Source organism: Hemitrygon akajei, chromosome 11 (genome assembly GCF_048418815.1).
Source record: "Hemitrygon akajei chromosome 11, sHemAka1.3, whole genome shotgun sequence".
NCBI lineage: Eukaryota > Metazoa > Chordata > Chondrichthyes > Myliobatiformes > Dasyatidae > Hemitrygon > Hemitrygon akajei.
In genome coordinates, this window is record NC_133134.1 from 75,127,865 (window position 1) to 75,198,537 (window position 70,673).

General features: G+C 50.3%; 2 protein-coding genes across 6 annotated transcripts in view; both read left to right on the forward strand.

Annotated features, from left to right (window-relative positions):
* Positions 1 to 10,756: 10,756 nt before the first annotated feature.
* LOC140735733 (OTU domain-containing protein 7B-like) lies at positions 10,757 to 43,842 on the forward strand. 5 transcript variants are annotated; one of them, XM_073061163.1, is made up of 14 exons: positions 10,757 to 10,963; positions 23,501 to 23,598; positions 25,379 to 25,570; positions 26,046 to 26,216; positions 30,362 to 30,577; positions 30,844 to 30,945; positions 31,060 to 31,187; positions 33,052 to 33,164; positions 34,532 to 34,567; positions 35,052 to 35,179; positions 35,700 to 35,849; positions 36,976 to 37,090; positions 38,754 to 38,838; positions 41,360 to 43,842. In XM_073061163.1, the coding sequence occupies exons 3-14, from the start codon at positions 25,486 to 25,488 to the stop codon at positions 42,581 to 42,583; spliced, it is 2,553 nt and encodes an 850-aa protein (XP_072917264.1). In that variant the 5' UTR covers positions 10,757 to 10,963; positions 23,501 to 23,598; positions 25,379 to 25,485; the 3' UTR covers positions 42,584 to 43,842. The 5 variants fall into 5 exon arrangements, with proteins under 5 accessions (XP_072917264.1, XP_072917266.1, XP_072917267.1 ...); XM_073061165.1 differs by having other exon boundaries at positions 10,757 to 10,958; XM_073061164.1 differs by lacking the exon at positions 10,757 to 10,963 and adding an exon at positions 22,579 to 22,701.
* A 10,697-nt stretch (positions 43,843 to 54,539) lies between these two features.
* The window catches only part of LOC140736349 (myotubularin-related protein 11-like), a 147,623-nt gene continuing 131,489 nt past the window's right edge, over positions 54,540 to 70,673 (forward strand). The window contains exon 1 of the mRNA XM_073062341.1: positions 54,540 to 54,785. Coding sequence (XP_072918442.1) covers positions 54,540 to 54,785 — 246 coding nt within the window. The remainder of the gene's footprint in view (positions 54,786 to 70,673) is intronic.

A 70,673-nucleotide genomic window follows, 5' to 3' on the forward strand; every position in this document is an offset into this window, starting at 1 on the left:
TTAACTTCAGCACTTCTCCATGGATTGTCACCTTGTCGTGGTGGAGAAGCCTGTGTGGTCCTGAGATCCCGAGAGCGATGCCGTCTGGAGCGATCCTCCTGGTAGGGTCACCCATGGTGGTAAGGTCGAGGGTGAGGTCCCTGACAAAGAACAATCCAACCAAGACCTCAACAGTGGAACAGGCGGACGAAGTTACTTCAAACTCAATGGCTGTAAAGGCGGATGAAGGCTGCAACAAATCCATCAGCTCCGATCATCGTGGTTTCCATGCCATTGGAATTATTTGATTGATTTGTGAAGTATCGTGTGCTTCTTGGAGTGCAATATCAAGTACACGTTAAACAAATACACGCACAAGTGTCTTCGCTCTGTGATAGATCAATGGAACGAAGACCATCATCCTCAACCTCAAGGGATAGCCATGACGAACTTCAGCAACCAGTCTTTAGGCCATCAGGAAGAAGGTACAGGAGCCTCAGGACCCACACCGCCAGGTTCAGGAACAGTTACTACCTCACAACCATCAAGAAGAAGGTACAGGAGCCTCAGGACCCACACCACCAGGTTCAGGAACAGTTACTACCTCACAACCATCAGGAAGCTCATACAGTAGCCTCAGGACCCACACCGCCAGGTTCAGGAACAGTTACTACCTCACAACCATCAGGAAGAAGGTACAGGAGCCTCAGGACCCACACCGCCAGGTTCAAGAACAGTTACCACCCCTCAGCCATCAGGCTCTTCAACTGGGGGGACATCTTCACTCGCCCCATCACTAAACTGTTACCACAACCTATGGACTTTTCATCCTGAACATGGACTGTATATTGAATTTAAAATGCAGCCCTGGGCAATAGGTTTCTAGAGCTGCAAACAGCAGTTTATTGAAAAACCAGACGGTGCTGATGAACATTCACTTTGGGTGCCAAGAGTGTGGGTGCAAAGAAAGGGGTGTGAAAGTTCTATGTCATTCAGAGGAAGCATTGTAGAATTGTCCTTTGATCTTCAGCATGTATTGGGTCGAGCAGGCCTCTTCCTCTGAAAGTGTCTCAGTATTATGCCTGCTAGTAAACCAGGTTATGTCCACTGGCTTCAGTCACTCTCTCTGGTGACTTTGTTCACGTTACAACAAGCTGAAGGTCAGTGCAACTTACCGTTTAGAAGCAATTCTCAACAGATAGAAACTTGCAACGTGCACTCCTTCAAAACATCCCAGATCACAGGAACCAACAGAACAAAACCTTCTATAGATGTGCGGTGGAGAATATATTGACTGGTTGCATCATGAAACACCAATCCACTTGCACAGAAAATCCTCCAAAAAGTAGTGGATATGGCCCAGTCCATCATGGGTACAGCCCTCCCCACCAATGAGCACATCTACGCGGAGTGCTGTCGCAGGAAAGCGGCATCCATCATCGAGGACCCCCACCACCCAGACCATGCTCTCTTCTCACTGCTGCCATCAGGAAGAATGTACAGGAGCCTCAGGACTCACACCACCAGGATCAGGAACCCTCAACCCCTCAACCATCAGGTTCTTGAACTGAAGGGGATAACTTCACTCACCCCATCAGTGAACTGTTTCCACAACCTATGGCAAACGTGAGGAAATCTGCAGGTGCTGGAAATTCAAACAACACACACAAAATGCTGGTGGAACACAGCAGGCCAGGCAGCATCTATAAGGAGAAGCACTGTTGACGTTTCGAGCCAAGACCCTTCATCGACGAAATGTCGACAGTGCTTTCCTTATAGATGCTGCCTGGCCTGCTGTGTTCCACCAGCATTTTGTGTGTGTTGTTCCACAACCTACGGACTCACTTTCAAAGACTCATGTTCTCGATATTTATTAATTATTTATTCTCACTCTTTTCTATTTGCACATGTTACTGTCTTTTTCATGCTGGTGGTCTGTCGGATCTGTTGGGTAGGGTCTTTCATTGATTCTATTGTGTTTCTTCGGTGACTTACATGTGCTTGATAATAAATTTACTGCAAACTTTGAAAATCATTGAATGCTTTTCAGTGATCGTTTTTCGCCATTCAGGGCAGCAAACAGTCCTTCCAGGTGAGGTGACACTTCACCTGTGAGCCTGCCGTGGTCATCTGTTCAATCTGACTCCCCATTCCCATTCTGACACATCTCTACGGCCTCCTCTACCGTCTCGATGAGGCCAAACTCAGGTTGGAGGAGCCACACCTCGTATTCCATCCAGGTAGCCTCCAACCTGACAGCATGAACGTGGATTTTTCCAACTTCCGATAATGTCTTCCCTCCCCCTCTCATTTTCCATTCCACAAGGTAGTTCCCCTCTCATTCCTTCTCTTCTCCTCACCTGCCCATCACTTCCCTCAAGCTCCCCTCTTCCTTCAATTTCTTCCATGTCCTGTTCCCTTCTCCTACCAGATTCCTCCTTCTTCAGCCCTACCTATCCTCTCCTGGCCGCCTGCTTCGTCCTCTCCTCCCCCATCCACCTTCCCCCTCACCCGGTCTCACTTATCACCTGCCAGCTTGTCCTTCTCCCCCTCCCCGACTTCTTATTCTGGCTTCTGCCCCCTTCCTTGCCAGTCCTGATGAAAGGACTTGGCCCAAAATGTCAACTGTTTATTCCCCTCCATAGATGCCGCCTGACCTGCTGAACTCTGTGGTGTGTTTCTGTGTGTTCCTGAAGCTCATGGCACGGGACTTCCTGCCCGATGGGAGCTATGAGAAGGTGTCACGGCCCGGATGGTGGAGGATCTTTGATGACGGATGGTACCTCCTTGAGCTTTCTATGGCTCGGAGGGTGCCCTCCCCCCCCGCTACACATGCTCAATGGTTATGTGATATTATGTTGTATTTAAATCTAGAGAAGATTTGTTGTTCGATTTCTGATTCTAGCCAAGGTTTTCAAATGTTATGGGGACCCTTTCTGAACTATTTCAAATATCTTTGAATTCTTGTTAAAATATAGATCTGGGCTCTTCATATTATAAAACACTGTATGGTAAAGTCGTCTTTTCTTTTTCTCTTGTTTTTTCCAACCAGCTTTGTCTTGGTAGGGGGTGTAGATTTTTTTAATAATAAAATTAACCATACTAGTGTATTTAATTACACAATTTATTTTATTTGATTGATGATCAATATGGGATACTGTGATTGTATGCATTTTGTGCTATCTTATTTTGATTTATAATTGGTATCCTTATGAACTCTGTATTTGTGTATATGGAATTTAATAAAAATATTGGAAAAGGAAAGGAGCCTCTTCTGTAGACATGACTGATGGTGGGGAGGGATGGGCCTGTGATATAATAAACATTCAGATCTGGCTGTTCCTTTACTCTGTGGTGTTTAATCTGTGAATTCTATCCCCCCCCCCCCCAAAGAGTCTTAGTACATCCAAGGCTGAGGTGAGGCCCATGGATAGTGAGGGATTGAGGAGGGTCATGGGGTTAGACCATAAGACATAGGAGCAGAATTAGGCCATTTGGCTCATTGAGTTATCTCTGCCGTTTCATCATGGCTACCCCATCTCGACCTCAGTCTCCTGCCTTCTCCCTGTGACCTTTGACGCCCTGAAAACTCAAGAACCTATCGACCTCTGCCTTAAGTATAGCCAAAGCCCCGGCTTACGGAGCTGCCTGTGACAATGAATTCCACAGATCATCATCATCTGGCAAAAGTATCTGCTGGTGTAGTGGCACCAGCACTGGACTTCAAGGCAGATGGTCCTGAGTTCAAGCTCAGCCGGGTCCCGGCCTGGTAATCCATGGTCCATGAGGTCACATAGAGTCAGACACGACTAAACGACTGGACAATGGCAACAAATGGATGTCTCTGTCCTCTAAGTCTGTCCCCACTATTCCTAGACTCCCCACATCCACTCCATCTAAGCCTTTCAATATTCGATAAATTTCAGTGAGATTCCCCTTCATTCTTCTAAGCTCCACCAAGTACAGGCCCAAAGCCGTCAAATACTCCTCATGGGTTAACCCTTTCATTCCTGACATAATTCTCATAAACCTCCTCTGGACCCTCACTAATGCCAGCAGCCCCCCCTTTGATAAGGGGTCCAACACTGCTCACAATACCCTCACTCAAATGTGGTCTGACCAAAGCCTCAGCGTCACATCCTCGCTTTTATACTCTAGTCCTCTCACAATGATTGCTAACATTGCGTTTGCCTTCCCCACCACGACTCAACCTGCAGGTTAACCTTTAGGGAATCCTGCACAAGGACTCCTAAGTGCCTTTTCACCTCTGAACTTTCTCCCCATTTAGAAAGGAGTTCATGTCTTTATTCCTTCTATCAAAGTGCATGACCAAACTCTTCGCTGCTCTACATTCCACCTACCATTTCTTTCCCCTTCTTTGAGTTGAAGTACAGGAGGGAGTGTGGGTTGTCTGGATGGGAGCAGACTTTGGAGGCTGAGTATCTTCAGGAGAGGACTGAAAGTTATTTAAATGCCAGCATTTTGTAGGTGTTGCTCGTTGAGTGTTTAAGTAGTCTCATAGATGGTTATCAGAATATGTTGAGTTTGCATTGATAATTGGTTTATTATTGTCACGTGTACTGAGGTAGTGGAAGTTCCATCTGTATTCAGTTCCGGCAGATCATTCCATGCAAAGCAACATATAGACAGCACAAAAGACAGATAATGTTCTACAGTTCTCTGTCAACCAGAACAGCGAGATTAACATCAGCAGGAGGAGATAGTCAAATGCAAAGTTCCTGAGGCTTATTAATAACATTAACTTACTTATCGAGCACTTTCCATATTATCGATGTAGTTTAAAGTGCTTCACAATAGGATAAAGGGCATTCATACACACAAAAGCAAAAAGATGTTAGTTAAAAGCAAGGTTAAATAAAGAGGTTTTGAGCTGGCATTTAAAACCGTCAACTGAGTCTGCATCCCTTTCAGTTTTGGGTATTCAACTCCCCAGTTTTGAAGCGTTGTTATAAAATTATCTTTTGAGGGGGATTGCTTAAATTTTAGAGACCAGCAGAAGAAGACCTGAGAGCTGGAACAGGATTATAAAACGAAAACGATTCTGTGATGTAGCCCGGTCCCAGAGCAGTGGGTGTTTCAAAGACAAGCGAGAGAACCTTAAAATCAATTCTAAAAGATACAGGAGGCCAGCGCGGAGTAGTTAGGGTAGGAGTGATGTGCTGCCTCACCCTGGTTAGGATTGAGTGATAAATGCCAGGTTTCCGCAACATCTTGTTTTGTTCATGGATGGTAATCGTAGGTTTACCGCCCAACTTTTTCCAAAGTGTGGAATGCATTCACGGGGGGCGTAGACAGGGTGAATGCACACAGTGTTCCCCCCCCCCCCCCGGGAAAGGAAATCAAAGACGAGAGGGCACAGATTTAAGGTAGGAGAGGAGAGATTTAGAAGTGTGATCACTCAAGTCGAGGATGGTGGTCTCCTCAGAGTTTTTCCCTTACTGGAGAACCCCCACACGTGACCTTGTTTGACTTTGTGGGGAGGCATCACCACACGGTCGTTGACAGACGGGGGTCAGGGTCCAGTGACATGCAGTGCAAGACAACCGAGGACCCTTCGCTGCTCTCGTGATGTTACCTTCTGTTGACATCTTTGCTGGGTCGCTCTTTGTCCAGAACCTTCCCTCAACCTTACCGCCATGGGTGACTCTGCCAGGAGCTAAACTCCAGACCGCGTCGCTCTCGGGATCTCAGAAACACACGAGCCTCTCCACCACGATGAGGTGATGATCCTCAGGGAAGATTTAATAGGAAGCCAAAGGGTGACTTCTTTACCCAGAGGGTGATCAGTAGATGGAACAAGTGGCCAGAGGCAGTGGTTGAAGCAGGTACATGAACATTTATAGGTACTTGGGCAGGTACACGGATAGGAAAGGTTCAGAGGGATATAGACAGGTACACGGATAGGAAAGGTTCAGAGGGATACGGACAGGTACACGGATAGGAAAGGTTCAGAGGGATACGGACAGGTACACGGATAGGAAAGGTTCAGAGGGATACGGACAGGTACACGGATAGGAAAGGTTCAGAGGGATACGGACAGGTACACGGATAGGAAAGGTTTAGAGGGATACGGACAGGTACACGGATAGGAAAGGTTCAGAGGGATACGGACAGGTACACGGATAGGAAAGGTTCAGAGGGATACGGACAGGTACACGGATAGGAAAGGTTTAGAGGGATACGGACAGGTACACGGATAGGAAAGGTTCAGAGGGATATGGACAGGTACACGGATAGGAAAGGTTTAGAGGGATACGGACAGGTACACTGATAGGAAAGGTTTAGAGGGATACGGGCAGGTACACGGATAGGCAAGGTTTAGAGGGATACGGACAGGTACACGGATAGGAAAGGTTTAGAGGGATACGGACAGGTACACGGATAGGAAAGGTTTAGAGGGATACGGACAGGTACACGGATAGGAAAGGTTTAGAGGGATATGGAGAGGTACACGGATAGGAAAGGTTTAGAGGGATACGGACAGGTACACAGATAGGAAAGGTTTAGAGGGATACGGACAGGTACACGGATAGGAAAGGTTTAGAGGGATACGGACAGGTACACAGATAGGAAAGGTTTAGAGGGATACGGACAGGTACACGGATAGGAAAGGTTTAGAGGGATACGGACAGGTACACGGATAGGAAAGGTTTAGAGGGATATGGAGAGGTACACGGATAGGAAAGGTTTAGAGGGATATGGAGAGGTACACGGATAGGAAAGGTTTGGAGGGATATGGACCAAACATGGGTGAATGGGACTGGATCAGATGGACATGTAGGTTGCATGAACAAGTTGGGCAAAATGGCCTGTTTCCCTGCTCATTTAAACCAGATTTGAAAATTTTCATTATTGTCACGTGTACCAAGGCACAATGAAAACTTTGTTTTAGAAACATAGAAACATAGAAAATAGGTGCAGGAGTAGGCCATTCGGCCCTTTGAGCCTGCACCGCCATTCAGTATGATCATGGCTGATCATCCAACTCAGAACCCTGTACCTGCTTTCTCTCAATACCCCCTGATCCCTTTAGCCACAAGGGCCATATCTAACTTCCTCTTAAATATAGCCAATGAACCGGCCTCAATTGTTTCCTGTGGCAGAGAATTCCACAGATTCACCACTCTCTGTGTGACGAAGTTTTTCCTCATCTTGGCCCCACATCTCGGTTTTGCATGCCATCCCTCCCTACCATTGAGCACATCTGCATGGGGCACAGTCGCAGGACAGCAGCATCTATCATCGGGGACTCTCACCACCCAGGCTAGTTAGATAGATAGATAGATAGATAGATAGATAGATAGATACTTTATTCATCCCCATGGGGAAATTCAACTTTTTTTTCCAATGTCCCATACACTTGTTGTAGCAAAACTAATTACATACAATACTTAACTCAGTAAAAAAAATATGATATACATCTAAATCACTATCTCAAAAAGCATTAATAATAGCTTTTAAAAAGTTCTTAAGTCCTGGCGGTAGAATTGTAAAGCCTAATGGCATTGGGGAGTATTGACCTCTTCATCCTGTCTGAGGAGCATTGCATCGATAGTAACCTGTCGCTGAAACTGCTTCTCTGTCTCTGGATGGTGCTATGTAGAGGATGTTCAGAGTTATCCATAATTGACCGTAGCCTACTCAGCGCCCTTCGCTCAGCTACCGATGTTAAACTCTCCAGTACTTTGCCCACGACAGAGCCCGCCTTCCTTACCAGCTTATTAAGACGTGAGGCGTCCCTCTTCTTATGGTGGTGACATCCGTCAGTCTCGAGAGACCATGGATCTGTGCCTGGAGTTTCCAGGGCGCAGGCCTGGGCAGGGTTGTATGGGAGACCAGCAGTTGCCCAAGCTGCAGGCCTTCCCCTCTCCACGTCACCGATGTTGTCCAAGGGAAGGGCACTAGGACCCAAGCAGCTTGGCACCGGTGACGTCGCAGAGCAATGTGTTGTTAAGTGCCTTGCTCAAGGACACAAACACGCTGCCTCAGCTGAGGCTCAAACCAGTAACCTTCAGGTTACTAGTCTGATGCCTTGCCCACTAGGCCACGTGCCAACACATTGCTTACTTATCTATCTATCTACCTATTTATTTATTTGGTTAGTATTTCCTGCACACTAGTTGTGTTGACCCTGGCATCTACAGATTTGGACCAGGACAGGCTATTGATGATATCCACTCCTAGGAACTTGAAGCTCTTATCCCCCAATGATAGATGCATCCCTTACCCCACACTCCGCTTTGTTACAATATTGTCTACATGCAGTGCTCAACCTTAATCCCAGCCCGTCACTGGACACTCCATTAAACTGATGTTTTGTACAAAGTTTCCCTGTCTGGTTGCACCGGAACCAGAATCAGAATCAGGTTATTATCACTAGTACCTGATGTGAGATTTGGTGACTTAGAAGCAGCAGTTCAATGCGATACATCACATAGAAAACAAATAATAAATGAAATAAAAATAACGATAATAACTGTGGTAACTTCTACTTTACAAAAGGACCACTCGACAATTTGATGGCCAAAAGATCATCTTTATCTGGGACGGCAAATGATATTTACAAAATAGAGGCTTCCAGGTACCTCGTGTGGCATGGGTGGAGGAACTATATACAATGCATACTGGGAGTAAAAAGAGCGGAAGTAAAGACCCTGCCAACCCCGGATCCTGCCTCTTGCTACCAACAGCTTCCCGATTAGTATTAACCTACTTTTAATAATACTCACATTACAACAATAACAATAACAATAAATAAATTACAGTATACGTATATTAAATAGGTTTAAAAAAGTGCAAATAAAGCAAAAATAATAAAAGTGAGGTAGTGTCCAAAGATTCAATGTCCATTTAGGAATCGGATGGCAGAGGGGAAGAAGCTGTTCCTGAATCGCTGAGTGTGTGCCTTCAGGCTTCTGTACCTCCTACCTGATGGTAACAGTGAGAAAAGGGCATGCCCTGGGTGCTGGAGGTCCTTAATAATGGACTCTGCCTTTCTGAGACACAGCTCACTAGAGATGTCCTGGGTACTTTGTAAGCTAGTACCCAAGATGGAGCTGACTAGATTTACAACCTTCTTTTCAGTCCTGTGCAGTAGCCCCTCCATACCAGACAGTGATGCAGCCTGTCAGAATGCTCTCCACGCTACAACTATATAAGTTTTTGAGTGTATTTGTTGACATACCATAGTCACGGCCTGATACGGTAATTCCAATGCACAGGAACGTAAGCAGCTGCAAGAGGGGTGGCCTCAGCCCAGTACATCGCGGGAATATCCCTCCCCACCATTAGGAGTGTCTACAGGAGGGGCTGCCTCAAGAAGTCAACATCCATCATCAAAGACCCCCACCATCCGTGCCTTGCATCAACCTCAGCCTGACGTCCCAGGTTCAGGAACGGCTACTTTCGTTCAACCGTCACAAACCTACACACTACTTCAATACCCACTCTATGACCACTCTGATCACTTTGCACTTAAGTGGAGTTTTTAAAGTTCTAATTGTACAATAAACTGTACAATTTATCCTTTTCTTGTAATTGCTGCTACCTGATGTTACGATCCCCTGATGCTGCTGCAAGTAAGTTTGGACGTGACAATCACAATCAGGATCAGGTTTATTATCGCTGGGATATGTTGTAAAATTTGTTGTTTTTCAATGCCCAAAACATACGAGGGGTGATTGATAAGTTCGTGGCCTAAAGTAGAAAGAGTCAATTTTAGAAAACCTAGCACATTTATTTTTCAACATAGTCCCCTCCTACATTTACACACTCAGTCCAGCGGTCGTGGAGCATACGGATCTCAGACCTCCAGAAAGTGTCCACAGATGGGTGATTGATAAGTTTGTGCCCTAAGGTAGAAGGAGATAAGTTATACAGCTCTCAAACTACAGGTCATCCCAGTCAGCGAATTGGGCTCTATTATTATAATTTTAAAAATATATATAACTATGTTTTCCTGCTATCAAAATTAAATCTGCTATATGTGTTGTACATTGTGTGTGAATATTGGTTCTGTGTTTTGCATCTTGGCCCCAGTAGAATGCTGTTCCATTTGGTTGTATCAAGTGAATGGTCATCATCATCATTCAGGTGCCTTGTCATTCAGCATGGGCGATCATGTCTCTCCATCCATCACGGTCCCTGACCCTCTGAATTGTAGTTGTTGCCTCCTCTGTTTCTAACCGTGATGTTAATCCATCTATCATTTGATTTCTCTGTCAGCCTCTGCTGCTTTTTCCTTCCAGCTGTCCAGTTTTAACTAAATATTCTAACGTCTCTCTTCGCATGATATGTCCAAAGAATTTTGATTGCTGTTTTCTGATTTTTTTAAGTACTGAACGTTTTGTTTTCGTTCTCTGTAGAACTTCTTCGTTGGTTATCCTGCCCGTATGTGATATGCATAGCATTCTTTAAGTGTATGGTGGAATGGAATCAAACTTGAACCCAAAGCCTCTGCAGCTTTTTTCGATCCGGTGCAAAGCCTCTCCATACCAGATGATGATGCAATAAACTCGATTTTGCAATACAGGATTACGTCACACCTTGGCTCCCTATGATGTTCATCAGATGACGCAAGACTAACAGTCGCGGTCACATCATCCGCTCCGCCGCCGATGACGTCAACTGACGTTCCTTCCAATCCCACTTGACTGGTGACCGAGCCCTCCCACCCAGCGCGGTGATTGGTCGGCTTGGCGGCCTCCAGTGTCCAACGTAACCAGGGGCAACCTGGCCGACCATTGGCTGGCGGGGCCCGTCAGTCAGGTTGGGTCCTCCGGTCCAGCAGGTTCGGTTGCACTGGGAGGAGTGAGAGGCCTTGGCGTTGCGGCCGGGAGCCCGGGGCTCAGTGTTACGGTCTCGCTGCACCCCTCCCCACCCACCTCTCATTGGCCGGGCGCCGCCTCTCGGGGATGCGTGGCCACTTCTGGTGCGACTGCTGACGGGGGGAAGGGAAGGTAAGGTAAGGTAAGGCTCGGCGCCCACCCGCCCGCCTCTGCGACGGACTTCCTACCCGCTGGGCCCCAGAAAAGCCTCGGGCTCAGGTGGACGCGCTGCCCCCGGTGGGTATAGACTCGGCTGTGCCGCAGCTTTCCCTGTGCCCTTCTGGCACGGGAGGTGGAGGGGTGGACTGAGTCCCTCTTCCTGGAAACGTCCCCCGGGGGTGCGCTCTTCCTGTGGCTGGACCCAGGGCAAGGACGGCGGAGCTACGGGCTCTTTTCCCCGGCCGCCACTTCTCTTATTGAGCTGGCTCCTTAGGCCAGCTCTGTCCCCACTCCTCATTCCTTCACAGGAAGCAAGTCAGTCAATGGGTCAATGAAGCCAAGGTTGGTTTCGCGTTCAAACTCCTGCTAAAGTCTAATGTATGGGAGGATTGGAATTAGTTAAAGGGCTGATTTCCCCCACACTATTGCTGTGGTTAGAAAGCAACTGGATTGCAAGCACTGTGTTGTTATATAAATTGGCTCTCGACCTTCGGTGTGGGCTCGCATTCTTGCTTTCGTTCTCTTCTGCACTGTGCACCTCCTGACGAGCCCGGTTTCAAACTTTGCCTGCTCTGCAGAACACTGGCACATCGTAGCTCTAGGTGCAACGCCTTGTTTGATAGAAAAACAGGAAATTCTGAAAATTAGACTGCAGGTCTGACAGCATCGCAGAGAGGGAGATGGGCATCGATCAAAAATCTTCTTGTGCTTTCAGAGTGCCTGTAGGTTTTTTTGCTATTATACTGCATTTCTTGTGGGTGACAATAACTGTATAGCACCGGAGGGGTCTGTCACTGTATAACACCGGGGTACGGTACCGGTGGGGACGGGTCTGTCACTGTATAACACCGGGGTACGGTACCGGTGGGGACGGGTCTGTCACTGTATAACACTGGGGTACGGTACCAGTGGGGACGGGTCTGTCACTGTGTAACACCGGGGTACAGTACCGGTGGGGATGGGTCTGTCACTGTATATCACTGGGGTACAGTAACTGTGGGGCCGACTGTATGACACTGGGGTACGGTACTGGTGGGGACGGGTCTGTCACTGTGTAACACTGGGATACGGTATCGGTGGGGACGGGTCTGTCACTGTATAACACCGGGGTACGGTACCGGTGGGGACGGGTCTGTCACTGTGTAACACCGGGGTACGGTACTGGTGGGGACGGGTCTGTCACTGTATAACACCGGGGTACGGTACTGGTGGGGACGGGTCTGTCACTGTGTAACACTGGGGTACGGTATCGGTGGGGACGGGTCTGTCACTGTATAACACCGGGGTACGGTATCGGTGGGGACGGGTCTGTCACTGTATATCACTGGGGTACAGTAACTGTGGGGCCGACTGTATGACACTGGGGTACGGTACTGGTGGGGACGGGTCTGTCACTGCGTAACACTGGGGTACGGTACTGGTGGGGACGGGTCTGTCACTGTATAACACGGGTACGGTACCGGTGGGGACAGGTCTGTCACTGTGTAACACCGGGGTACGGTACTGGTGGGGACGGGTCTCTCACTGTGTAACACTGGGGTACAGTATCGGTGGGGATGGGTCTGTCACTGTATATCACTGGGGTACAGTAACTGTGGGGCCGACTGTATGACACTGGGGTACAGTACTGGTGGGGATGGGTCTGTCACTGTATAACACCGGGGTACGGTACTGGTGGGGACGGGTCTGTCACTGTATAACACTGGGATACAGTACCGGTGGGGACGGGTCTCCCACTTTATATCACCGGGGTACAGTACCGGTGGGGATGGGTCTGTCACTGTATAACACTGGGGTACGGTACCGGTGGGGACGGGTCTGTCACTGTGTAACACCGGGGTACGGTACCGGTGAGGAGGGGTCTGTCACTGTATAACACCGGGGTACGGTATCGGTGGGGATGGGTCTGTCACTGTATAACACCGGGGTATGGTACCGGTGGGGACGGGTCTGTCACTGTCTAGCACTGATACAGTACTGATGGGAACAGGTCTGTCACTATAACTCCTGGGTACAGTGCTGGTGGAATGATTTTTTGGCGATAAGTGGTTGTCTGCATTTGTGTTGCCGGTGACCCAGGCACGGTGTGCGGTTTTAGCCAGGGTCAGCCATGTTTCATCACGTATGGTGACTGGAATGACATAAGCAGTGAGGCTGAAAAGATGTGATCTTCTTTTGCGTCACCTGCCCGGAATAATCCTGAATGTGGGAAGAGGGGTGAGGGGATTGCGCCGGCCAATCTCTTCTCAACGCCTATGCCTGGCTTTGATGCTTCTGGTGCACCCTGCGTCGTACCCCGTCCCCTGGCTGTGTGGTGAAAGGCGATGCTGGCAGATGTCAGCAAATGTGTCTGAGCAGAGCCAGCACCTCTCTGCAGACCAGTACCCCCTGCACCTGTCTCTGTTGAAGTCACTCCATTTGGTTGCAAGTTTATTATCAAGATTTAGTATCCTAATTGTTTGTCTCTCGGCCTGGTGTGGAAACAGAAATGGGAAAGTGCACAGGAAGTAGAGGATGCAGACCAGTGCATCACGGGTAAAGCCCTCCCCACATCGAGCACACGAGAAAGCAGCATTGAGATCAAGGACCCCCATGTTCCAGGCCACGCTCACTCCTCACTGCTGCCATTACAGGAGACTTGGGTTGGACACCACCAGGTTCAGGAACAGTTGTTACCCCAGAACCACGAGGCTTCACTCACTTCAACACCAAACTGAGTCTACAACTGATCGACTCACTTTCAAGTGTTCCATAAATTTTACTGCAATTCTTTATTTTTTTGTAAATGCCTGCAAGTAAATAAACCTCAGGGTAGTGTTATCATATACCTTGAATCATGTTCTTCCAGGCATTTACAGGAAAATGAAGAAATATAACAGAATTTGTGGAAAAACAATACTTAAAAAGACAGACTGGCAAACAACCAATGTACAAAAGGAGACAAGCTGTGCATATTAAAAACTATATCCTGAGAACGTGGCTTGTAAAGAGTCCTTAAAAGTGAATCTGTAGGTTGTGGAATCAGTTCAGAGTTGTGGTGAGTGAAGTTATCCACAGTTCCTGAACCAGGCTTCTCTGAACTGCCTGCCCAGTGGTAGTAGTGAATGGCCTGGATGGTGGGGGCCCCCGATGATGGATTCTGCTCTCTTGTAGTAGTACTCTATGTAAACGTGCTCATTGGGTATACAGTGCCAATAAAAAGTATTCAAGCCACCCTCCTTGGAAGTTTTCATGTTTTATTGTTTTACAAATTAAATCACTGTGGATTTAATATGGCTTTTTTTTTACGCTGATCAACAGAAAAGACTTTTGTGTCAAAGTGAAAACTGATTTCTACTGAGCAAGCTAAATTAATTACAAATATAAAACACAAAATACTTGACTGCATAAGTATTCACCCCCGTCAGGTGCTCCTTTGGCAGCAATTACAGCCTTGAGTCTGTGTGGATAGGTCTCTATCAGCTTTGCACATCTGGACAACGCAGTTTTTCCCCATTCTTCTTTACGAAACTGCTCAAGCTTTGTCAGATTGCATGGGGATCGTGAGTGAACAGCCACAAATTCTCAATTGGATTGAGGTGTGGGCTCTGACTTGGCCACTCCAGGATATTAACTTTGTTGTTTTTAAGCTATTCCTGTGTAGCTTTGGCTTTATGCTTGGGGTCACTGTCTTGCTGGTAAACAAATCTTCTCCCAAGTTGTAGTTCTCTTGCAGACTGCATCAGGTTTTCCCCCAGGATTTCCCTGTATTTTACTGCATTCATTTTACCCTCTCCCTTCACAAGCCTTCCAGGGCCTGCTGCAGTGAAGCATCCCCACAGCATGATGCAGCCACCACCATGCTTCACGGTAGGGATGGTGTGTTTTTGATGATGTGCAGTGTTTGGCTTGTGTCGAACATAGTGTTCAGTCTGATGGCCAAAAAGCTCAAATTTGGTTTCATCAAACCATAGAACCTCCTTCCAGCTGACTGCAGAGTCTCCCACATGCCTTCTGGCAAACTCTAACCAATATTTCATGTGAAAATTTTTTTCCAACAGTGGCTCTCTCTTTGCCACTCTCCCTAAAGCTTCAGTTGGTGAAGCACTCGGGCAACAGTTGTATGTGTGGTCTCTCCATTCAACTGCTAATCGACCACAACCAATTGGCTGCACTAGTGATTTGGTAGATCATATTAAAGGGCGTGTATACTTATTCAATCTATTATTTTGTTTTCAATTTGTAATTAATTTAGATCACTCAGTAGAGATCTGTTTTCCTGTTGATCAGTGTCAAAAAAGCCAAATTCAACTGTGATTCAATGTTTTAAAACAAAACATGAAAACTTTTAGGGGCAGTGAATACTTTCTATAAACATTTAAATGGAAGGTTGATCACCTTCTTTTGCCAATGATAGGTTCTTTGTTTGTAAGGACAACATTAGTAACATGAAAAAGGCAAGAGAATGGAGTTGAGAGGGATAATAAACCAGCTGTGATCGAATGGTAGAGCAGGCTCGATAGGTCGAATGGCCTGATTATGGTGCGGAGAGCTTTTGCTGTGATGCACTGGGCCGTATCCACCTCTGTAGACTTTTCCATTCCTGCCATTGGTGTTTCCATACCAGGCCTTGATGATGCTCTCCACTGTGCACCTATAGAAACTTGTTAAGGTTTCTCTGTGAATCTGTTGCTTGGGGTTGGCTGCTTCTCCATCTTGAAGGCACTGAACAATGTCTGGAGAGATTTCTCATGGAGTTTGTGTAAACCTGTTGTCAGGTCTCTAATTCCATCATGATGTTGCTTGACTGACAACTGCCATGCTGTAAGCTGCCCCCAGAGTTCAGAAGAATGATGTAGGAGTGAGGACGTCCCTTTAGAACAGAGATGAGGAAGTTCTTTAGCCAGAAGCTGATGAATCTGTGGAATTCATTGCAATGGACGGCTGTGGAGGCCAAGTCCTTCATCGTTAGGTTGCATCTGGAATTTCCAGTTAGTGGACGATTTCCTTCCACGCCGCTCTGACACATTGGGAAATCATGTACTTGGCAGGTTACAGCAGTGGTTTACCTTTGCCTTCTGCCGGGTGAGTTTGAAGAGATCACTGCACCTTGCAGTGGGTGACCAGGACATCTTAAATGTCTTGTTGTGCTCTTAGCACTCCACAACGCCTTCTGGCCTGCCTTCTTGACCGTTGGACCGTTAATTGGTCTCTTCCGCTCAATCCGCCAGGGCCAGACTTCACACACTGGGATAGGCAGATCTCCTACCTCACCCAGGGTCGAAGACCCGTTGGCTACCCTCACCTGGTTTGGCCCGTCTGCCGAGACGGTTTACCGGAGTGTGGCCGCTGCGCATGTTACAGCTACTTGGAGCCACAGGTGAGAGCTGACCGCCAGGTGGGGACCAAAGGTGGATGAGCTGGCCTGAAAAAGGGCACGACAAGCCCCCCACCAGAGGTGCTACCCCTCCCTAGACACCCCATACACCCTGCTAAGTCCTTAGGTATATTTAAAGCAGAGGTCGACAGCTTCTTGTCAAAGGTTATGTGGAGAAGGTAGGAGAATGGGGTTGAGAGGAATAATTAATCAGCCATGGTGGGAAGGCAGAGCAGACTCGATGGGCCAAAAGGCCTAATTCTGCTCTTATTGCCTCTCTGTTAGTTGAGAAGGTCATTAGGTTTAAAATTGGGCCCTTAGCTCCATCGTCCTGTGAAGTTGATGGTGTGGTTGAAGTTCATCAATGTTTCTGTGACCTATTGCATCCACTGTACAGGGGACTGGCCTGTACATCTTCACCAGAGCCCCGCTGAGCCGTCTTGTCCATTTCTACCTCTCGCAATGGGGGCTTTGAGAGGCTCACATGTGGTGAAATGCGTCGTTTTCTTCAACAACCAACACAGTTCGAGGATTGTGACAGGCAACCTGCACGTGCCAACGTGCTTCCAGCACCAACATAGCATGTCCACAACTTCCTAACCTGTGCGACTTTGGAAACTACAGCTCCTTAGTGTCCCTGGTTCTCCCAGTGTGACGATGGGTCCTGGCTAAAACCACTTACAAAACTATCCTTGCAGGAAGTAGGTGTTACCCAACGTGTACATCAATGGCTGACTTGTACGGAAAGGTGATATTCCTCCTCCCGGTGCCAGAGGGAAAGAACTCTGAGGAAAAAGTTTAAGCGTTTGTCCCATTTCTGAGTTAAAATGGCTGGAAGTTGGTGTAAAGTTATTTTTACTTTCTGCCAGCACAAATGAGTCACAGAGTTAATAAAGTATCCCTTGACAGACAAGGGTATGGATACAGACTTCAGAATAGCATCTGATCACCACTGGGAGTCCCAGCAGGATGTGGTTCATGAGATCAATTTCACAACCCTGGTACGATACCGGTGGGGACTGGTCCGTCGCTGCGTAACACCGGGGTACGGTACCGGTGGGGACGGGTCCATCGCTGCGTAACACCGGGGTACAGTACCGGTGGGGACGGGTCTGTCACTGTATAACACCGGGGTACGGTACCGGTGGGGATGGGTCTGGCACTGTATAACACTGGGGTACGGTACTGGTGAGGACGGGTCCGTCGCTGCGTAACACCGGGGTACGGTACCGGTGGGGATGGGTCTGGCACTGTATAACACTGGGGTACGGTACCGGTGAGGACGGGTCAGTCACTGTGTAACACCGGGGTGCGGTACTGGCGGGGACGGGTCTGTCACTGTGTAACACCGGGGTACGGTACCGGTGGGGATGGGTCTGTCACTGCGTAACACCGGGGTACGGTACTGGTGGGGATGGGTCTGTTACTGCGTAACACCGGGGTATGGTACCGGTGGGGAGGGGTCCGTCGCTGCGTAACACCGGGGTACGGTACCAGTGGGGACGGGTCCGTCGCTGCGTAACACCGGGGTACGGTACCGGTGGGGAGGGGTCCGTCACTCTGTAGCACCGGGGTACAGTACCGGTGGGGATGGGTCTGTCACTGTATAACACCGGGGTACGGTACCGGTGGGGACGGGTCCGTCGCTGCGTAACACCGGGGTACAGTACCGGTGGGGACGGGTCCGTCGCTGCGTAACACCGGGGTACGGTACCGGTAGGGAGGGGTCTGTCACTGTATAACACCGGGGTACGGTACCGGTGGGGAGGGGTCTGTCACTGCGTAACACCGGGGTACGGTACCGGTGGGGACGGGTCCGTCGCTGCGTAACACCAGGGTACGGTACCGGTAGGGAGGGGTCTGTCACTGCGTAACACGGGGTACGGTACCGGTGGGGATGGGTCTGTCACTGCGTAACACCGGGGTACGGTACCGGTGGGGATGGGTCCGTCGCTGCGTAACACCGGGGTACGGTACCGGTGGGGACGGGTCCGTCACTGTATAACACCGGGGTACGGTACCGGTGGGGACGGGTCCGTCGCTGTATATCACCGGGGTACGGTACCGGTGGGGACGGGTCTGTCACTGTATAACACCGGGGTACGGGACCGGTGGGGACGGGTCTGTCACTGTATAACACCGGGGTACGGTACCGGTGGGGACGGGTCTGTCACTGTATAACACCGGGGTACGGTACCGGTGGGGACGGGTCTGTGACTGTGTAACACCGGGGTACGGTACCGGTGGGGACGGGTCTGTGACTGTGTAACACCGGGGTGCGGTACCGGTGGGGACGGGTCTGTCACTGTATAACACCGGGGTGCGGGTACCGGTGGGGACGGGTCTGTCACTGTGTAACACCGGGGTGCGGTACCGGTGGGGACGGGTCTGTGACTGTATAACACCGGGGTGCGGTACCGGTGGGGACGGGTCTGTCACTGTATAACACCGGGGTACGGTACCGGTGGGGACTGGTCTGTCACTGTATAACACCGGGGTACGGTACCGGTGGGGACGGGTCTGTCACTGTATAACACCGGGGTACGGTACCGGTGGGGACTGGTCTGTCACTGTATAACACCGGGGTACGGTACCGGTGGGGACTGGTCTGTCACTGTATAACACCGGGGTACGGTACCGGTGGGGACGGGTCTGTCACTGTATAACACCGGGGTACGGTACCGGTGGGGACAGGTCTGTCACTGTATAACACCGGGGTACGGTACCGGTGGGGACGGGTCTGTCGCTGTGTAACACTGGGGTACGGTACCGGTGGGGACGGGTCTGTCACTGTATAACACTGGGGTACTGTACCGGTGGGGATGGTCTGTCACTATATAACACCGGGGTACGGTACCGGTGGGGACGGGTCTGTCACTATATAACACCGGGGTACGGTACCGGTGGGGACGGGTCTGTCACTGTGTAACACCGGGGTACGGTACCGGTGGGGACGGGTCTGTCGCTGTATAACACTGGGGTATGGTACCGGTGGGGACGGGTCTGTCACTGTATAACACTGGGGGACGGGTCTGTCATTGTTGAAGTCTGGGGTACAGTACTGGTTTGGGCAGACCTGTTATTGATATTTATTATTTGCAGTTCATAATTTGTTTACAGTTCCTGTTCTATGGATTTGCTAGGTATGTCCGCAGTTAAAGAATCTCGGGGTTTTATGTGGTGACATGTATGTACGCTGATAATAAATTTTACTCTGGTCTTTGTATGATACTGGAGTATAGTAACAATATGGAAGGATCTGTCCCTGTATGACACTGGGGTACATTGCTGGTTCTGCAATCTTTTCCACGTTTGGAGTCTAATTCTTCAAGCTGCCCCTTGGGCCCGGCTGAAGCCCGTGCACTGAGTGCCAGTATGGGGCTGCTGCTGGACGGAGGCCCATCACCTCTCCCAGAAGCTCAGTGACACTGACACGTCTTGCATTGGGAATGTTTGCTTAAGTTAAATTTGCTCTCAGGGAGTGGCAATGACACAAGTGGGAGCGTCTGGTACTCCCTCTGCCCCGTACTAACCTCGCCCTTGGCTGTCTGCTGTGCATAGAACACATTTTTAATGTTGTTGCTACAACTGATACTCAGTTTAACAGCTTGATTTCCTCTCATGCTGCTCCCGCCCCCCCCCCCCCCCCACCCGATGTTTGAGGTCACCCCTCCCTCCTTATCTCAGGCTTCATCAGCTTTTGCTGGCTGTGGTATGTGCCGGCCGCCTGTGTCACGCCTCAGTCAGGCTGCCTCTGACTCAGTCCGTGTAAATGCTGCCTGTGTTCAGATGCTGATGGCAGGGGTGGTGTGTCAGCTCTCAGCCAGTGGCCAGGGCAGGGTTGTGACCTATTCCTCTTCAGAGGGAAGGGCAAAGGGTTTTTTCTTCCACCTGATCTGTAAGATGTGGTGTTCGGACGGGGGTGGATGTCCGTGTGCACTGAACAGACCTGCTGAAATCCCCAAGACAGCTCAGTGGCAGATTAAAGCACTGCCTCCAAATGCCAGAGACCGGGGTTCGATCCCAGCATTCGCCGTAGTTTGCGTGTTCTTGGCGGGTTAATTGCTCCCCGGTGTGTGGGTGAGGGGTCGAACCTGGTGTGGGAGTCGATAGGAAAGTGGTAGTAATGTTTCACAGCGCCAGTGATCTGGGTGCAATTCCTGCTGCTGTTCGTAACGAGCTTGTACGTTCTCCCTGTGACCACGTGGGAGTCCTCCGGGGGCTTCAGTTTCCACCCACAGTCCAAAGCCGGGGTGGGGGGGGGGGGGGTTGGTTAAGGTTAATAAGTATGTGCATGTTATGTTAGTAGTCAGAGTTACAGGCTGCCTCTAACCACATCCTTCGACTGTGTTGGTCACTGCATTTCACTGTTCCAATGTATGTGTGACAAATCTAATCTTTAATGTCAATGGGTAACATGGTCTGTGTGGGCTGAAGGGCCTGTTCTTCCCCCCACCCTGCCAAGGAACATAAACAAGAGGCAGTGCTCTGTCAACCCCACCTCTCTACATTCCTGCCAGCGTTCTTGACATTCCTGCGGTGATCTGAGCCATATCCCAATGCTGGGCACTGAGAACTGTCCCCTGTGCCTCTCCCGTCTGTCTCTGCTGAAGCCAGGCTGGTAACCAAGGATTTAATGATTAGCTCGAAACACTGTGAACTCGCTTCTTGTCAGTCTGAGGATCTGCTGGGGGGGAGGGGCAGCCCACAAGTGTCGCCACAACTCGCTGGCCCTGGAACGTGGGAGGAAACCCACACTGTCCGTGGGGAGAACGTGCAAACTCCTTACAGACACTGGCGCTGTTACATCAGCCACTGTGCCACAGGTTCAGTCAGGCCTGGGCCTCCCTCCTCTCCCCACGTTGTCAGTCCCCCCTCTCTGGTAATGCTGCCTGCATTAGAGAGCATGTCCTATGAGGACAGGCTGATCGATCTAGGGATTTTCTCTTTGGAGTGAAGGACGATGAGAAAGGTGACTTGATCGAGGTGCTCAAGATGATAAGAGGCATAAATTGAGTTGACAGCCAGGGGCTTGTTCCCTGGACAGAAGTGGCTAATACAAGGGGTCATAACGTTCGAGTGATTTTTGGGTTTAGGTCATTTACATTTAGCAAATGGCTTTGGCCACCTGTCTTCCGTTCCTTGACAATGCATTGTTACTAACTAAATCCACAATACATTGTCAATGGACAGAAGACTGGTGGCCAGAAAGAGAGTTACTGGTAGATACAAAGCAGCTTCTTTATTCAACAAAACAAGGTACAGCAGGCATCATATGGAGATGGTTTCAGTGGAAAGGTCTGCTGGCCCAACGTGGGGCTCAATATTTATTTTGAGAAAGGGCAGTTCCATATTTACTAGTACAAACTTCACACCCTCTGATCGGCATCCGTCCCACCGGTGCTAGCAGCATCTGGACTGGGCTGTTAGGAAATGCGTTGTTACGGACTGAATCCACAATACATTGCCAAGGAACGGAGACTGATGGCCAAAGCCATTTGCTAAATGTAAATGACCTAAACCCAAAAATCACTCTTAACAAGGTGGTTGGCTTCCCTCCCATCCCTCCTGCCATACGTTCCTGCAAAGATAGTTTATTTTTACACAGAGAGTGGGAGGCATGTTGAACACTCTGCTAGGAGGTTCATGTACTTCAGGGACGTTTAAGAGACTCGGATAGGCACACAGGTGATTGAAAAACAGAGGATTTTGTGGGAGGCAAGGGTTAGATTGATCTTACAGTAGATTAAAAGGTCAGCACCACATTGTGGGCTGAAGGGCCTGTCCTGTGCTGTACTGTTCTGTTTTTTAGTTTCCTGAGGAGGGAGTGAGTCAGGAGAATGGGCTAGAAAGGGAATGGAATGGCGGAGCAGTCTCGATGGGCCAAACAGCCTAATTCTTCTCCTGTGCCTTTCGGTCTATGGTCAGAAACAAGGCGAACATAAAGGTGCAGTGAGGATGAAAGAGGTGGTGCGTAGTGCTCTGTTGCTGAGGTTGGGTTAGGATTGGGCGCAGTGGTGAGCAGAGAGAGGCAGGCACGGATGTGGTGGGCTGAAGAGCAACTTTCTGTGCTGAACGGCAGCTGTAACAGCAGTGATGTGCGTACATTGAGGGAGGGGTGTAGAGTGGGGAGCAGGTGGGAGGGGTGTCGCTGCCATCTCCCAGCTCTCGTACTGGTGAGGAGTGGCAGTGTGGCATCAGTTTAAAGTTTGTTTGTGCGGTGTTTGTTCACAGGTGGGGTGGCGCGGTCCGAGCACTGACCGTAAAACAGCCGTGACCGGCACAGACTGAGATCGGGAGCAGGCTGACTGGTGGGGTGTTGCCAATCTGTGTCCAGTCTGCAGTGATCCCACAGGTCTGGTAAAGTGTGTGTGTGTCTATCTATGTGCTTTACCACTTACCTTCTCCCCTCTCCCATGGTATTTGTCCGCTGCCTGGGAATGTTACCCCAGCCCCTTTCCAGTTGTTCCCCCACAACCCTCAGTGATTCCCTCTCCCAGCCACCCATCCCAGTGTCCCACCAGTCGCTTGATGAAGCTTTGAAGTTAATACCGGTTTCCCCCCGCTATTCGAAGGTAGAGCGGCCCTATGAAACCGTTTGTAAGCCGAAATGTCGTAAAGCAAAGAAGCAATTACCATTAATTTATATGGGAAAATTTTTTGAGCATTCCCAGACCCAAAAAATAACCTACCAAATCAAACCAAATAACACATAAAACCTAAAATAGTACTAATACATAGGAAAAGCAGGAACGATATGATAAATATACAGCCTATATAAAGTAGAAATACTGTATGTAGTACATATATTGTTTGCAGTTTCACTTATCAAAATCAGGAAGGCAGCGAGCCAAAATCGATTTGGAGAAAAAAAATCGGCACGTACACACATGCGCACACAACTGCCCGCACAAGGCTTCACGGTCATGGTAGTCTTTCTAGGGGTAAACACATGTATAAAGTGGGCATCTTTTTTTCGAAAAAGTGAAAATCCTCTTTGGTTAGCGAAAACAGGTACTAAAGTAGGTCTTTCATAACAGCGAGCTGTCGTAAAGCGAACATTTGAAAAACGGGGGCCACCTGTAGCTCCCTGTAAATTGTGAGTGTAGTTGTGGATGGGTGGCCGCTCGGTTTTTCTGACTCTCTCTTCTCCTTCCAGACGGGCTGCGATCACCTTGGAGGAGGGTTCTGTGATGACGCCCTAGAGTGTCGAGGAGACCCCTCGGTGGTCGGCTGGCTCAACCTCACCGTATCATGGTATGTGAGGCCACATCCTATTCTTCTCTGCCCCCCCCCCCCCCCCCTCCGTCTGTTGGACACTCGGATGAGGCTGGGGTCTGCCCCGGTATGGTATCGAATGTAAAGAGCCCAAACCCTTCAGAGATCTCCGCGTTTCCCATGCCCTTGTGCACAGTGATACAGGCCCTTCGGACTATGATGCTTGTCTAGCTAATTAAACTCCTTACTAATGTAATCCCTTCTACCTGCAGAGAGCCCATCTCTTCACCATCTCTGCATGTTCAGGTGTGGTATACCCGTTTTCCTTACCTGGGCTCTCTGCTCCCAGTGGGGTTTAGGCCTTTGATGACCTCCCGTCTCCATTGTCCTCGGGAGTCAATGGTCTGGTTGGAGTTAGAACCACAGAACATTACGGCACAGAAACAGGCCTTTTGGCCCTTCTTGGCTGTGTCGAACCATTTTTCTCCTCAACACTTCTGCAGTCCATTGCATCTGCTGTACAGGGGATTCCCTATACAGCTTTACCAGAGCCCTTGTTGGCCAGCCTTGCCCATCTCCACCTCTCTTGACGAGAACGTATGGTTGGACTTTGAGAGGCGTACCTCTTATATGCCTGAGTGCTATCTCCCTTCACCTCCAACCTGGCAGCACATTCCACGCACCCACCACCCTCTGTAAAAAAAAAAAAAAAAAAAAAAAAAAAAAACTTGCCCTCCCCTCTCGCCTTCAATGCATACCCTCTAGTGTCAGACTGAAGGGAAAAGGAACTGGCCGTCTACCCTATCTCTACCTCTCATATTCTTAAAAAACCCCTATCAGGCGTCCTTCAGCCCCTGCCACTCTGGAGAGCACAACCCAAGTTTGTCCGACCTGGTTCGAGCTGATAGGAAGGTGACGGCAGCTCAAATAACCACACATGACAACAGTGGTGCGCGGAAGAGCATCTTTAAATGCACAACACATTGAACTTTGAAGTGGACGGGCCACAGCAGCAGGCCATACCGGGTTCCACTCCTGAAGCAGCTTTGTTAGATGCACTCCTGTTTCTAATACAGTGGCCACTGAGTGTATCTTCAACTAGTAAAGGCAAGCTTGCTGCATGCTTTCATCAGCACCCGCTCAATCTCCCCTTTGTCCTCCATCTCCAACCCCATCCCTTCTGCTCGAGAGTCTGAACGCCCCTCGTCGGTGACACCTTGTGGCTCCAGAGTCCCAGGTTCGATGCTGATCTGCAGTGGATCCTCTGCATTCTCCCCATGGCGGCTTAGGTTTCTCCTGGTGCTCCGTTTTCCTCAAATGTCCCAGTAATGTGCAGCCTGGTGTGCCAACCAGCTGCTGCGATTGGTTCTCTCCCCTTCCCGCTGGTGTGTGGGTCTGAGGGAAGTTGACAGTAATGTGAGTAAATTGAAAGATGATGCTTAGATAGCAGGCTGATGGTTGGCACCGGACTTGGTCACCTGAGGGGCCCATTTGGTGCTGGGTCACTCTTTCGTTAGTTGCTGGCTTTTCTCTGACACCCTGGACATGGGTGGTTGCCCTGAGGACTGTCTCATAGGCCTACCCCAGTTCTGGGAGATCGGCCTGCCAGCATTGAATTATAGGACAACACGCCACCTCCCCATACCCCATCCACTGGGAACTGATCCAGTGGTCAGTCCAGACTCCAAAGTGCCTGATTCCTGATCTGTCTCTCTCCTCCCGTCCCCCATCCCTGGCTCTCTCTCCCCCTCCCCACCCCACCCCCTGGCTCTACCTCTCTCCCCCCTCTCCCACTGCTCTCCTCTCTGCACCTTTCCAGTGATCTGCCGCATGGAAGATCCCACAGGCTGTCCTGCGGGTGATGGATTGACCTCTGACCTGTCCAGATGCAGAGCTGGCCAATGAGCAGTAGGACTTCATGATCACATGACTGTCGACATGGATACCGTCCTGTCAGACTTCGTTCGCTCAACGGGAGCGGAGCCCGGATTGGCTCGGGATCTGCTCGAAGGTGAGAGGGGATTTCTGTGATGCTGGGCTCTTCCCACCGGCCTGTGTCAGTTCCCAATTTAACCTGCAGCTCAGAGCCCTGTATCCATGCTGTGATAATTCCAAACATTATCCCTATCCCAATACCAAACCTAACCAACACCTCCCTCTCACCCTGTATCCCAATACCAAGTTTATCCAATGTCTCCTCTTTTCTCCCTATGTTCTAGTCAGTCCCAATCTCCTGCCACCTCTCTTTCCCTCATTCCCAAAATGCTTCTGTTCCTGTATCCCAAATTCACAACCTTGTTTTTTGTATTCCAATTCTCCATCTCCTTTCTCACTGTGTCTATGTTCCCCTCCTGCTTATCCCTGCTGGTGTCCTGATCACCCTAATGTACCCTGGTCCTTCAGAACCACTTCCAATGATGTTCCCTCTCCTTCGCTGATTTTCCCCTCACCAGCTGCCACTGTGACGTCTCCCGTTTTCCCTACAGGCAAGAACTGGGACCTGACGGCAGCTCTCAGTGACTTCGAGCAGCTCCGGCAGGTGAACGCCGCCAGCCTGCCGTCCGCGTTCAACGAGGCCCGTGGGCTCAGGGCGCTGGACAAGGAGGCCCCGCGGCCACTGAGGCCCACGCTGCAGCGGTCCGAGGAGGCTGGTCAAGGTGAGGGTGAAGCTTCGGGTTTAGGATCGGTGGGGGGAGAGAGGGAGTGGGAGCATTTGTTGATATCACCTCTGCTGCTTGTAGTGGCTCCTCCCATTCACTAAGGAGTATGACGTTGGGACAGGCATCATCCCCTCCTGATCAATCAGTGAGGCTGTTTCCCCTGCTTCCACACCGCTGCCTGTTCTCCCCTCTCCCTGACCCACTCCTAAATGAATTCCCAGCTTTGGGGTGTTGGGTGACAGAAGAAAATTCCTGTCCATTCAGAATCACCTGGGATACGTTGTGAAATCTGTTTTGCGCAGTAGTACGTAATAGAAAATCTACAATTTATAATAAGTATGTATTTTTTTAAAAAGCAGAAAGCCATGCAAAAAGAGGGGTAAAACATTAGTGAGGATTCAGGGTCCGTTCAGAAATCTGATGGCGGAGGCAAAGAAGCTTTTCCTGAAATGTTGAGTTGTGTGTACTTGCCGGGTGATAGCAATGAGAAGAGGTCATGGCCTCGTGCCATGATGGGAGTCCGTAATCATAGGTGCAATCTTCTTGAGGCATCACCTTTCGAAGGTGTCCTCGATGCTGAGGAGGTTAGTGCCCATGATGGAGCTGACTGAATTTACGACTTTCTGCAGCCTTTTCTGTGCATTGCCCTCGCCCATTACCAGATGATGATGTACCAGGTAGCATTTTGTTTCACAAGCATACCCTTTTTTTTGTGCCTGAACTTGTGTGCCCCCTTCTTCCGCACAATGAGAGATGTTCCCTAAGCAGCTCCCCTTGGGTTAGGGTCCTGGGTCCAGACATTTTGCTGGTTCAGTTGTGCCCAACCTTCCTTCATTGGGTAGGAATATTCGCTGAAGCCGGCACGAAATTCAGTTCCATTCACCACTCCTTGGGCAAATCTCCCATCACAGTAAAGACCTGGGTAATATTTGGGCATGGCTTGCTAAGTGGCAGAATTAGGTTTATTATCATTGACTTTTGTCTTTTATGGCTTTATGGCCAGGATCAAAGGCAATACAAAGACAGGAGGGAGGGGTATGTAATATTGAGGAAGCAGGGAGTCTGCAGAAGGACTTGGACAGATTAGGAGAATGGGCAAAATATTGGCAGATGGAATTTGTTGTGGGGAAGTGTATGGTCATGCACTTTGGTAGAGGGAATGACAGCGGAGACTATTTTCTAAGTGAGCTGAAAATTCAAATATTCAAGGCGCAAAGGGACTTGGGAGTCCTTGTGCAGGACTCCTAAAGGTTGCGTCAGTGTAAGAAAGGCAAATGCAATTTATTTTGAGAGGACTAGGATTACAAGAGCAAGAATGTGAGGCTAAGGCTTGATAAGCCAGTTGGTCAGACTTCACTTGGAAGTCTGAGGAGTTTTGCACCCCTCATCTAAGAAGGGTGTGCTGGCATTGCTGGGGTCCAGAGGAGAATGATCCCGGGAGTGAAAAGGTTAATGTTTAAGTAGCATCAGACAGCTCTGGGACTGTACTCACTGACATTCCTGCCAACACGTACATTTACACTACATGCTGCATCCCGCAAAGGAAACAGTATTATGAGGGACCCCACGCACCCCTCATACAATCTCTTCTCCCTGTTGCCGTCTGGGAAAAGGCTCCAAAGCATTCGAGCTCTCACGACCAGACTATGTAACAGTTTCTTCCCCCAAGCTATCAGACCCCTCAATACCCGAAGCCTGGACTGACACCTTGCCCTACTGTCCTGTTTATTATTTATTGTAATGCCTGCACTGTTTTTGTGCACTTTATGCAGTCCATTGTAGGTCTGTAGTCTAGTGTAGCTTTCTCTGTGTTGTTTTTTTACATAGTTCAGTCTAGTTTTTGTACTGTGTCATGTAACACCACGGTCCTGAAAAACGTTGTCTCATTTTTACTGTGCACTGTACCAGCAGTTATGGTGGAAATGACAATAAAAGTGACTTGACTTGAAGTTCAGAAGAATTGGGGGGGGGGGGGGGCGGGTAGGAATCTCATTGAAGCTTATGAAATATTGAAAAGTGGATGTGGAGAGGAGGTTTACAATATTCTAGGACCAGAGGGCACAGCCTCGGAATAGAAGGATGTCCCATTAAAAGAGAAATCAGGAAATTCTTTAGCCAAAGGGTGTTAAGTCTTTGGAATTCATTGCCGCAGATGTCTGTGGAGGTCAAGTCATTAAAGTGGAAGTTGACGGGGAAAGCAGGAGAATGGGGCTAAGAGGGATTAAATTTAAAAATCAGCCATGATGGAAAAGTGGAGCAGAGTGGGTGCATCGTTTTCCCTAATCCTGCTCCTATATCTCATGTCTTTCCGAGCACTCACCATTCAGAAATATATATCAGCCGTTTCTTCGCTGGGGTCTAAATTCTGGGAACACCCCAGGACTGTGTGGGAACACCTTCCCCATCTGGGGATGGTTGCAGGAGTTGGTTCATCCCCACTCAGGCAATAAATGCCTACCTTCCAAATGAAGCCCAGAACTTTGGAGATGAGGAGGGGGAGCTCATTAAAAAGAAGCCTCCTCAGACACGTGTTACAGTTGGACACGTGCTCTCCTCCTTAAGGAGAGTCCCACCCTTAGTGATGATCTCTCCCCACCCCAGGAGTTAACCCAGAGGACCTTCACCAAACTGTATCGCACACCCTCTGTAAATAAGGGGCCGGTAGCCTGTTCAAGGACAGAGATGTGTGTTCTATAGATCTGCAGCGGAGAGTATATTGACTGGCTGCATCACAACCTGGTATGGAAACACCAATGCCCTTGAACAGACAATCCTCCATCCAGGTCATGCTTTGTTCTCGCTGCTGCAATCAGGAAGAAGGTACAGGAGCCTCAGGACCCACACCGCCAGGTTCAGGAACAGTTATTTCCCTTCAACCATCAGGCTCTTCAACTCACTCGCCCCACCACTAAACTGTTACCTATGGACTTTTCATCCTGAACATGGACTGTATATTGAATTTAAAATGCAGCCTTGGGCAATAGGTTTCTAGAGCTGCAAACAGCAGTTTATTGAAAAACCAGACGGTGCTGATGAACATTCACTTTGGGTGCCAAGAGTGTGGGTGCAAAGAAAGGGGTGTGAAAGTTCTATGTCATTCAGAGGAAGCATTGTAGAATTGTCCTTTGATCTTCAGCATGTATTGGGTCGAGCAGGCCTCTTCCTCTGAAAGTGTCTCAGTATTATGCCTGCTAGTAAACCAGGTTATGTCCACTGGCTTCAGTCACTCTCTCTGGTGACTTTGTTCACGTTACAACAAGCTGAAGGTCTGTGCAACTTACCGTTTAGAAGCAATTCTCAACAGATAGAAATTTGCAACGTGCACTCCTTCAAAACATCCCAGATCACAGGAACTAACAGAACAAAACCTTCTATAGATGTGCGGTGGAGAATATATTGACTGGTTGCATCATGAAACACCAATCCACTTGCACAGAAAATCCTCCAAAAAGTAGTGGATACGGCCCAGTCCATCATGGGTACAGCCCTCCCCACCAATGAGCGCATCTACGCGGAGTGCTGTCGCAGGAAAGCGGCATCCATCATCGAGGACCCCCACCACCCAGACCATGCTCTCTTCTCACTGCTGCCATCAGGAAGAATGTACAAGAGCCTCAGGACTCGCACCACCAGGATCAGGAACTCTCAACCATCAGGTTCTTGAACTAAAAGAGATAGCTTCACTCGCTCCGTCACTGAACTGATTCTACAACCCATGGACTCACTTTCAAGGACCCTTCATCTCATGTTCTTAATATTTATTGTTTATTTATTTTATATTTACACAGTTTGTGTCTTCTGTACACTGGCTGTTGGACCATCCTGCTGGGTGCAGCTTTTCATTCATTCTGTTGTGTTTCTTGGACTTGCTGTGAATGCCCACACGAAAACAAATCTCAGCGTTGCATTTTAATAATACATTGACTTTGAACTATGAGAGGCCAAGGGGCTAGTAGGGACAAGGAGGGTGTTGCAGAGTTAGGAGTTGAGCTGGGTGAAGGTTATGAGGGGTCGATGAGAGGCAGGAGAGACTGTGAAGAAGATGGCAAGGAAGGTTGAGGTGAATGATCTGCAGGGGAGCAGGTGGGAGGGAGAGGAGCTGCATCCTACCCCCTGTAACCCCGGTCTCTGATCCGATGCAGAGAAACGTCTGGCCCGGGGCATCTCGCACGCCAGCTCGAGCATCGTGTCACTGGCTCGCTCCCACATGTCCAGCAATGGCAGCAGTGAGCACTCGCTGGAGACGCCTGTCTGCACCTTCCAGCTGCCCGACCTGACCGTGTACCGTGAGCAGTTCCGTAGCTTCATCGAGCGCGACCTCATCGAGCAGAGCATGCTGGTGGCCCTCGAGCAGGCGGGTAAGAACACTGCGGTCCTGCACCCCCCCACTGGGCTCTCTTCTCTTCTGCTGGTGTTTGGAAGATATGAGGGGGGGAGATGGGGTTGTGAAGAGAGGCAGAAAAGATGGGGAGGGGCTGCGCAGGGAATAATGGGGGAATGATAGAGTGGGAGGTGGATAGTGGTGAGGAGGGTGAGGCAACTCGTGAGATGTTTTGGGCTGTTCAGAAGTGGGGGTGCTGACATTATTGCTTTGATTATCTACCCCTTGCGCCCGTCCCCACAGGTCGGCTGAACTGGTGGGCACACGTGGACGCGGGCTGCCAGCGCCTTCTCCCTCTGGCCACGACCGGCGATGGTAACTGCCTGCTTCACGCCGCCTCCCTGGGTGAGTGGCCCTCCCTCCTTCACCCCCACCACAACGTCCGCGCCAGCCCGCTCTGGAGCGCCCGAGGCGACCCCGCCGGTGGGGATGTGTAATCACCCGGTGTTTTGTTTGCAGGGATGTGGGGGTTCCACGACCGGGACCTGATGCTGCGCAAAGCCCTGTACACCACCATGGGGAAAGGGGCAGAGAAGGAGGCACTGAAGAGACGGTGGCGATGGCAGCAAACACAACAAAACAAAGAGGTAACTGCAGTAACTTAACCCCAGCCCAAAAACATACCGTAGATTCCGGATTATAAGCCGCTACTTTTTTCCCACATTTTGAACAGCTTTGAACTCTGCGGCCTTTAATCCAGAGCGGCTAATACATGTTTTTTTTTCATGCCGCCTCGTAAACATTTTGCCTCGTAACAGTAGACCAATAAAATTGATGAGTAGTTCACAGAGGTCCAATGAAATTGTACGATAAATCAAGCGCACTTTCACAATTAAATTATTGTAAATCAGTCATTTGTACTCACCCTCATCAACATGGAAAATACTCGAAGAAAAGCAAGACCCGAGCGCGTCAGACCCGATTAGACCCGATCGCGTTACGCAAGCGCGTCAGACCCGATTAGACCCGATCGCGTTACGCAAGCGCGTCAGACCCGATTAGACCCGATCGCGTTACGCAAGCGCGTCAGACCCGAGCGCATCAGACCCGATTAGACCCGATCGCGTTACGCAAGCGCGTCAGACCCGAGCGAAAACGCTGCTTTTAAGTTAAAGGCGATCAATAACTTTTCCTGGTAGGCTGCAGTATATATATTTTTACCAGTCGCTAGGAGATATTGGAATGTTGTTCGTGCTGTTCAGTAAAAAAGTATATGCAATGTAATTTGTGTTACCGATACGTATGTATATTTAAAAGTAGCGGTGCGGCCTAAAATCCGGTGCGGCCTTTACAATTAAAAAATTGATTTTATTTCTAAAATTAGAGCCAGCGGCTTTTAATCAGGTGCGCTCTGTAGTCCGGAATCTACGGTAATTTAAATACACCCAGTGGCCTGGCCTCCCTAGCCAACTGTGGCAAAGAATTCCACAGATTCACCACCCCCTGTAAAGAATTTCCTCTTCATCTCTGTTCTAAAGACATCTATTCTGAGGCAGTGCGCTCTGGTCTTAGACTGTCCCACTGTAGAAAGCATCCTCTCCATGTCCATTCTATCAAGGCCTTTCAATATCCAAGCGATCCCTTCTCATTTTCACAGCGAGGACAGGTCCAGAGTGATCAAACACCCCTCGGACATTAACCTCTTCATTCCTGTAATTACGGAGCAGAAGGAACTGTGGATGGCAGAGATCTCTTGCCAAGACGTGAGAGCAATTTCATGAGTTGACCCCTCCTCCTTCTAAACTTTCTTACAACCTTATGACCATCGTGTCTTAGAGAAGACAGGGTAGATGCTGAGATATTTCCACTGGTGGGAGAGCTTCAAATGAGGGGACAGGGTTATTAGGAGGCAATTTAGAAATAAGATGTGCTGGAAGTTCGTGTAGAGGGAGGAGAATCTGTGTAATTCTCGACAATATGAGCCATTGTGTATGTTTAATGTGGTGGTTTTAGTAAAAGTGTCGAAGGTTACAGGGAGAAACAGAAGTGAGAGAGATTGTCAGAGTAGCAGTTGGCTCAATCCTTTGAAAGCACCAGCAACCCAGGTTCAACTTGCACCACTGTCTGTAAGGAGTTTGTACATTCTCCCCATAACCACCTGGGTTTCCTTTGAGTGCTCTGGTTTCTTCCCATCTTCCCAGAGATGTACGAGTTTGTAGGTTAATTGATTCCATGGGTTTAATTGGGGGCATGTCTCATTGGGCCAGAAGTTACCATGCTGTATCTCTGTATATAAAAAATAATCAGTGAATGAAGGAACAGACTTGATGGGCTGAATGGCCCAATTCTGCTCCTATATCTAATGGTCTTATTCTCTTCATTCCACCCATGAACCCTGTCTGTCCCATTCTCCCCCCCCCCCCCCCCCCCCCCAAACCGGCCTTTCTGTACCTCGCGGTGTGTTTCTGCTCCTGAAACCTGCGTCTTTGCCCCTCCTCCCCACCCCAACAGTCAGGCCTGGTGTACACAGAAGAGGAGTGGCAGAAGGAGTGGAACGAGCTGATCAAGCTGGCTTCCAGCCAACCCCGGGTTCACTACAGCGGCAATGGCAACGGCTGTACAGGGTAGGTAGTTGGGGGATAAGGCTGTGTACTGTGGGTGCCTTGAGAGGGACCGTCTCTTGTCCAGAATGGAGGGTCTCTCACATACTCCCTCACTCCCCTGGGGTAATGGTGCAGAGGGGCAGAGTGGTTGAACTTCCAGCCCCTTCCCATCCTGTCCTGGGGTAGCTGGAGGTGAGCTTGGAGACCATCTCTCCCGTCGCAGCAGTGTCCGGGAGGTGTGTGAGTGCAGACTCCTCCCTGCCTTTTCCGGGATATCTTTGGGGAGTGGTCGAGGGAATAAGAATCAGGTTTATTATCAATGACCTGGGTGGTGAAATTTGATGTTTTACAGCAGCAGTACAGGCCGGATGTAAAATCTGCTCTAATGTACAATAAGAAATACACTCAGTGGGCAGTTATTATGATTTTTACACCTGTACACCACGTTAATGCAAATATCTAATCAGCCAATCATGTGGCAGCAACTCAATGCACAAAAGCATGCAGACATGGTCAAGAGGTTCAGTTGTTGTTCAGACCAAACATCAGAATGGGGAAGAAATGTGATCTAAGTGGTTTTATGGTGAGGTGGTTTGAGTATCTCAGAAACTGCTGATCTCCTGGGATTTTCATGCACAACAGTCTCTAGAGTTTATAGAGAAGGTCCAAAACATGAAAAAAATATCAGTTCTGTGGGTGAAAACGCTTTGTTGATGAGAGAGGTCAGGGGAGAATGGCCAGGCTGGTTCAAGCTGACAGGAAGGCAACAGTAACTCAAATAACAACGGTGGTGTGCAGACGAGCATCTCTGAATGCACAACGTGTCGAACCATGACGTACAAACAAGCTGGGTGAAGTCAGCAGGTCGGCCAGCATCCATTGAAACATTGACTGCTCGTTTCAACCTGCTGAGTTCATCCAGCTTGTTTGTAGGTGTTGATTTGACCACAGCATCTGCAGTGTACTTTGTGTTTACTATGTCGAACCATGAAGTGGATGGGCTACAACAGCAGGAGACCACACTGGGTTCCACTCCTGTGCCCACTGATAAACAATAACTAAAAAGGAGCAAAATAGTGAGACAGGGTTCATGGACCATTCAGAAATTTGATGGCAGAAGGGAAGAAGCTGTTCCAAAAACATTGAGTGTGGATCTTCAGGCTCCTGTACCTCCTTCCTGGTGTTAGTAATGAGGAGAGAGCATGTCCTGAATGGAGAGGGTGACAGGGATCCAATAAGTGGGCTGTTATGCGGGGGATGGTGGAGATGGTGTGTGACGGAAAGATCCCTTGGACCTGGGGTGGAAGTGTTTTGAGGGAGGGCAGAGACCGCTATGGTAACCGCGTTTTGGGGAGGGGATGATGCTGACTCATGCCTCCCTCTTGCAGGAGGCTGACCACGGCGACGTTCCCTGCATTAAACAGGTGAGCCTGTGTCCTTGTTATCGTTTTCGTTGCGTTGTCTCACCGCTCAGAAAAAGAACAAGCAAACCTTCCTTACCATAGCGCCTGGCCGCTCCTTCAGTGAAGCACACAGTGCTGGGGATGTACCAGACCTTTGGGCGATATTCTCCTTGATCTCTCCCCGTCCCAGTGGAGCAAGGGTGCCTGGCCAGAGAGAGCAGGATTTACTCCCTCTGCTCTGGAAGCTGTGAGCAGACAGGGTGCAGACGGGCGGTTTTGTTGCACAGTGGGTTTGCTCCTGACCTCTACGATTGTGCCCTTGTGTAAGTAGAAGGGTCTTGAGAGAGAAAAGCAGTGTTTCTTCTGAGGGCTAGCAGAACTCAAAAGGCTGAATAGTCTCCTGCATGGGGTGGTCCTTATAGGACCTGTGGGCTGGGTCCCATCTCCTCGTACCGAGATGAAGGCCATGCCAGTACCTGTGTTAACTCGAGTATATATGTTACAGTGCGGACAGCAGCGAAGAGCCGGTCTACGAGAGTCTCGAGGAATTCCACGTCTTTGTGTTGGCACATGTGTTGCGGAGACCCATCGTTGTGGTGGCAGACACCATGCTCAGAGACTCGGGTGGAGAAGGTGAAGCTCCCTCCACACCGTCCCATCACACACAGCTGGGGTCAGACACAGAGTGAAACTCCCTGCACACTGTCCCATCACACACTCCCAGGGTCAGACACAGAGTGAAGCTCCCTCCACACTGTCCCATCACACATTCCCGGGGTCAGACACAGAGAGAAACTCCCTCCACACTGTCTCATCACACACTCCCGGGGTCAGACGCAGAGAGAAACTCCCTCCACACCGTCTCATCACACACTCCCGGGGTCAGACACAGAGTGAAACTCCCTCCACACTGTCCCATCACACACTCTCGGGGTCAGACACAGAGAGAAACTCCCTCCACACTATCCCATCACACATTCCCGGGGTCAGACACAGAGTGAAGCTCCCTCCACTCTCTCTTCGTGGCTGGGGTAGTTTTGGTAGGTGGGGAATCTGGGGAGGTGAGTTGGGCTTTGTGGAGCTGAGTTGATCTTGGGGGCTCTTGGTAGTTGCACTCCCAGTCACTAACCGTCAATGCCTGTGTTTGTTACAGCCTTTGCCCCGATTCCGTTTGGTGGCATTTACCTGCCTCTGGAGATCCCGGCAAGCAAGTGTCACCATTTACCCCTCGTGCTGGCCTACGATCAGGCCCACTTCTCCGCCCTGGTCTCCATGGAGCAGCAAGACCCCAACAAAGAGCAAGGTATCCGCTGGCGAATTGTCCTGATCCAGCCCTGCCCACAGGGGGGTCGGGGGAGCGCAGGGTGCCACCCAGAGTCTCGTGCTGGCCATTAGCGTCCAACCAAACTGGTCTGGAGTTTCAGATAGCCAAACCAAAGATGGCAGGTGTAACGATGAGATTGTGAACAAATTAGTGTGGGTGATTAGACTGAAATCCTGAATGTGCCAGGGTCTGTATGTGGCAACGGTGTCTAACCTCGGTGAAAGATGCTGTCTGGTCTGTCAGGACCATAGAGGAACATTGTTGACTAGCACATTCCAGGCTGCAGGGTTATGTGCTGAGGGACGCACTGCATCTTGGTGCAGCCACCACAAGGGCTCGCTGGGGAAGGATCACAGTGTAGAGTCTCCTGCTCCTGGACAGGGAGGGGCCAGTGAGCCCCTGAATTATTGTAGTGATGTGCAATGAGTGCCAACAGTCCTCTTGGTTGTAAAGAATGTAAGAGTGATGGCCTCCATTGGTCAATTGGAGATTGATATGTGATATGCAACCAGGGCAGTCCGATATGGCGAGCCCACCCACAGCAGAGGCTAATATTTTTTCACCAGATCGCAGGAGTTGCCAGTCAGCATTGAGCTCAAAGTAGGACTGCCTTGGGGACTCCAGCTCCAGATTTTTCCTCAAGATTATCTCCCCATGACCGGATGTAACCGCAAAGCAGCGGAGGTTTGGGATCAAAATTTTCCTTCTAGATGAGCTGCCAGCCACGGCTGATGAGCCCCATTTGCCTGAAGCGACTGATCTTAAGGTGCCAGAAATCCACCTTTGCCCCTTCTGGCAGTAGAAATGGTTCCGCTGGGCTTAGTAGCTAAACCACACGTGAAGACCCGGAGCTGGACTAGGCTGGCAGAGGCAATTTGAGACACAGAGCATTGGGAACATTTAATAGATAGTAGATCTCCATAACACCTCCCCTCCCCACTGGCTATTACAGCCTTAATGAAGCAGGAATGTAATAGAACACTCCTTAAAGCATTAAAAAATGAAAAGACATTGAATGGTTTAATTTTGTGAATAATTTATTTTGATAAAGTTTCTAACCTCTTTCCCCCTCCCCTTGCTCTCTCCCTCTTCCCCCATCCTCTAGCCGTCATCCCCCTGACTGATTCTGAACACAACTTGCTTCCAGTTCACTTCGCCGTGGACCCAGGGAAGGATTGGGAGTGGGGGCGGGACGACAACGATGAAGTCCGGCTGGCCAGGTATGTCCCTGGACCGAGGCAGCGCTCCGCTCTCCCTCTGCCAGACTGCCATTCCATCTGCCAACTGGCGCCCCTTCCCAGTGCAACATCCTGGTTCTGGGGGCAGAGCTGTGCTGGGATGTGGCTGTTGCAGTTGAACAGCCCCTACTCTGTAACATCTGGAGCTGCAAACCGTGTGCAGAGCTGTCGACAGTTTCTCTCCCCACCCCCCTCAGACACTGCTCGGCTTGCTGAATTCCTCCAGCAGATTATGTCTCACTCCAGATTCCGATCTCTGCCGACTCTGTGGCTCCAGTTTCTCTCGCATCTTGGCACTAGATCCAATGATAAACCCTCCACCCTCGAAACTCCTCCTCCTCCACAATCCCGGAATGAAATGGTTAATTTCTGCAGAATGTTGGTTGGCTCTGGGCCTATACTTGCTGGAGTTTAAAAGAGTGAGATTGATCTCATTGAAAGGTCTAATTCTACTCCTATGCCTTATGGTACTTTTAGAGTACATTTAGAGGAATTTAGAGTACAGCAGGCCCTTTTAAGAAGGAGACGTGGGACAACATCTTTGCCTCGGGGATGCTGAAGAGGCTGCGAGCTTTTGTATGCCTTCAAAGTGGGGCTGGATGAGGGGGTGGAGGGTCATGGGAGGCGAGTTTGTCTATGATCTTATGAACAGTTGTAGATTTGGTGCCTTTGTTCTTTCCCATACGACCTAGGAGACGAGATACTTGGCTCATCTCTGCCATTCCATCATGGCTGATTTATTTTCCCACCTCAAGCCCATTCTTCCATCTTCTCCCCGTAACCTTTGAAGCCCTGATTAATCAAGAGCCTATCAGCCTCCCTTTAAATATATCACCTGGCCTCCACAGCGTCTGTGGCAATGAATTCCACAAATTCACCACCCTGTGGCTAAAGAAATTCCTCCTCATCTCTGTTCTAAAGGGACGTCTTTCAATTCTGAGGCTGTGTTGTATGGACAGAGATTCTTCCAGTATTAGCAACATCCTCTCCACGTCCACTCTCCCCAAGCCTTTCGGTATTCCATGAGATTCTCTCCTCGTTCTTCTAAACTCCAACAAGTACAAGCTCAGAGTCATCAAATACATTAACGCTTAGTAAAATAGAGGGCTGTAGGTAGGCCTGGTAATTTCTGAGTGCCTGTATTGTGCTGTAGGTTTTCTATGTTTCTTTCGTTCTTGTGAAACTCCACCGCACCCACTCCAATTCCAGCACATCCTTTCTTAGATACGGGGCTCAAATTGCTCAGAATTCTCCAATTGTGGTCACTTAGATTCTTGCTTGTATATTCTAGTCCTCTCAAAATGAATGCTAACATTACATTTGCCTTCCTCACCACACACTCAACCTGCAAATTAACCTTTGGGGAATCCTGCACGAGGACTCCCAAGTCCCTCTGCACAACTTAATTTCTGAGTTAGTCCCCAGTCAGAAACAGATTCTTAACTCTTAGTTTGGAGAATTCCTTGAAGGGTTTGTTCTGTAAGGGGAATGAGGCGTTCCTCCTCATCCCAAAGGGGCGGGAGCAGTGGGGGAATGGGGTTTTCCTCCCCATCCCAGAAGGACATGGGCAGTAGGAGAGGGGGTATTTGCAGGGGGGGGGGGAGACTGTTGCTGTGTAACGGCCGCCCTGTTTTCTGTTCCTCAGTGTGACGGTTTCCCTGGAGGCGAAGCTGCATTTGCTACACTCCTACATGAACGTGACCTGGATACAGGTGGCCTGCGAGCCTCGGGTAAGGCCTGGAGCCTGTGCTCTCTCGCTTTAACCTTCCACCTACACCGTGTTGTGATCAGACCGATCCCAGTCCCCCGGCCCTGGAGCCTGTGCTCTCTCGCTTTAACCTTCCACCTACACTGTGTTGTGATCAGACCGATCCCAGTCCCCCGGCCCTGGAGCCTGTGCTCTCTCACTTTAACCTTCCACCTACACCGTGTTGTGATCAGACCGATCCCAGTCCCCCGGCCCTGGAGCCTGTGCTCTCTCGCTTTAACCTCCTCCACCCCTTCCACCTACACCGTGTTGTGATCAGACCGATCCTAGTCCCCCGGCCCTGGAGCCTGTGCTCTCTCACTTTAACCTCCTCCACCTACACCGTGTTGTGATCAGACCGATCCCAGTCCCCCGGCCCTGGAGCCTGTGCTCTCTCGCTTTAACCTCCTCCACCCCTTCCACCTACACCGTGTTGTGATCAGACCGATCCCAGTCCCCTGGCCCTGGGGCCTGTGCTCTCTCACTTTAACCTTCCACCTACACCGTGTTGTGATCAGACCGATCCCAGTCCCCCGGCCCTGGAGCCTGTGCTCTCTCACTTTAACCTTCCACCTACACTGTGTTGTGATCAGACCGATCCCAGTCCCCCGGCCCTGGAGCCTGTGCTCTCTCACTTTAACCTCCTCCACCTACACCGTGTTGTGATCAGACCGATCCCAGTCCCCCGGCCCTGGAGCCTGTGCTCTCTCGCTTTAACCTCCTCCACCCCTTCCACCTACACCGTGTTGTGATCAGACCGATCCCAGTCCCCCGGCCCTGGAGCCTGTGCTCTCTCACTTTAACCTTCCACCTACACCGTGTTGTGATCAGACCGATCCCAGTCCCCCGGCCCTGGAGCCTGTGCTCTCTCGCTTTAACCTCCTCCACCCCTTCCACCTACACCGTGTTGTGATCAGACCGATCCCAGTCCCCCGGCCCTGGAGCCTGTGCTCTCTCGCTTTAACCTCCTCCACCCCTTCCACCTACACCGTGTTGTGATCAGACCGATCCCAGTCCCCTGGCCCTGGGGCCTGTGCTCTCTCGCTTTAACCTCCTCCACCCCTTCCACCTACACCGTGTTGGGATCACAACCTCAGCCCAGACCGATCCCAGTCCACTTTCTGTTCTTGAACCTGAGCCACACACCCACAGTGATTTAGAGAGACAGCGTCAAACAGGCTCTTCCAGCACAGTGAGCCCCAGTTTAACCCTCCTAATCACGGGGGAATTTACAATGACCAGTTAACCTACTAATCGGTACGTCACGGGAGGAAACCCACGCGGTCACGGGAGCTGATGTACAAACTCCTTCCAGACAGCAATGCTAGAATTGAACTCGGAATGCTACTGTGGCATCCGAGTGTTTGGTAATATCTTCTCTCTCCCCCCACCCAGGGTGGGGGGATATAAAACCAAAGGGCATAGGTTAAGGGTGAGAGGAGGAAATTGTTTAAAAGAGACTTGAGGCCCAACTTTTCCCCTCAAAAGACCAAATGTGTTGCCAGAGGAAGTGGTAGAGGCGGGTACAGGTACAACATTAAAAAGACATTTGGACAGGTACATGAAAAGGAACAATTTAGAGAGATGTGGGCCAAGACGGGACCTCATTCCAGTCATGTATCAGTCTTTGCATGAAAATCTGCCCCTGATGTCCCTTATAAATCTCTCACCTCTGCCCTGAATCCTTTGCCTTCTTGCCTTCAGCACCCCCTCCCTAGGAAGACTTTCATCTCATGATCACGTATCTTTTTGCCCATGTTTGGCCCATTATTTCTATCATGTACTTGTACGTCTCCGAGAGGACAAGCCTCCAAACCCAATGACAAGGTTATGTTGGCTGGAGTCAGGGCTTTATGCTTTGGCTCTTGGGAGGGTCACCCATGCCAGACTAAGAGTGGTCCACCCATCCTCCAGGTTCAGTGGTTCAGCTCAGGGCTAACAACCCTGACTGGTGGAACAGATTTGTGATGAATCCTCCTACATCTGAGTGTGATGATGTTCCTGGGTCTCCAACGGGACTTGCATGGCTGACAGTTGTGAAAACTGAGACGAAGCTGCTGACCATGATGAAGGAAGCCCTGAACACTGTCAGAGATGGAGGTCCTTCATTGCTGTCCTAAATGGCAGTGGTGTCGTGGACAGAGAGACAGATGTACTTGTGTGAATACCTGTTAAATGCTATTAATGTACCTACCTCAGCCATTTCTTCTGGCAGCTCGTTCCATGTACTGGACGCCATCTGGGTCACCCCACAATCTCCCATGCCCCAGGGAATAAAGCCCCAGTCGACACAGCCTCACCTTGTACCTCAGGCAACTGCCCTTCAAGTCCAGGCTTCACTCAGTCCTAGCCATTCAGCACTCCCCACTATTCCCCAACCCCAGCCCCTGCACCCCCACCACCTCCCAGCCCTGACCGTTTGGCCCTTCCCCACCATTCTGCTCGCCTCACCCGATGTTGACCAGCCCGTGCCGGGTCTTACTTCTCAACACCTTGCCCTGCAGGCACCCCTGGCTCAGCCAGAATCGCCCAGCGCCTCGGGAGGCGACGATAGCCGATCGGTGGCAGAGTCTGACCGGGAATCCGACAAGGAATCAGTGGGCAGCGGTTCGAACGGCGGCAGCAGCGGAGGAGGAGGGGGCCGGGACAAGTGCCGCCGGGACAAGGAAACCAGGAGGGCCGAGTCGGTGGCCAACAAGCTGGGCAGCTTTGGCAAGAGCCTGGGCAGCAAGTTACGCCGCAACATGGGCTTCATGCACGGCAAGGGGGGCCAGGACAAGGCCCGGAAGAAAGGCTCGCTGAAGGGTCAGAAGGCAGGTGGGAAGGAAGGCTCGCCCCCGGGATCCGGGTCGGGGACAGAGAGCGGTCCCTGCACCAGTGATGTCCAGCTGAGCCTCAGCATCCTGCGGGCCGCCATGCAAGGCGAACGCAAGTTCATCCTGACCGGCCTGCTGAGCGCCAGTCACCGGCACCCCTTCCAGGAGGAGATGATCCAGCGGTACCTCAGTGACGCCGAGGGCCGCTTCCTGGCTGAGCAGGAGGCAGCCAGGGAGGAGGCCGACATCGCGGAAGGAGCGGGCCTCTCCCCGGCCACGGCCCCGGGCTCTCCGACCAGCCAGCTGGCCTCCAGGCTCTCGGCCCGCCCCCCGGGCCTACTGAGCATTCCCAGGCCCACCGTGATAGGGCCCGGAGCCCAGGAGACCCGGAGACAGCTGGCGGGAGGGTCCAGACCCTGCCGGGAGCGGGGCAGGGCGCTGGAGGGCGGGGCAGAGGGGGAGGATGGGGAGGTGGTGGGGGACAGGCCGGGGGAAGCGGCTCCCTGCCCAGCCCAGCCTCCAGTCCACCAGACCAAGTGCCGGCAGGCCAACTGCACCTTCTACGGGCACCCAGAGACGGGCAATTACTGCTCCTGCTGCTACCAGCGACGAGCTGCGCCGGAGGGAGCGGGACAGCCTGTCCCACCAGCTCTGAGCAGTGGGGGAGTCCCAACCTGGAGGTGTCCCGCCCTGGCCCAGCGTGTCCCCAGCAGTGGTGAGAGCCGTGGAGCAGGGTACGGCAGAAAATCCCCAGCAGCAGCGAGGAGTCCCCCGCCCACACCCCTCCTTCTTCACCCCGCCAGTTGGCATTTGAGCAGCGATGGGCGACTGGGTATGGGAGGGGTTAATTCACAGCTCCTGCCCACTCCTGCTCTCCTCCCCCCCAGGGATAACAGGTCTGAGAGGGAGTGAGCTCCCTGTGCTCTCTGGACTTCTCACCTCCGATCTCTCGGCATCCCAGCTTCCCTTCTTTTCCTTTTTCCCTCCCACTCCCTCCTTTCCCCCCCTCTGTCCGCTGACTGCCATCCTGTGTTGCTGCCAGCTGGGCTAGTCTCTCTCACCTCTGCCCCTTCCCCAACCACCCAGAATCTCCACACTCCCCCACCAAAGGCCTTTGGACTTCCAGCGTTGCCTTGGTGTGAAACAGCTGTTGCGGTTTGTCAGAGCACGGGTGGCGGTCGGTGTCTGAGTAAATACCCCCGGCCCGGTCATGGTGCAGACCCCTGGCAGAGCCTGTCCCCATGACCACTGCAAGGAGCGCCTGGAGCTGTGCTCCGCTCCCCGTCGTCGTTCCGAATTCAACTGGACTCTTGGGAGAAAGCACTGCGGGGACAGTACAGAGGGAGCGTTTAGTGGTGGTAGGGTGGGGAGTCGGAGGGAGCGGTGCATTGACAGTACTGAGGGAGCTCCCAGTCAGGGGCAGGTGGTCAGAAGGAGCAGCGCATATGTGTTGGCTGGTATGAGGGAGCGCGTGGCTGGTGGGAGCTAGACCCGAGGAAGCACTGCACTTTCAGTGTTGGCCAATATGAGGGAGCACCGTACAATCACTGTTAGCATCGAGGGAGCGCCGCACGGTCGGTGAGTGTTAACCTCACTCCTGAGGTGGGGGGGCTCCCCAAACAAACAGTTGAAGTTTTATTTAAACTTTGTTTGCAGATTTAGTGACGTGTGTGTTGGGGGAGGGGGGATGTTCCTGCCTGGGGAGGGGGGGGGCGGGGATAGTGATTGAGTGGTGGGAGGGGCGGAGCCACCAGGATAAGAGGGTATAAATATCCTGGGATTTCCTCCGCCTCTGTCCCAAATTCTCACTGCTTCTAGAACCGGGTGAATGGCGAGGATTTCTCTGTAACCATGGGGAGGGAATGCGGGGTATTTGAGTGAGAGAAAGATTCCCTATCTAGTTGCCCTGACGAGAACTGTATATTGTCACTGTATAAAGTTAATAAATTTTAATTACTCAGATGGGCATCTCAGTCCTTGCTGGCCCTCCCATGGAGGTGAGTGTTAATCTAAGAGGGACTCTGGTCTGCGACACACTCTCGAGTTGTTTTGCTTTCCTCTGTAAATTTTCAACACTGTATGTTAGAGTTAGAATGTACAGAACATAGACATTTCTCTATTCACAGTATTTTTGGAATAAACTTGAGGGGGGAACGAACCCCCGAATAAAGCCTGCTGTTGTGCCTGGTCCTGCTTGGGATTGGAAACGAGGGAGGGAATTGAGTTGGGACTGAGGATTCTGAATCAGAAACAGGTTTAACATCTCTGGCGTGGGCCGTGAAAGTTGTTTTGCGGCAGCAGTACCCTACAATGCGTAATAATTAAGACAAAATAGCAACAAATAAATATAAAAATGGAGCTGGCTGAGTTTACAACTTTCTTCCCGATCTTGTGCAGTGACGCCCTCCATACCAGACGGCGATGCAAGCAGCTTCAGGTCCAGGCGATTGTCTTTAGTGAACGGTTCCAGAGTATTATGTGTTTGAAGATTGAGTTTTCAAATATCAGTTAATGGAAGTGTGTACTTGCAGCAGCTTCATAGACCCAAGCCATCAGGACCACACATTCACAAGAAAAAAACACCCCTGTCCCCAACGTAACTGACGGATGCCATCCTCAGTATTGGGAATCTTGAACTTAGGGGTCTTCAGACGATGGAAATCTTGAGTAAGGCACACAGAATGCTGGAGGAACTCAGCAGCTCAGGCAACCTAAGATATAGCAGCAAAATGAGGCCATTTCATCATTTATTCCTCTCAGCCCCAATCTCTTGTCTTCTCACCGTACCCCTTCATGCCCTGACCCAGTCAAGATTCTGTCAACCTCTGCCTGAAACATACAGTGGCATGCAAAAGTTTGGGCATCCCTGGTCAAAATTTCTGTTACTGTGAGTAGCTGAGTAAAATATGACCTAATTTCCAAAAGGCATAAAGTTAAAGATGACACGTTTCTTTAATATTTTAAGCAAGATTACTTTTTATTTCCATTTTTTACCATTTCAAAATAACCAAAAAGGAAAAGGGCCTGAAGCAAAAGTTTGGGCACCCTGCACGGTCAGTACTTAGTAACACCCCCTTTGGAAAGTATCACAGCTTGTAAACACTTTCTGTAGCCAGCTAAGAGTCTTTCAATTTTTGTTTGGGGGATTTTCGCCCATTCTTCCTTGGAAAAAGCTTCTAGTTCTGTGAAATTCTTGTGCTGTCTTGCATGCACTGCTCTTTTGAGGTTTGATCTTTGGGTTGAGGGACTGTGAGGGCCATGGCAAAACCTTCAGCTTGCGCCTCTTGAGGTCCATTGTGGATTTTCAGGTGTGTTTAGGCTCATTATCCTGTTGTAGAAGCCATCCTCTCTTCACCTTCAGCTTTTTTACAGACAGTGTGATGTTTGCTTCCAGAATTTGCTGGTATTTAATTGAATTCAATAGACAATAGACAATAGGTGCAGAAGTAGACCATTCGGCCCCTTCGAGCCTGCACCGCCATTTTGAGATCATGGCTGATCATCTACTATCAATACCCGGTTCCTTCCTTGTCCCCATATCCCTTGATTCCCCTATCCATAAGATACCTATCTAGCTCCTTCTTGAAAGCATCCAGAGAATTGGCCTCCACTACCTTCCGAGGCAGTGCATTCCAGACCCCCACAACTCTCTGGGAGAAGAAGTTTTTCCTTAATTCTGTCCTAAATGACCTACCCCTTATTCTCAAACCATGCCCTCTGGTACTGGACTCTCCCAGCATCTGGAACATATTTCCTGCCTCTATCTTGTCCAATCCCTTAATAATCTTATATGTTGCAATCAGATCCCCTCTCAATCTCCTTAATTCCAGCATGTACAAGCCCAGTCTCTCTAACCTCTCTGCGTAAGACAGTCCTGACATCCCAGGAATTAACCTTGTGAATCTACGCTGCACTTCCTCTACAGTCAGGATGTCCTTCCTTAACCCTGGAGACCAAAACTGTACACAATACTCCAGGTGTGGTCTCACCAGGGCCCTGTACAAATGCAAGAGGATTTCCTTGCTCTTGTACTCAATTCCCTTTGTAATAAAGGCCAACATTCCATTAGCCTTCTTCACTGCCTGCTGCACTTGCTCATTCACCTTCAGTGACTGATGAACAAGGACTCCTAGATCTCTTTATTTCTCCCTTACCTAACTTTACACCGTTCAGATAATAATCTGCCTTCCTGTTCTTACTCCCAAGGTGGATAACCTCACACTTATTCACATTAAACGTCATCTGCCAAGTATCAGCCCACTTACCCAGCCTATCCAAGTCACCCTGAATTCTCCTAACATCCTCATCACATGTCACACTGCCATCCAGCTTAGTATCATCAGCAAACTTGCTGATGTTATTCTCAATGCCTTCATCTAAATCGATGATGTAAATCGTAAACAGCTGTGGTCCCAATACCGAGCCCTGTGGCACCCCACTAGTTACCACCTGCCATTCTGAGAAACACCCATTCACCGCCACCCTTTGCTTTCTATCTGCCAACCAGTTTTCTATCCATGTCAATGTCTTCCCCCCCAATGCCATGAGCATTGATTTTACCCACCAATCTCCTATGTGGGACCTTATCAAATGCCTTCTGAAAATCGAGGTACACTACATCCACTGGATCTCCCTTGTCTAACTTCCTGGTTACATCCTCAAAAAACTCCAATAGATTAGTCAAGCATGATTTACCCTTGGTAAATCCATGCTGGCTCGGCCCAATCCTATCACTGCTATCTAGATATGCCACTATTTCATCTTTAATAATGGACTCTAGCATCTTCCCCACTACTGATGTTAGGCTGACAGGTCGATAGTTCTCTGTTTTCTCCCTCCCTCCTTTCTTAAAAAGTGGGATAACATTAGCCATTCTCCAATCCTCAGGAACTGATCCTGAATATAAGGAACATTGGAAAATGATTACCAATGCATCTGCAATTTCCAGGGCCACCTCCTTTAGTACCCTAGGATGCAGACCATCTGGACCTGGGGATTTGTCAGCCTTCAGTCCCATCAGTCTACTCATCACTGTTTCCTTCCTAATATCAATCTGTTTCATTTCCTCTGTTACCCTATGTCCTTGGCCCATCCATACATCTGGGAGATTGCTTGTGTTTTCCTTAGTGAAGACAGATCTAAAGTACTTATTAAATTCTTCTGCCATTTCTCTGTTTCCCATAACAATTTCACCCAATTCATTCTTCAAGGGCCCAACATTGTTCTTAATCCATCTTCTTTCTCTTCACATACCTAAAAAAGCTTTTGCTATCCTCCTTTATATTCCTGGCTAGCTTGCGTTCGTACCTCATTTTTTCTCCCCGTTTTGCCTTTTTAGTTAAGTTCTGTTGTTCGTTAAAAATTTCCCAATCTGTCCTCCCACTCACCTTAGCTCTGTCATACTTCCTTTTTCTTAATGCTATGCAATCTCTGACTTCCTTTGTCAACCACTGTGGCCCCTTTCCCCCCTTTGAATCCTTCCTTCTCTGGGGGATGAACTGATTTTGCGCCTTGTGCATTATTCCCAAGAATACTGCTGTTCCACTGTCTTTTCTGCTAGGATATCTGTCCAGTTAACTTTGGCCAGCTCCTCCCTCATGGCTCCATAGTCTCCTTTGTTCAACTGCAACACTGACACCTCCAAGCTGCCCTTATCCTTCTCAAATTGCAGATAAAAACTTATCATATTATGATCACTACCTCCTAATGGCTCCTTTACTTCAAGATCGCTTATCAAATCCTGTTCATTACATAACACTAAATCCAGAATAGTCTTGTCCCTGGTCGGCTCTCATACAAGCTGTTGCAAGAATGCATCCCATAGGCACTCTACAAACTCCCTATCCTGGGGTCCAGCACCAACCTGATTCTCCCAGTTCACCTGCATGTTGAAATCCCCCATAACTACTGCGACATTACCTTTGCCACATGCCAATGTTAACTCCCTATTCAACTTGCACCCAATATCCATGCTACTGTTTGGTGGCCTGTAGACAACACCCATTTGGGTCCTTTTGCCCTTACTGTTCCTCAGTTCTATCCACACAGACTCTACTTCTCCTGACCCTATGTCCCCCCCTTGCAAAGGACTGAATCTCATTCCTCACCAACAGGGCCACCCCACCCCCTCTGCCCACATTTCTGTCCCTACGATAGCACGTATACCCTTGTACATTCATTTCCCAGGTCTGATCTCCCTGCAGCCATGTCTCCGTTATCCCAACAACATCATAGTTACCCATTCGCACCTGAGCTTCAAGCTCATCTGCCTTATTTCTGACACTTCGTGCATTCAGATATAGAATTTTTAGCCCATTTCTCCTCTCTCTGTTTGAATCTCTGCCTATTGTGCTTAACCCAGCTTCCCGAACTCCCATCGGGCCATACGCCCCTAGAATTTTGTTGTCCTTCCTAAATTTACTTATTCTTTCTGCACATTTAACTCCATGTTCAGTCAGACCATCCCTCTGTACATGTGTCCTCCTTATCACTTGTGCTCACCTTTCTCTACTACACACTTTATATTCCGGAACCGTGTAGTCCCCACCTGTCCTTTATTCTTCATCTTGCTATCCTCTCTCACATTCTGGATCCCCGCCCCCTGCAAATTTAGTTTAAACCCCCCCCCCCCCAAGAAGCACTAGCAAACTTCCCTGCAAGAATGTTAGTACCGCTCCAGTTCAGGTGTAAACCGTCCCTTCAGAACAGATCCCACCTTCCCTGGAACAAAGCCCAATTATCTAAAAACCTGAAGCCTTCCCTCCTGCACCATCCTCTCAGCCATGTATTAATCTGTATATTCTTTCTGTTCCTTGCCTCACTGGCACGTGGCACAGGTAGCAATCCTGAGATTGTTACCCTGGAGGTACTGCTCTTCAGCTTCGCACCTAACTCCCTGAACTCCCTACGCAGGACCCCTTCACTCATCCTACCCACGTCATTGGTCCCTACATGGACCACAACATCTGGATTCTTGCCCTCCCTCTCGAGAATAACCTGCACCCGATCTGAGATGTCTCAGACCCCGGCACCAGGGAAGCAACATATCATCCGAGACTCCCTATCTTCCCCACAAAATCTCCTATCCGCCCCCCTGACTATAGAATCCCCTATCACTACCCGCTCTCTTCTCTTCCCTCCTCCACTTCCTAGTCGAGGGTCCAACCTCAGTGCCAGAGACAGGACCACTGCAACTTGTTCCTGGTAGGTCATCCCCACCAACAGTATCCAAAACGGTATACTTATTGTTGATGGGAACGGCCACAGGGGTGCTCTGCTCTCTCTGTCTGCTCCCCCTGCCTCTCTTGACTGTCACCTATTTGCCTACCTCCTGACTTTTCGGTGTGACTACCTCCCGATAACTCTTATCTATCTCTGCCTCTGCCTCCCGAATGATCCGTAGTTCATCCAGCTCCTGCTCCAATTCCCTAACTCGGTCTGATAGGAGCTGCAGCTGGATGCACCTTTTGCAGGTGTGGTCATCAGGGACAACTGTGTTGACCCTGACCTCCCACATACTGCATACGGAGCATACCACTGCTCTAACTGTCTCCCCCATTACCTGATCCCAGATTAGTCAGAATAAATGAAAAAAGAACCTACTGACCTTACCTTTTTACCTCAGCAAGCACGTACTCAGGCTCACTGATTTCCTATCACTGAAGTCCTCTTGCGCCAAAGCCCGCTGAGCCAAAGCCCAGCACTCTGCTCCCTCACACTCCGCTGCCCGCTACCAGTGAAATGTTCCCCATTCATTCTTTCCACTACCAGTGAAATGTTCCCCGTGCCACTGGCTACAACACAAGTCCAAAGCATGATCGATCCACCCCATGCTTAACAGTTGGAGAGGTGTTCTTTCCATGAAATTCTGCTCCTTTTCTTTCTCCAAACATACCTCTGCTCATTACAGCCAAAAGGTTCTATTTTAACTTCATCAGTCCACAGGACTTGTTTCCAAAATGTTTAGATGTTCCTTTGCAAACTTCTGACGCTGAATTTTGTGGTGAGGATGCAGGAAAGGTTTTCTTCTGATGACTCTTCCATGAAGGTCATATTTGTGCAGGTGTCGCTGCACAGTAGAACACTGCACCACCACTCGAGTCTGCTAAATCTTCCTGAAGGTCTTTTGCACTCAAACGGGGGTTTTGATTTGCCTTTCTAGCAATCCTACGAGCAGTTCTCTCGGAAAGTTTTCTTGGTCTTCCAGACCTCAACTGGACCTCCACTGTTCCTGTTAACTGCCATTTCTTAATTACATTGCAAACTGAGGAAACGGCTACCTGAAAACACTTTGCTATCTCCTTCTAGCCTTCTGCTTTGTGGGCATTGTTTATTTTAATTTTCAGAGTTCTAGGCAGCTGCTTAGAGGAGCCCATGGCTTCTGATTGTTGGGACAAGGTTTGACGAGTCAGAGTATTTATAAAGCTTTGAAATTTGCATCACCTGGCCTTTCCTAATGATGACTGTGAACAAGCCATAGCCCTAACAAGCTTATTAAGGTCTGAGACCTTGGTAAAAGTTATCTGAGAGCTCAAATCTCTTGGGGTGCCCAAACTTTTTTATGGTGCTCCGTTTCTTTCTTCACTCTAAAATTGTACAAAACAAAAATAATACACTAATCTTGCTTAAAATGTTGAAAACAATGTTTCATCTTTAACTTTATGACTTTTGGAGATCAGTTCATCTTCTACTCACTTAACTATTCACAGTAACAGAAATTTTGACTAGGGGCGCCCAAACTTTTGCATACCACTGTACATAAAGAGTTGGCCTCCATAGCTGCCTGTGGCAAAGAATTCCTGGCTAAAGAAATTCCTCATCTCCATTCTGAAAGGACACCCTCTATTCTGAGGTTGTGTCCTCTTGTGTTAGACTCTCCCATCACAGGAAACATCCTCTCTATATCCACTCTATCGAGGCCTTCCACCATTTGATAGGTTTCAATTAGGGCACCCCTCATTCTTCTGAATACAGGCCCAGAACCATCAAATGCTGTTCATATGATAAGCCGTTCAATCCGGGAATCGTTTTCATAACCCTCCTTTGAACAGCACACCCTTTCTTTGATAAGGGGCCCAAAACTGCTCTCAACACTCCATGTGAGTTCTCACCAATGCGTTATAAAGCCTCAATGCTACATCCTTGTGTTTATATTCTAGTTCTCTCCAAATGAATGCTAACATTGCATTTGACTTCACCACCACAGACTTAACCTGCAAATTAACCTTTAGGGAATCCTGCACAAGGGCTCCCAAGTCCCTTTACACCTCGTTTTTTTGTATTTTTTTTCCACTTAGAAAATAGTCAGTCCTTTCACTTCTTCTACCAAAGTGCATGACCATGCACTTCCAGGCACTATTCCATCTGCCATTTCTTTGCCCATTCTCCTAATCTGACTAAATTATGTAGCCTCGCTATTTCCTCAAAACTACTTGCCCTTCCACCTATCTTCATGTCATCTGTAAACTTTGCAACAAAGCCATCAATTCCATCATCCATATCATTGACATATAATGTAAAAAGAATCAGCCCCAACACAGACCCCTGTAGAACACCACTGGTCACTGGCAGCCAATGCAGAAAAGGCTCCTTTCACTCCCACTTTTTGCCTCCTGCCATGCTTTATACATGCTAGAATCTTTCCTGTAACACCTTCAACTTGTAGCTTGTTAAGCAGCCTCATATGTGGCACCTTGTCAAAATCCTTCTGAAAATCCAAGTATACAACATCCACCGATTCTCCTTTGTCTGTCCTGCTTGTCATTTGTTACTCAAGATTTTCCCTTGAGGAAACCCTGTACTGACTGCAGCCTATTTTATCATGTGCTGCCTCCAAGTACCGAGACCTCATCACTAATAATCGACTCCAACATCTTCCCAACCACTGAGGTTAGACTACCTGGCCTGTAGTTTCTTCTATTTCTCTCCCTTCTTGAAGAGTGGAGTGACATATGCAATTTCCCAGTCTTCTGGAACCACTCCAGAATCTAGTGATTCGAGAGAGATCATTACTACTGCCTCCACAATCACTTCAGCCACCTTTTTCAGAACTCTGGTGTGTACACCATCTGGTCCAGGTGAATTATCTACCTTCAGACCTTGCAGCTTCCCAAGAACCTTCTCTCTAGCTATAGTAACTCACACCCCTGACACCTGGAATTTCCATCATACTGCTGGTGTTTTCCACAGTGAAGACTGATGCTAAAGACTTACTCAGTTCATCCACCGTTTCAGTGTCCCTCATTACAACCTCTCCAGCATCATTTTCCAGTGGTCCGATTTCCACTCTCGCCACTGTTTTATACTTTATATATCTGAAGAAACTTTAATATTAGTGGTTAGCTTACTTCCATCTTCATCTTTACCTAATAACATTTTAGTTGCCTTCTATTGGTTTTTAAAAGCTTCCCAATCCTCTAACTCCCTGCTAATTTATTTATATGCCCTCTCTTTAACTTTTATGTTGGCTTTGACTGCTCTTGTTAGGCACAGTTGTGTCATCTTTCCTTTAGAATACTACTTCCTCTTTAGGATTTATATATCCTGTGCCTTCCGAATTGCTTCAGGAAATTACAGCCATTGCCGCTCTGCCATCGTCCCTGCCAGTGTTATTTTCCTATCAACACTGGCCAACTCTCTGTAATTCCCATTTCTCCACTGTAATACTGATACATCTGACTTTAGCTTCTCCTTCTCAGGGTGAATTTGATCACGTTATGATCACATCTATGGAGATGAATAAGCAGTCAACATTTTGGGCCAAGACCCTTCATCAGAGCTAGAAAGGAAGGGGGAAGATGCCAGAATAAAAAGCTGGGGGGGGGGGGGGCAGGGGGAGGAGGACAGCTAGAAGGGGATAGGTGAAGCCAGATGGGTGGAAAAGCTAAAGGGCTGGAGAAGAAGGAATCTGATAGGAGAGGAGAGTGGAGAGGACAGGCTCTCCCTACCCTTGGATTCCCTGGGCGAATGTTGGTGCCTGCCACGAGTGGTCATCAAAACTAGAGGAGGGGTTGATTTTACAGAATATAGACACTTGTGGCACAGGAGACCGTGCAGTAAGAGTCATATCGCAAAGAAACAGGCTATTCAGCCCGCCTGACCATGATTCACACCTACATTAGTCCCTTTTGCCTGCGTTCGGCCATACCCCTCTAAACCAAGGGTTCCCAATCTTTTTATGTCATTGACCTCCCACCATTAACCCCTGCACTAAACCTTTCCCATCTATCTGCCTGTTCAGGTATCTTTTAAATGTTGCTGATGTACCTGTAGGTTTTCACAAACATTTTGCGAAAGCATTTTGTGTTTTAATGAAACCCATAACACTTTTCGTTGAACTTCAAAACTGAAACACACAAGTGCAGTTAAAAAAAAGTCTTTATGTAACAATGTCATCATCAGACCAGCCTCTTAAAATGAAACCCCAGCTCAGTGTTGGTGGTTGTGAATTTCTCCCAATTATGTTACCCGACACAGCCCCGTCCCCACTAAAACTCGCAATGGTGAGCCTGTCTGGAGCTTGAATGAGCTGCCCGGCTCGGGTCCTGTGTTCCAGGGACGGAGGAACAGCAGAAACCTCTGGCTCGTCCTGAGGTGTGTTGATGCGCTCATGGTCATGTTGTGAGAGCAGGGGCACGGTTGCAGAATCCTCCAAATCTTGGTGGGCCGGTTTAAGGTGATCTACCGAAATAATTCAGGTTTACCCCTCTTATCTATGATAAAAGTCTTTCTCTCCATTCCAAAATATGGAAACGTAAGGGGGCCTAAGGGGATGTTGGTGTGCATCATGGTGGATGAAAACGAACAAGGTGGAATGTGGATCAATAGGAACCCAAGAGTGCTGTAGGCCATGGTGGGAGGGAGGAATAGTGAAAAGGAATCGAATTTACTGAGGAGGGCGGAACACTAATGAGAGGCCGAACAGGCTGTCATGGCATCAGGAATAAACTTGTAATGGCACCGCATACACAAATCCAGCTGCAGAGAACTGCAGATCCTCTTTTGAAGCTGTTCTGCACCCCAACAGGACCCATGGGAGACAATCAGTCCAACACTCATCCGTCAGGGAAGCCCTCTGAGCAGCCTTTACAGAGCATAGGCCATTGGACTGTGGGTGATACACCGTGGTGTGATGTGGCATAACATCAAGATGACGGGCTGTCGCAGCCCAGAGCTCTGAAATGAACTGGGGACCACGGTCAGCGGAAATATCAAATGGGATGCCAAACTGGGCAACGCGGGTGCTGATGAACTCCCGAGCTACCTCTGTGGCCATCATCAATGCTAGGGGATGACCTGTGGCCACCTGGGGGTACAGCCAACCGTGGTAAGAAAGTACATGGAGCATCGGGAGGGGGAAAGGGGACCTCAAAAGGTGCCAATGGCGCCTGAAGCCGACGATTAATTTTTGCCCACTGGCACTCCGCACAGGCTGCCGTCCAATCACGCACATCCTTCTAAGGCCGTGCCAAACAAACTTTAGTGCAAATTGTTTCTGTGAGGCCTTCCAGCCCAGATGCGAGAGGGCATGTGTGGAGTCAAAAACAGTCCGTTTGCGGGCACTCTGGGGTGGGGGCAACCAGTTGAGACTTCACACAGGAGAGAAACCCTGGCTTCCCCGAATGGTCAGCCAACCACAGGCCCGTGACTGCTGCTCGATAAGCCTGGACCTCTGGGTCAGTATCTTGGTCGGCTGCCATGCCGGCAGAGTCGACCCCTATGTGTACGGCCTCAACGGCTGGCCGTGAGAGGCAACAGGACCGGCATTGTTTTCCCCTTGACCTGTTGTATATCAGTTGTGAACTCTGGTATATAGACCAGCTGGTGTTGCTGCCATGCAGACCCAACGGTCTGATATTTTGGCCGTCGCATGCACAAGGTGTTTGTGGTCAACAACCACTGTGAAATGGCCACCCTCCAGAAGAAAATGACAATGGCAGACAGCCAGATAGGGGCCGGGGAGCTCACGGTCACACACGCAGTGCTTCTTTTCAGGGGATGGAGCTACTGGCTGAAGAAGGCGAGTGGCTGCCACACGACTGCCCAAATGTTTGTGCACAGCACCCACGGCGCTGAAGCGTCAATAGTAATGGCTGTGGGTGCACCAGCTGGTTTGGTATATTCAAATGCCCTGGTCCGCTGACCAGTCCAGCGTGTGATTAGGGGTATTACCTTTAAGGGCCCTATACAAAGTTTCAGCAGCTCGTGGAATGAAGCAGTGGTAGAAATTCATCGTGCCTCAAAACTCATAGTTTTTTTAATAGTGCAGGGTGGTGGGAAATCCATATTAAGGGTTACCTTTGATGGGAGGGGTTTTGCACGTTCTGCAGAGATGCAATGGCTGACAACCCAAACTGGCATTTAGCAGAGTTAATAATCAGCCCGTGTTGGCTTAAGCACTTGAAAAGTGGGGAGAGATGTGATATGTGTTTAGATTTGGACACGTTGGCAACAAGTATGTCACCCAGGCAAACAAGAAGAAAACCTAAGTCTTTTAATACGGAGTCCGTCAGCCATTGGAAAGTCTGTGCTGCATTTTCCAGCCCAAACAGCATGCACAGCAACTCAGAGGCCAAATGGGGTTTTGGGAATGTCCTCCGAGCACACAGGCACCTGATGGTAGTTAGACTAGATCAACTTTGGAAACAATTAATTTTCTGGCTAAATATTCCAAAAAGTTTTGGATGTGTGGGACTGGGTAACAATCGGAGGTGGTGGCCTTGTTAAAGCATCAGTAATCGCTACATGGGTGGCAACCACCATCGGACTGGGAGACCATATGGAGGGGTGAAGCCCAGGGGCTGTTTGACCAGCCTACAATTCTGAGTCGTTCCCCCGATGGCAAACACAGACTGAGCAGTTGCCAGATTTTCTGGGTCCAGTCTACGCTCACGGGCATGAACCGGTGGGCCAGCTGTGGAAATGTGGTGCTCGTGCCCATGTTTCGTGACTGTCCTGGAGAATGTGGGCTTGGTGAGGTTTGGGAATCCACCCAGTGGTCGAGTAAACTCACCTGCAGTGGTGTATGTACTTGACAGAGTCACTGTGGGGAGCTTATCGGGGGAGCAGGGTAATGACCCAAAGTCCTTGACGTCCACAAGCCAACAGTTCTTAAGATCAACTAATAGTCCTTGGGCACACAGGAAGTCTGAACTGAGCAGAGGTCTAGCCACCTTAGCCAGGATGAAGTCCCATGTGTAACATCACCCACTGAAGCTGAGCGTCACCCATCGTGTCCCGAGTCGAGTCTGGATACTGCCGCTGTTGGTGGCCTTCAGTGAGGTTTTATTGCTCTTTGCCTCCTGATCAGTAGGCGATGCTGGCAACACACTCACTCGAGCACCCGTGGCACACAGGAAATGTCGCCCTGGAAGGGTGTCCGTAATGTACAGTAGACATCCCTGGCAGCTGGGATCCATCGTGTTCACAGACCTCGGACCCAATGTCGAAGCTGCAAGGCGGTCAGCACTTCCTAGTGTTCCTACCAAGGTGAGCGTGGTAAAAACACAGACCCGGCGTCGTCTGTTTCACAGCCACGGGTGTCCGTATGGTGGGGGTCCTGTTGACCAGGCTTATTGAGGTAGAGAAAGGAGGAGGAATGATGTACCAGTGTCAAGCCATTTTAGCAAGCTACCATCACGGGTGCATTAGTGAGGGCTATGCAGACTTGATCAGGCATTTCCTGCATGAATTGAATTGAATTGACTTTATTTCTTAGATCCTTCACATACATGAAGAGTGAAAATCTTTACGTTAATGTCTCCATCTAAATGTGCAATGTGCAATCACAGTAATTTATAACAATTTATAATAAGTAGAACATTCAATGTAATATAGAGTGCACACAAATCAGCGTGAGTTCATCAGTCTGACGGCCTGGTGGAAGAAGCTGTCCCAGAGCCTGTTGGTCCTGGCTTTTATGCTGTGGTACCATCTCCCGGATGGTAGCAGCTGGAATAGGTTGTGGCTGGGATGACTTGGGTCCCCAATGATCCTTCGGGCCCTTTTAACACACCCGTCCTTGACAGCATGTGGCTCATTAGCTTTGATGGCTTACCATCTCCGAGACCGAGCAAGGGGAGCAACTGTTTGGCGCACTCAGACTCCGATAGTCCAAAAGACTTTTCAGCGATCGGTATTTATCGTGTTCGGGTGGGTGTTGTAGTAGACTCCCCGCTCTCACAGTTTTATCGTGTTCAGGTGGGTGTTGTAGTAGACTCCCCGCTCTCACAGTTTTATCGTGTTCGGGTGGGTGTTGTAGTAGACTCCCCGCTCTCACAGCTTTATCGTGTTCGGGTGGGTGTTGTAGGAGACTCCCCGCTCTCACAGCTTTATCGTGTTCGGGTGGGTGTTGTAGGAGACTCCCCGCTCTGACAGTTTTATCGTGTTCGGGTGGGTGTTGGAGTAGACTCCCCGCTCTCACAGCTTTATCGTGTTCGGGTGGGTGTTGTAGGAGACTCCCCGCTCTGACAGTTTTATCGTGTTCGGGTGGGTGTTGGAGTAGACTCTCCGCTCTCACTGTTTTATCGTGTTCGGGTGGGTGTTGTAGTAGACTCCCCGCTCTCACAGCTTTATCGTGTTCGGGTGGGTGTTGTAGTAGACTCCCCGCTCTCACAGCTTTATCGTGTTCGGGTGGGTGTTGTAGGAGACTCCCCGCTCTCACAGCTTTATCGTGTTCGGGTGGGTGTTGTAGTAGACTCCCCGCTCTCACAGCTTTATCGTGTTCGGGTGGGTGTTGTAGTAGACTCCCCGCTCTCACAGTTTTATCGTGTTCGGGTGGGTGTTGTAGGAGACTCCCCGCTCTCACAGCTTTATCGTGTTCGGGTGGGTGTTGTAGTAGACTCCCCGCTCTCACAGCTTTATCGTGTTCGGGTGGGTGTTGTAGTAGACTCCCCGCTCTCACAGTTTTATCGTGTTCGGGTGGGTGTTGTAGTAGACTCCCCGCTCTCACAGCTGTATCGTGTTCGGGTGGGTGTTGTAGCAGACTCCCCGCTCTCACAGCTTTATCGTGTTCGGGTGGGTGTTGTAGTAGACTCCCCGCTCTCACAGCTTTATCGTGTTCGGGTGGGTGTTGTAGTAGACTCCCCGCTCTCACAGTTTTATCGTGTTCGGGTGGGTGTTGTAGGAGACTCCCCGCTCTCACAGCTTTATCGTGTTCGGGTGGGTGTTGTAGTAGACTCCCCGCTCTCACAGTTTTATCGTGTTCGGGTGGGTGTTGTAGGAGACTCCCCGCTCTCACAGTTTTATCGTGTTCGGGTGGGTGTTGTAGTAGACTCCCCGCTCTCACAGCTTTATCGTGTTCGGGTGGGTGTTGTAGTAGACTCCCCGCTCTCACAGTTTTATCGTGTTCGGGTGGGTGTTGTAGGAGACTCCCCGCTCTCACAGCTTTATCGTGTTCGGGTGGGTGTTGTAGGAGACTCCCCGCTCTCACAGCTTTATCGTGTTCGGGTGGGTGTTGTAGTAGACTCCCCGCTCTCACAGTTTTATCGTGTTCGGGTGGGTGTTGTAGTAGACTCCCCGCTCTCACAGTTTTATCGTGTTCGGGTGGGTGTTGTAGGAGACTCCCCGCTCTCACAGCTTTATCGTGTTCGGGTGGGTGTTGTAGGAGACTCCCCGCTCTCACAGCTTTATCGTGTTCGGGTGGGTGTTGTAGTAGACTCCCCGCTCTCACAGTTTTATCGTGTTCGGGTGGGTGTTGTAGTAGACTCCCCGCTCTCACAGCTTTATCGTGTTCGGGTGGGTGTTGTAGTAGACTCCCCGCTCTGACAGCTTTATCGTGTTCGGGTGGGTGTTGTAGTAGACTCCCCGCTCTCACAGCTTTATCGTCTTCGGGTGGGTGTTGTAGTAGACTCCCCGCTCTCACAGTTTTATCGTCTTCGGGTGGGTGTTGTAGTAGACTCCCCGCTCTCACAGCTTTATCGTGTTCGGGTGGGTGTTGTAGGAGACTCCCCGCTCTCACAGCTTTATCGTGTTCGGGTGGGTGTTGTAGTAGACTTCCCGGTCTCACAGTTTTATCGTGTTCGGGTGGGTGTTGTAGTAGACTCCCCGCTCTCACAGTTTTATCGTGTTCGGGTGGGTGTTGTAGTAGACTCCCCGCTCTCACAGTTTTATCGTGTTCGGGTGGGTGTTGTAGTAGACTTCCCGGTCTCACAGTGTTATCGTGTTCGGGTGGGTGTTGTAGTAGACTCCCCGCTCTCACAGTTTTATCGTGTTCGGGTGGGTGTTGTAGTAGACTCCCCGCTCTCACAGTTTTATCGTGTTCGGGTGGGTGTTGTAGGAGACTCCCCGCTCTCACAGCTTTATCGTGTTCGGGTGGGTGTTGTAGTAGACTCCCCGCTCTCACAGCTTTATCGTGTTCGGGTGGGTGTTGTAGTTGACTCCCCGCTATCACAGCTTTATCGTGTTCGGGTGGGTGTTGTAGTTGACTCCCCGCTCTCACAGCTTTATCGTGTTCGGGTGGGTGTTGTAGTAGACTTCCCGGTCTCACAGTGTTATCGTGTTCGGGTGGGTGTTGTAGTAGACTCCCCGCTCTCACAGTTTTATCGTGTTCGGGTGGGTGTTGTAGTAGACTCCCCGCTCTCACAGCTTTATCGTGTTCGGGTGGGTGTTGTAGACTCCCCGCTCTCACAGCTTTATCGTGTTCGGTTGGGTGTTGTAGACTCCCCGCTCTCACAGCTTTATCGTGTTCGGGTGGGTGTTGTAGTAGACTCCCCGCTCTCACAGTTTTATCGTGTTCGGGTGGGTGTTGTAGTAGACTCCCCGCTCTCACAGCTTTATCGTGTTCGGGTGGGTGTTGTAGTAGACTCCCCGCTCTCACAGCTTTATCGTGTTCGGGTGGGTGTTGTAGTAGACTCCCCGCTCTCACAGCTTTATCGTGTTCGGGTGGGTGTTGTAGTAGACTCCCCGCTCTCACAGCTATATCGTGTTCGGGTGGGTGTTGTAGTAGACTCCCCGCTCTCACAGCTTTATCGTGTTCGGGTGGGTGTTGTAGTAGACTCCCCGCTCTCACAGCTATATCGTGTTCGGGTGGGTGTTGTAGTAGACTCCCCGCTCTCACAGCTTTATCGTGTTCGGGTGGGTGTTGTAGTTGACTCCCCGCTATCACAGCTTTATCGTGTTCGGGTGGGTGTTGTAGTTGACTCCCCGCTATCACAGCTTTATCGTGTTAGGGTGGGTGTTGTAGTAGACTCCCCGCTCTCACAGTTTTATCGTGTTCGGGTGGGTGTTGTAGTAGACTCCCCGCTCTCACAGCTTTATCGTGTTCGGGTGGATGTTGTAGGAGACTCCCCGCTCTCACAGTTTTATCGTGTTCGGGTGGGTGTTGGAGTAGACTCCCCGCTCTCACAGCTTTATCGTGTTCGGGTGGGTGTTGTAGGAGACATCCCGCTCTGACAGCTTTATCGTGTTCGGGTGGGTGTTGTAGGAGACTCCCCGCTCTCACAGTTTTATCGTGTTCGGGTGGGTGTTGTAGTAGACTCCCCGCTCTCACAGCTTTATCGTGTTCGGGTGGGTGTTGTAGTAGACTCCCCGCTCTCACAGTTTTATCGTGTTCGGGTGGGTGTTGTAGTAGACTCCCCGCTCTCACAGCTTTATCGTGTTCGGGTGGGTGTTGTAGTAGACTCCCCGCTCTCACAGTTTTATCGTGTTCGGGTGGGTGTTGTAGACTCCCCGCTCTCACAGCTTTATCGTGTTCGGGTGGGTGTTGTAGTAGACTCCCCGCTCTCACAGTTTTATCGTGTTCGGGTGGGTGTTGTAGTAGACTCCCCGCTCTCACAGCTTTATCGTGTTCGGGTGGGTGTTGTAGTAGACTCCCCGCTCTCACAGTTTTATCGTGTTCAGGTGGGTGTTGTAGTAGACTCCCCGCTCTCACAGTTTTATCGTGTTCGGGTGGGTGTTGTAGTAGACTCCCCGCTCTCACAGTTTTATCGTGTTCGGGTGGGTGTTGTAGGAGACTCCCCGCTCTCACAGCTTTATCGTGTTCGGGTGGGTGTTGTAGTAGACTTCCCGCTCTCACAGCTTTATCGTGTTCGGGTGGGTGTTGTAGGAGACTCCCCGCTCTCACAGCTTTATCGTGTTCGGGTGGGTGTTGTAGGAGACTCCCCGCTCTCACAGCTTTATCGTGTTCGGGTGGGTGTTGTAGGAGACTCCCCGCTCTCACAGCTTTATCGTGTTCGGGTGGGTGTTGTAGCAGACTCCCCGCTCTCACAGTTTTATCGTGTTCGGGTGGGTGTTTTAGTAGACTCCCCGCTCTCACAGTTTTATCGTGTTCGGGTGGGTGTTGTAGGAGACTCCCCGCTCTCACAGCTTTATCGTGTTCGGGTGGGTGTTGTAGTAGACTCCCCGCTCTCACAGTTTTATCGTGTTCGGGTGGGTGTTGTAGCAGACTCCCCGCTCTCACAGTTTTATCGTGTTCGGGTGGGTGTTGTAGCAGACTCCCCGGTCTCACAGCTTTATCGTGTTCGGGTGGGTGTTGTAGGAGACTCCCCGCTCTCACAGTTTTATCGTGTTCGGGTGGGTGTTGTAGTAGACTCCCCGCTCTCACAGCTTTATCGTGTTCGGGTGGGTGTTGTAGTAGACTCCCCGCTGTCACAGTTTTATCGTGTTCGGGTGGGTGTTGTAGTAGACTCCCCGCTCTCACAGCTTTATCGTGTTCGGGTGGGTGTTGTAGTAGACTTCCCGGTCTCACAGTTTTATCGTGTTCGGGTGGGTGTTGTAGTAGACTCCCCGCTCTCACAGCTTTATCGTGTTCGGGTGGGTGTTGTAGTAGACTCCCCGCTCTCACAGTTTTATCGTGTTCGGGTGGGTGTTGTAGTAGACTCCCCGTTCTCACAGTTTTATCGTGTTCGGGTGGGTGTTGTAGTAGACTCCCCGCTCTCACAGTTTTATCGTGTTCGGGTGGGTGTTGTAGACTCCCCGCTCTCACAGTTTTATCGTGTTCGGGTGGGTGTTTTAGTAGACTCCCCGCTCTCACAGTTTTATCGTGTTCGGGTGGGTGTTGTAGGAGACTCCCCGCTCTCACAGCTTTATCGTGTTCGGGTGGGTGTTGTAGTAGACTCCCCGCTCTCACAGTTTTATCGTGTTCGGGTGGGTGTTGTAGCAGACTCCCCGCTCTCACAGCTATATCGTGTTCGGGTGGGTGTTGTAGTAGACTCCCCGCTCTCACAGCTTTATCGTGTTCGGGTGGGTGTTGTAGTAGACTCCCCGCTCTCACAGCTATATCGTGTTCGGGTGGGTGTTGTAGTAGACTCCCCGCTCTCACAGTTTTATCGTGTTCGGGTGGGTGTTGTAGTAGACTCCCCGCTCTCACAGCTTTATCGTGTTCGGGTGGGTGTTGTAGTAGACTCCCCGCTCACACAGTTTTATCGTGTTCGGGTGGGTGTTGTAGGAGACTCCCCGCTCTCACAGTTTTATCGTGTTCGGGTGGGTGTTGTAGTAGACTCCCCGCTCTCACAGCTTTATCGTGTTCGGGTGGGTGTTGTAGTAGACTCCCCGCTCTCACAGCTTTATCGTGTTCGGGTGGGTGTTGTAGTAGACTCCCCGCTCTCACAGCTTTATCGTGTTCGGGTGGGTGTTGTAGGAGACTCCCCGCTCTCACAGCTTTATCGTGTTCGGGTGGGTGTTGTAGGAGACTCCCCGCTCTCACAGCTTTATCGTGTTCGGGTGGGTGTTGTAGTAGACTCCCCGCTCTCACAGTTTTATCGTGTTCGGGTGGGTGTTGTAGTAGACTCCCCGCTCTCACAGCTTTATCGTGTTCGGGTGGGTGTTGTAGTAGACTTCCCGCTCTCACAGCTTTATCGTGTTCGGGTGGGTGTTGTAGTAGACTCCCCGCTCTCACAGCTTTATCGTGTTCGGGTGGGTGTTGTAGTAGACTCCCCGCTCTCACAGCTTTATCGTGTTCGGGTGGGTGTTGTAGCAGACTCCCCGCTCTCACAGCTTTATCGTGTTCGGGTGGGTGTTGTAGTAGACTCCCCGCTCTCACTGATTTATCGTGTTCGGGTGGGTGTTGTAGTAGACTCCCCGCTCTCACAGTTTTATCGTGTTCGGGTGGGTGTTGTAGCAGACTCCCCGCTCTCACAGCTTTATCGTGTTCGGGTGGGTGTTGTAGTAGACTCCCCGCTCTCACTGATTTATCGTGTTCGGGTGGGTGTTGTAGCAGACTCCCCGCTCTCACAGTTTTATCGTGTTCGGGTGGGTGTTGTAGCAGACTCCCCGCTCTCACAGCTTTATCGTGTTCGGGTGGGTGTTGTAGTAGACTCCCCGCTCACACAGTTTTATCGTGTTCGGGTGGGTGTTGTAGTAGACTCCCCGCTCTCACAGCTTTATCGTGTTCGGGTGGGTGTTGTAGTAGACTCCCCGCTCTCACTGTTTTATCGTGTTCGGGTGGGTGTTGTAGTAGACTCCCCGCTCTCACAGTTTTATCGTGTTCGGGTGGGTGTTGTAGCAGACTCCCCGCTCTCACAGCTTTATCGTGTTCGGGTGGGTGTTGTAGTAGACTTCCCGGTCTCACAGTGTTATCGTGTTCGGGTGGGTGTTGTAGTAGACTCCCCGCTCTCACAGTTTTATCGTGTTCGGGTGGGTGTTGTAGTAGACTCCCCGCTCTCACAGTTTTATCGTGTTCGGGTGGGTGTTGTAGTAGACTTCCCGGTCTCACAGTGTTATCGTGTTCGGGTGGGTGTTGTAGTAGACTCCCCGCTCTCACAGTTTTATCGTGTTCGGGTGGGTGTTGTAGGAGACTCCCCGCTCTCACAGCTTTATCGTGTTCGGGTGGGTGTTGTAGTAGACTCCCCGCTCTCACAGCTTTATCGTGTTCGGGTGGGTGTTGTAGTTGACTCCCCGCTATCACAGCTTTATCGTGTTCGGGTGGGTGTTGTAGTTGACTCCCCGCTCTCACAGCTTTATCGTGTTCGGGTGGGTGTTGTAGTAGACTTCCCGGTCTCACAGTGTTATCGTGTTCGGGTGGGTGTTGTAGTAGACTCCCCGCTCTCACAGTTTTATCGTGTTCGGGTGGGTGTTGTAGTAGACTCCCCGCTCTCACAGCTTTATCGTGTTCGGGTGGGTGTTGTAGTAGACTCCCCGCTCTCACAGCTTTATCGTGTTCGGGTGGGTGTTGTAGTAGACTCCCCGCTCTCACAGCTTTATCGTGTTCGGGTGGGTGTTGTAGTAGACTCCCCGCTCTCACAGCTTTATCGTGTTCGGGTGGGTGTTGTAGACTCCCCGCTCTCACAGCTTTATCGTGTTCGGTTGGGTGTTGTAGACTCCCCGCTCTCACAGCTTTATCGTGTTCGGGTGGGTGTTGTAGTAGACTCCCCGCTCTCACAGTTTTATCGTGTTCGGGTGGGTGTTGTAGTAGACTCCCCGCTCTCACAGCTTTATCGTGTTCGGGTGGGTGTTGTAGTAGACTCCCCGCTCTCACAGCTTTATCGTGTTCGGGTGGGTGTTGTAGTAGACTCCCCGCTCTCACAGCTTTATCGTGTTCGGGTGGGTGTTGTAGTAGACTCCCCGCTCTCACAGCTTTATCGTGTTCGGGTGGGTGTTGTAGTTGACTCCCCGCTATCACAGCTTTATCGTGTTCGGGTGGGTGTTGTAGTTGACTCCCCGCTATCACAGCTTTATCGTGTTAGGGTGGGTGTTGTAGTAGACTCCCCGCTCTCACAGTTTTATCGTGTTCGGGTGGGTGTTGTAGTAGACTCCCCGCTCTCACAGCTTTATCGTGTTCGGGTGGATGTTGTAGGAGACTCCCCGCTCTCACAGTTTTATCGTGTTCGGGTGGGTGTTGGAGTAGACTCCCCGCTCTCACAGCTTTATCGTGTTCGGGTGGGTGTTGTAGGAGACATCCCGCTCTGACAGCTTTATCGTGTTCGGGTGGGTGTTGTAGGAGACTCCCCGCTCTCACAGTTTTATCGTGTTCGGGTGGGTGTTGTAGTAGACTCCCCGCTCTCACAGCTTTATCGTGTTCGGGTGGGTGTTGTAGTAGACTCCCCGCTCTCACAGTTTTATCGTGTTCGGGTGGGTGTTGTAGTAGACTCCCCGCTCTCACAGCTTTATCGTGTTCGGGTGGGTGTTGTAGTAGACTCCCCGCTCTCACAGTTTTATCGTGTTCGAGTGGGTGTTGTAGGAGACTCCCCGCTCTCACAGCTTTATCGTGTTCGGGTGGGTGTTGTAGTAGACTCCCCGCTCTCACAGCTTTATCGTGTTCGGGTGGGTGTTGTAGTAGACTCCCCGCTCTCACAGTTTTATCGTGTTCGAGTGGGTGTTGTAGGAGACTCCCCGCTCTCACAGTTTTATCGTGTTCGGGTGGGTGTTGTAGACTCCCCGCTCTCACAGCTTTATCGTGTTCGGGTGGGTGTTGTAGTAGACTCCCCGCTCTCACAGTATTATCGTGTTCGGGTGGGTGTTGTAGGAGACTCCCCGCTCTCACAGCTTTATCGTGTTCGGGTGGGTGTTGTAGTAGACTCCCCGCTCTCACAGCTTTATCGTGTTCGGGTGGGTGTTGGAGTAGACTCCCCGCTCTCACAGCTTTATCGTGTTCGGGTGGGTGTTGTAGTAGACTTCCCGCTCTCACAGCTTTATCGTGTTCGGGTGGGTGTTGTAGTAGACTCCCCGCTCTCACAGTATTATCGTGTTCGGGTGGGTGTTGTAGTAGACTCTCCGCTCTCACTGTTTTATCGTGTTCGGGTGGGTGTTGTAGTAGACTCCCCGCTCTCACAGTATTATCGTGTTCGGGTGGGTGTTGTAGGAGACTCCCCGCTCTCACAGCTTTATCGTGTTCGGGTGGGTGTTGTAGTAGACTTCCCGCTCTCACAGTTTTATCGTGTTCGGGTGGGTGTTGTAGTAGACTCCCCGCTCTCACAGTTTTATCGTGTTCGGGTGGGTGTTGTAGTAGACTCCCCGCTCTCACAGCTTTATCGTGTTCGGGTGGGTGTTGTAGTAGACTCCCCGCTCTCACAGTTTTATCGTGTTCGGGTGGGTGTTGTAGTAGACTCCCCGTTCTCACAGTTTTATCGTGTTCGGGTGGGTGTTGTAGCAGACTCCCCGCTCTCACAGTTTTATCGTGTTCGGGTGGGTGTTTTAGTAGACTCCCCGCTCTCACAACTTTATCGTGTTCGGGTGGGTGTTGTAGGAGACTCCCCGCTCTCACAGCTTTATCGTGTTCGGGTGGGTGTTGTAGTAGACTCCCCGCTCTCACAGTTTTATCGTGTTCGGGTGGGTGTTGTAGCAGACTCCCCGCTCTCACAGTTTTATCGTGTTCGGGTGGGTGTTGTAGCAGACTCCCCGGTCTCACAGCTTTATCGTGTTCGGGTGGGTGTTGTAGGAGACTCCCCGCTCTCACAGTTTTATCGTGTTCGGGTGGGTGTTGTAGTAGACTCCCCGCTCTCACAGCTTTATCGTGTTCGGGTGGGTGTTGTAGTAGACTCCCCGCTGTCACAGTTTTATCGTGTTCGGGTGGGTGTTGTAGTAGACTCCCCGCTCTCACAGCTTTATCGTGTTCGGGTGGGTGTTGTAGTAGACTTCCCGGTCTCACAGTTTTATCGTGTTCGGGTGGGTGTTGTAGTAGACTCCCCGCTCTCACAGCTTTATCGTGTTCGGGTGGGTGTTGTAGTAGACTCCCCGCTCTCACAGCTTTATCGTGTTCGGGTGGGTGTTGTAGGAGACTCCCCGCTCTCACAGTTTTATCGTGTTCGGGTGGGTGTTGTAGTACACTCCCCGCTCTCACAGCTTTATCGTGTTCGGGTGGGTGTTGTAGTAGACTCCCCGCTCTCACTGTTTTATCGTGTTCGGGTGGGTGTTGTAGCAGACTCCCCGCTCTCACAGTTTTATCGTGTTCGGGTGGGTGTTGTAGTAGACTCCCCGCTCTCACAGTTTTATCGTGTTCGGGTGGGTGTTGTAGTAGACTCCCCGCTCTCACTGTTTTATCGTGTTCGGGTGGGTGTTGTAGCAGACTCCCCGCTCTCACAGTTTTATCGTGTTCGGGTGGGTGTTGTAGTAGACTCCCCGCTCTCACAGTTTTATCGTGTTCGGGTGGGTGTTGTAGACTCCCCGCTCTCACAGTTTTATCGTGTTCGGGTGGGTGTTTTAGTAGACTCCCCGCTCTCACAGTTTTATCGTGTTCGGGTGGGTGTTGTAGGAGACTCCCCGCTCTCACAGCTTTATCGTGTTCGGGTGGGTGTTGTAGTAGACTCCCCGCTCTCACAGTTTTATCGTGTTCGGGTGGGTGTTGTAGCAGACTCCCCGCTCTCACAGCTTTATCGTGTTCGGGTGGGTGTTGTAGTAGACTCCCCGCTCACACAGTTTTATCGTGTTCGGGTGGGTGTTGTAGGAGACTCCCCGCTCTCACAGCTTTATCGTGTTCGGGTGGGTGTTGTAGTAGACTCCCCGCTCTCACAGCTTTATCGTGTTCGGGTGGGTGTTGTAGGAGACTCCCCGCTCTCACAGTTTTATCGTGTTCGGGTGGGTGTTGTAGTAGACTCCCCGCTCTCACAGTTTTATCGTGTTCGGGTGGGTGTTGTAGTAGACTCCCCGCTCTCACAGCTTTATCGTGTTCGGGTGGGTGTTGTAGTAGACTCCCCGCTCTCACAGCTTTATCGTGTTCGGGTGGGTGTTGTAGGAGACTCCCCGCTCTCACAGCTTTATCGTGTTCGGGTGGGTGTTGTAGCAGACTCCCCGCTCTCACAGCTTTATCGTGTTCGGGTGGGTGTTGTAGGAGACTCCCAGCTCTCACAGTTTTATCGTGTTCGGGTGGGTGTTGTAGTAGACTCCCCGCTCTCACAGTTTTATCGTGTTCGGGTGGGTGTTGTAGTAGACTCCCCGCTCTCACAGTTTTATTGTGTTCGGGTGGGTGTTGTAGTAGACTCCCCGCTCTCACAGTTTTATCGTGTTCGGGTGGGTGTTGTAGTAGACTCCCCGCTCTCACAGTTTTATCGTGTTCGGGTGGGTGTTGTAGTAGACTCCCCGCTCTCACAGCTTTATCGTGTTCGGGTGGGTGTTGTAGTAGACTCCCCGCTCTCACTGATTTATCGTGTTCGGGTGGGTGTTGTAGTAGACTCCCCGCTCTCACAGTTTTATCGTGTTCGGGTGGGTGTTGTAGGAGACTCCCCGCTCTCACAGTTTTATCGTGTTCGGCTGGGTGTTGTAGCAGACTCCCCGCTCTCACAGTTTTATCGTGTTCGGGTGGGTGTTGTAGCAGACTCCCCGCTCTCACAGCTTTATCGTGTTCGGGTGGGTGTTGTAGTAGACTCCCCGCTGTCACAGTTTTATCGTGTTCGGGTGGGTGTTGTAGTAGACTCCCCGCTCTCACAGTTTTATCGTGTTCGGGTGGGTGTTGTAGCAGACTCCCCGCTCTCACAGCTTTATCGTGTTCGGGTGGGTGTTGTAGTAGACTCCCCGCTCTCACAGCTTTATCGTGTTCGGGTGGGTGTTGTAGTAGACTCCCCGCTCTCACAGCTTTATCGTGTTCGGGTGGGTGTTGTAGTAGACTCCCCGCTCTCACAGCTTTATCGTGTTCGGGTGGGTGTTGTAGTAGACTCCCCGCTCTCACAGCTTTATCGTGTTCGGGTGGGTGTTGTAGTAGACTCCCCGCTCTCACTGTTTTATCGTGTTCGGGTGGGTGTTGTAGTAGACTCCCCGCTCTCACAGTTTTATCGTGTTCGGGTGGGTGTTGTAGCAGACTCCCCGCTCTCACAGTTTTATCGTGTTCGGGTGGGTGTTGTAGCAGACTCCCCGCTCTCACAGCTTTATCGTGTTCGGGTGGGTGTTGTAGTAGACTCCCCGCTGTCACAGTTTTATCGTGTTCGGGTGGGTGTTGTAGTAGACTCCCCGCTCTCACAGCTTTATCGTGTTCGGGTGGGTGTTGTAGGAGACTCCCCGCTCTCACAGCTTTATCGTGTTCGGGTGGGGGTTGTAGGAGACTCCCCGCTCTCACAGCTATATCGTGTTCGGGTGGGTGTTGTAGTAGACTCCCCGCTCTCACAGCTTTATCGTGTTCGGGTGGGTGTTGTAGTTGACTCCCCGCTATCACAGCTTTATCGTGTTCGGGTGGGTGTTGTAGTTGACTCCCCGCTATCACAGCTTTATCGTGTTAGGGTGGGTGTTGTAGTAGACTCCCCGCTCTCACAGTTTTATCGTGTTCGGGTGGGTGTTGTAGTAGACTCCCCGCTCTCACAGCTTTATCGTGTTCGGGTGGGTGTTGTAGTAGACTCCCCGCTCTCACAGTTTTATCGTGTTCGGGTGGGTGTTGTAGTAGACTCCCCGCTCTCACAGCTTTATCGTGTTCGGGTGGGTGTTGTAGTAGACTCCCCGCTCTCACAGTTTTATCGTGTTCGGGTGGGTGTTGTAGACTCCCCGCTCTCACAGCTTTATCGTGTTCGGGTGGGTGTTGTAGTAGACTCCCCGCTCTCACAGTATTATCGTGTTCGGGTGGGTGTTGTAGGAGACTCCCCGCTCTCACAGCTTTATCGTGTTCGGGTGGGTGTTGTAGTAGACTTCCCCGCTCTCACAGCTTTATCGTGTTCGGGTGGGTGTTGTAGCAGACTCCCCGCTCTCACAGTTTTATCGTGTTCGGGTGGGTGTTTTAGTAGACTCCCCGCTCTCACAGTTTTATCGTGTTCGGGTGGGTGTTGTAGGAGACTCCCCGCTCTCACAGCTTTATCGTGTTCGGGTGGGTGTTGTAGCAGACTCCCCGCTCTCACAGTTTTATCGTGTTCGGGTGGGTGTTTTAGTAGACTCCCCGCTCTCACAGTTTTATCGTGTTCGGGTGGGTGTTGTAGGAGACTCCCCGCTCTCACAGCTTTATCGTGTTCGGGTGGGTGTTGTAGTAGACTCCCCGCTCTCACAGTTTTATCGTGTTCGGGTGGGTGTTGTAGCAGACTCCCCGCTCTCACAGTTTTATCGTGTTCGGGTGGGTGTTGTAGCAGACTCCCCGGTCTCACAGCTTTATCGTGTTCGGGTGGGTGTTGTAGGAGACTCCCCGCTCTCACAGTTTTATCGTGTTCGGGTGGGTGTTGTAGTAGACTCCCCGCTCTCACAGCTTTATCGTGTTCGGGTGGGTGTTGTAGTAGACTCCCCGCTGTCACAGCTTTATCGTGTTCGGGTGGGTGTTGTAGTAGACTTCCCGGTCTCACAGTTTTATCGTGTTCGGGTGGGTGTTGTAGTAGACTCCCCGCTCTCACAGCTTTATCGTGTTCGGGTGGGTGTTGTAGTAGACTCCCCGCTCTCACAGTTTTATCGTGTTCGGGTGGGTGTTGTAGTAGACTCCCCGTTCTCACAGTTTTATCGTGTTCGGGTGGGTGTTGTAGTAGACTCCCCGCTCTCACAGTTTTATCGTGTTCGGGTGGGTGTTGTAGACTCCCCGCTCTCACAGTTTTATCGTGTTCGGGTGGGTGTTTTAGTAGACTCCCCGCTCTCACAGTTTTATCGTGTTCGGGTGGGTGTTGTAGGAGACTCCCCGCTCTCACAGCTTTATCGTGTTCGGGTGGGTGTTGTAGCAGACTCCCCGCTCTCACAGCTATATCGTGTTCGGGTGGGTGTTGTAGTAGACTCCCCGCTCTCACAGCTTTATCGTGTTCGGGTGGGTGTTGTAGTAGACTCCCCGCTCTCACAGCTATATCGTGTTCGGGTGGGTGTTGTAGTAGACTCCCCGCTCTCACAGTTTTATCGTGTTCGGGTGGGTGTTGTAGTAGACTCCCCGCTCTCACAGCTTTATCGTGTTCGGGTGGGTGTTGTAGTAGACTCCCCGCTCACACAGTTTTATCGTGTTCGGGTGGGTGTTGTAGGAGACTCCCCGCTCTCACAGCTTTATCGTGTTCGGGTGGGTGTTGTAGTAGACTCCCCGCTCTCACAGCTTTATCGTGTTCGGGTGGGTGTTGTAGGAGACTCCCCGCTCTCACAGCTTTATCGTGTTCGGGTGGGTGTTGTAGGAGACTCCCCGCTCTCACAGCTTTATCGTGTTCGGGTGGGTGTTGTAGTAGACTCCCCGCTCTCACAGTTTTATCGTGTTCGGGTGGGTGTT

Excerpts from the sequence above, each read along its gene's own strand:
- LOC140735733 (XM_073061163.1), top strand. The coding sequence starts at position 25,486 with ATGACTGTCGACATGGATACCGTCCTGTCAGACTTCGTTCGCTCAACG. Across the intron at positions 26,217-30,361 it reads GTCCGAGGAGGCTGGTCAAG|AGAAACGTCTGGCCCGGGGC; the intron begins GTGAGGGTGAAG and ends GATCCGATGCAG. Across the intron at positions 38,839-41,359 it reads AGGTGGCCTGCGAGCCTCGG|GCACCCCTGGCTCAGCCAGA; the intron begins GTAAGGCCTGGA and ends CTTGCCCTGCAG.